Source organism: Biomphalaria glabrata, chromosome 13, assembly GCF_947242115.1.
Source record: "Biomphalaria glabrata chromosome 13, xgBioGlab47.1, whole genome shotgun sequence".
Lineage (NCBI taxonomy): Eukaryota > Metazoa > Mollusca > Gastropoda > Planorbidae > Biomphalaria > Biomphalaria glabrata.
In genome coordinates, this window is record NC_074723.1 from 37,005,439 (window position 1) to 37,077,527 (window position 72,089).

The 72,089-nt window shown below is 35.1% G+C and overlaps 4 protein-coding genes across 10 annotated transcripts; 3 read left to right on the forward strand and 1 right to left on the reverse strand.

The window, feature by feature from the left end:
* Positions 1-634: 634 nt before the first annotated feature.
* Positions 635-11,729, reverse strand: LOC106064585 (transmembrane emp24 domain-containing protein 7-like). Its single transcript, XM_013223189.2, has 6 exons — positions 11,264-11,729; positions 6,976-7,096; positions 5,462-5,607; positions 4,915-4,976; positions 4,000-4,105; positions 635-1,699 (listed from the first exon to the last, which is right to left on the reverse strand). Exons 1-6 carry the CDS (start codon positions 11,495-11,497, stop codon positions 1,631-1,633), a joined length of 738 nt encoding a protein of 245 aa, XP_013078643.2. The 5' UTR covers positions 11,498-11,729; the 3' UTR covers positions 635-1,630.
* Positions 11,730-17,823: 6,094 nt separating this feature from the next.
* On the forward strand, positions 17,824-36,461 carry LOC106051640 (large subunit GTPase 1 homolog). Of its 3 annotated transcripts, none has more exons than XM_056008766.1 (15): positions 17,824-17,842; positions 22,294-22,478; positions 22,718-22,844; positions 24,726-24,846; positions 25,004-25,090; positions 25,865-25,951; positions 26,244-26,387; positions 27,472-27,553; positions 27,991-28,581; positions 29,382-29,524; positions 30,083-30,210; positions 31,646-31,725; positions 32,915-33,016; positions 34,349-34,396; positions 34,725-36,461. In XM_056008766.1, the coding sequence occupies exons 2-15, from the start codon at positions 22,377-22,379 to the stop codon at positions 34,923-34,925; spliced, it is 2,043 nt and encodes a 680-aa protein (XP_055864741.1). In that variant the 5' UTR covers positions 17,824-17,842; positions 22,294-22,376; the 3' UTR covers positions 34,926-36,461. The 3 variants fall into 3 exon arrangements, with proteins under 3 accessions (XP_055864741.1, XP_055864739.1, XP_055864740.1); XM_056008764.1 differs by lacking the exon at positions 17,824-17,842 and adding an exon at positions 20,488-20,556; XM_056008765.1 differs by lacking the exon at positions 17,824-17,842 and adding an exon at positions 20,505-20,644.
* Positions 36,462-37,202: 741 nt separating this feature from the next.
* LOC129922534 (uncharacterized) lies at positions 37,203-42,908 on the forward strand. 5 transcript variants are annotated; one of them, XM_056009151.1, is made up of 5 exons: positions 37,203-37,347; positions 38,404-38,480; positions 40,146-40,729; positions 40,996-41,142; positions 42,389-42,908. In XM_056009151.1, exons 2-5 carry the CDS (start codon positions 38,411-38,413, stop codon positions 42,842-42,844), a joined length of 1,257 nt encoding a protein of 418 aa, XP_055865126.1. In that variant the 5' UTR covers positions 37,203-37,347; positions 38,404-38,410; the 3' UTR covers positions 42,845-42,908. The 5 variants fall into 5 exon arrangements, with proteins under 5 accessions (XP_055865126.1, XP_055865128.1, XP_055865123.1 ...); XM_056009153.1 differs by having other exon boundaries at positions 37,203-37,343; XM_056009148.1 differs by having other exon boundaries at positions 37,205-37,347; positions 38,321-38,480.
* Positions 42,909-54,048: 11,140 nt separating this feature from the next.
* Positions 54,049-60,316, forward strand: LOC106051740 (uncharacterized). Its single transcript, XM_056009273.1, has 5 exons — positions 54,049-54,122; positions 55,198-55,274; positions 57,266-57,849; positions 58,327-58,473; positions 59,617-60,316. The coding sequence occupies exons 2-5, from the start codon at positions 55,211-55,213 to the stop codon at positions 60,067-60,069; spliced, it is 1,248 nt and encodes a 415-aa protein (XP_055865248.1). The 5' UTR covers positions 54,049-54,122; positions 55,198-55,210; the 3' UTR covers positions 60,070-60,316.
* Positions 60,317-72,089: the final 11,773 nt, after the last annotated feature.

Here is a 72,089-nt window from a genome sequence, read left to right on the forward strand (position 1 = left end):
CATCATCAACACAAATACCCTATAACTATTCCAGAAACACATTCAGCTAAAAATGTCTGCTTCAATACCGCACTAGGACTTGTCAAGCGTATTTCAAAGAATAATACAATAGTCAAGGCTTCAAACAATTTCTTATAAGGGCATGTAGCTTACAATATCATTTTGTTAAACTGTAAAAAGATTATTCAAATGACAGAAAAATATATCATTTTGACTGGTATTGAACTGCAAATTGACCTTAAGTAAAGCTTATAACACTGAAGCATCCTACAATAGATCAATAAATTAATAACAAATACAAAAATCTACAGGAACATGTGGCAATGTTATATTGTTTTGTAAATTCAAAATGTAAACCAAAAAAAAACAAAATGGAATGACCAGAGATTGGCAAAATAAAAACAATGTGTAAAATACATTCAAAGACTCCATTTCACTTGTAGACATGCTAATACAAAATAAACATGGTAACAAAGTAAAGAAAATTAAAAATCTCATTGGATTATATAAAGTGTACATTGAACCCACAACCTTGTACATAATCAAAGAGTATAGACTAAACTAACTACTGTCAGTCAGGGCACCATGTCAAGTTAGCCAACCTTAATAAAAAATTGTGAATTCCCCCCCCCCCCCCCCCCCAATCTAATGGAGCAATTAAAATGCTATTAGTGGGTGAAAGGGAACTGTCAACATTCACAAATGTAAATTGTTTGACATGTTTTGGATGTTACTTGAGAGTTGAAGAGAATGTACATTCTAGACCAAACCTCCCTTAGAAAAACGGAGATGGCAGCGGGCAGGGTATGAAACAGTCCCACGCATACCACATGACCAGGCAGGCAACACTGAACTGAATTAAATAAATAATCTTAGCATATTAAGCCACAAAAAAAAGTGTCTAGTTCTGTTATGTTTAAACCTAAAGAAAATGTCAATTTAGTGAAATTGGTACAGGCATTTCATAGATTAATATCAAGTTGGTAATTCTTCATTATGTCCTGACTAACCCCTTCACCAATTACCAACTACAATGAAATTCACTTATTTAATTTTGTACTCTGTGTTGTATGCCAGATCTTTAGGTGAAAAATAGTTATAGTAGATTATAATCTGAAAAAATATATTTAAATAACAATAAATGAACTTTTAATAAAATAATTATTTCAAAAACAAATCTTTCTTCATAGACAAATACTAAAAAAACACATAATTTTCAAAATTTGATGTATTATCTCATTAGGATTTGCTATATACAACAAGTATAGGATCAACAAACTGTAAGGTTCTAGTTCTCTAGATAAGACCAACAAAACAAAATTCTTGTCAAACATTTTTGCTGTAAGTTGAAGCAGTATACAAACAAGTAGGCTGCATTATAGTGGGTAAGATTTAATAGAAATATTTTTAGGTTTGATTTCACCATGGATGTTTTAGGCAAATTTGTGTTATCCATAAATATATATATATATATATTAGGGAATTTACTCTATTCTACTTTTATCATAAGATTCATCTATGTTTGTGATAAGCTTAACTATCAAAGTACACAAATGTTTTGATTGGGATGAGTATTAGTCTAGAGTCAGTGAAAGAAACTTAGTCTTATTTCATTCTGTCATTTAGTCTGTTAGGCTCTGGGCTTGGAAGTTGTGGGCGTCACCGCAGAGGTTTTAAATAAGCGACGCAATGAAAAAACCTGTAAGAAATCAAATAAGAACATATCAATAGAGAGTATTGTATAGTGAGGAAACAAGAAGTCAACATTGTAGGAAAACATTAAGTAAATAAGTCGTTAGCAATAACACTGACACTACAACAATATTCTCAACTCTTAGTAACCAATAATTTTTCTTAACAAAACCTTACTGTCTCCAACTTAAGTATAACAATTATCTAAGAGTATAATAAAGATATTATGTTTTCTATTTGAGATGCATGTTATTGGAAGCATTTTTCAGGTATTGGAGTGCTAATATCCATGCCCACTTCTGGCAGTAATAACCTTACAGAACCTGTCACAACAGTCCAACTCCTGGCCTTCAAGTGTGGCTTAGATATTGGAATTGGAGACCTGTTATCCCTCACAGGAGATAAAAGTAAGCAAATGATGCGTTAAACTAAACCCATAAAGTTTCTGTGGGGCTCGTTAGCCTTGACTGGCCAACAACCTAGGAGAAAGAAAACCTACGCTGCCTTGCAGTTTTACACAAACATAGTCAACATTGAGGAAAAAAATCAGGAGCAAGTGATCCATTAGGCGACTTGTAACCCACAAAGATACACCCTAGCAGAGCCTTTTATGCCGCTAATAAACAGTATCAACTATTGTTATTCCTCTGACACAAATCAAATGAATGGAGAGGGGGAAACTGATGAGTAACAACATTACAATCATAGCTAATGCCAAAGCTTTCATCTCATTTTTTTGCTAAGAGATGAACCAAAGCCATCCATGACTAAAAGAGACATGTCTTCTAGAAAAAGGGTCACTCTCTCTAGTGTCCTATTGGGCTTGCACAATACTGCTCTTCTAGACTCTCTACCACGGTCATCCAGTACAACAACCTTCACAATTATATTATCTTTTTTTTTAAATTAAAGTCTACATCTTGTAGTCTAGACAAACAATACCGATCAACTACCACATAACATTCCCTCCTAAACTTTCGAAACGGCAAAGGGCACACTGATAATTCTTCTTACGACAAATGAAACCTTCGATAAAATATGCATTCACTAAGAAAAGAAACAGAAATGAGACCACTGTATAGAAAACAGAAATGAGACCACTGTATAGAAAACAGAAATGAGACCACTGTATAGAAAACAGAAATGAAACCACTGTATAGAAAACAGAAATGAGACCACTGTATAGAAAACAGAAATGAGACCACTGTATAGAAAACAGAAATAAGTCCACTGTATAGAAAACAGAAATGAAACCACTGTATAGAAAACAGAAATGAGACCACTGTATAGAAAACAGAAATGAAACCACTGTATAGAAAACAGAAATGAGACCACTGTATAGAAAACAGAAATGAAACCACTGTATAGAAAACAGAAATGGGACCACTGTATAGAAAACAGAAATGAGACCACTGTATAGAAAACAGAAATGAGACCACTGTATAGAAAACAGAAATGAGACCACTGTATAGAAAACAGAAATGAGACCACTGTATAGAAAACAGAAATGAGACCACTGCATAGAAAACAGAAATGAAACCACTGTATAGAAAACAGAAATGAGACCACTGCATAGAAAACAGAAATGAGACCACTGTATAGAAAACAGAAATGAAACCACTGCATAGAAAACAGAAATGAAACCACTGTATAGAAAACAGAAATGAGACCACTGTATAGAAAACAGAAATGAGACCACTGTATAGAAAACAGAAATGAGACCACTGTATAGAAAACAGAAATGAGACCACTGTATAGAAAACAGAAATGAGACCACTGTATAGAAAACAGAAATGAAACCACTGTATAGAAAACAGAAATGAGACCACTGCATAGAAAACAGAAATGAGACCACTGTATAGAAAACAGAAATGAAACCACTGTATAGAAAACAGAAATGAAACCACTGTATAGAAAACAGAAATGAAACCACTGTATAGAAAACAGAAATGAGACCACTGTATAGAAAACAGAAATGAGACCACTGTATAGAAAACAGAAATGAAACCACTGTATAGAAAACAGAAATGAGACCACTGTATAGAAAATAGAAATGGGACCACTGTATAGAAAACAGAAATGAGACCACTGCATAGAAAACAGAAATGAGACCACTGTATAGAAAACAGAAATGAGACCACTGTATAGAAAACAACAGAAATGAGACCACTGTATAGAAAACAGAAATGAGACCACTGTATAGAAAACAGAAATGAGACTGCTGTATAGAAAACAGAAATGAGAGCACTGTATAGAAAACAGAAATGAGACCACTGTATAGAAAACAGAAATGGGAAAGACACTCACCTGTGTAAGAGATGCTACAACAATGAGCACACACTGGGCCACAGACCACATCTGAACATATTTGTTGATGTCATTTAATAAGTAGTAATCTCTTATTACATTGAACCTGAACAAAATAATAATGATAATATCATTAATAATAAGATTATAAAGATATGTGTGTGTGTATATATAATATACATGTGTATGTATAATATATATGTTGGTATATTTTAAATTATACAAGAAGGGACCAGTTCTATGCAAGCCTATTGGAGAGAAATGCTAAATTAACTAAGTACTGGATGCTCTTCAGACTCCACCCATATCCCCCCTACCACCATTTGCCCCCCCCCCCCCATTTCTTTCCTTCATCCTCCATCTCCTGACATACTTCCTCTCTCTCAACTCTCTTGTCAAGATAGATATGGAAGAGTAGTCAATTACTCCTGGTTCCTCTCAATGCAAACAAAAACTGGGAAATCCCTAATCATTAGAGGCTTTCTATACAATGACAGGTCTTTGATTAAAGTATGGATGTAACAACTTGTCAGTGGTCCCAAAAATTACCCTTCTTGAAATGTTTTGTGTAATCACAACAAATTTCCGTAAGGATCAATAAAGCAGTCTTAGTCTTTTACAAGTAGAATTATCCATGACATTAATGCAAATCTAGATTAGCTTAGATATTTCAATTAATTGATCAAATTCAATGTTTTTTTTTAGATCATCACTTCAGATGACAGAATTTTTTAAAAAGTTTAATAAATTCTTGTAAGTAGCATCAAAGCAAATAAAGCTTTGCCAAACCCAAAGTTTAGCTGCTTTAGTAGCCAAGGTGTAACACTACATAATTTGCCTTTTTTTTTATTCAATTATAAAATCGACTCCCCTAACTTTTATTGTTACAACATGCAGACATGCTACATTCTTTACCTGGCAGAAGATTGAAACTCAGTCACGGCTGAAACTGATTCTTGTACACTTTGTAGAGAGGTCTAGTAAGAATAGATAATAGCAATGTGTTTTGTTCAGTATATCTTTACTAGTTAGTTGTTGTTTTGTTACATAAAGGTTATTCCACACTAATCTATTAATTTTTTTAACCAAGGTTCAATACTTCCCAAAGTCCATTCACATTACTAAGCTGAGCACTACCCCTCCACCATTTTGTTTAGATTGTATGAAATCTTTGCTGATTGAGATATTTGATAATAGTAAATAAGCCAATCCAGAAAAAGAAATAATAACTCTTGTATGATGGCATTTCTAAATCAGACCCTCTTCTCTTATATCCTGTAAGTGGCATTACTGTTCAAAATATGAGAATCGCCTTAGGGAAAGAAATTTTCAGTCAAACAACAGCCAGACTACTCCTTGAAAGGAATTTTTTCTTGGTACCGGTATTAAGAAGAAACATACCCTTTTTTTAAACCTACTAATCGGTAAACCAGACTTTAAAAAAATGAGGTGGTTTACTTACAGAAAAGTTGGCAGTTAATATGTTCACCTCCCCTAGTTCTTGCTGGAACTGAACCCACTCTTGCATAACAAAGGTCACGATGAAGACGTATACAAGCTTATGGCCAAATCTATTGAAGGCATTGTCAATACAGATAGCATAAGTACCTAGTGAGAGAGAAATAGTGGTATAAAAATATAACATTCACAAAAAGTTACAGTATAAATTATTTTGTTTTCTACAGACAAAACTCATATAAGAATTTCCTGTAATATTTTAGAAATAAAAAACGTTGATATAATTATATATAAAGCAAAAAAAAAAGTCTGAGTTGTAAACAACTTTTTTATGTAGCCCAGTAAATTATAGTAAATTTTTGTAATAATACACACCAGTTATTAGATAATTCACGTACAAAATATAATATTGACGATGTCCATTTATAAAAATATTTAGCCATCACAGCAAAAGTCTAGATTCTACCTTAGAAAATTAAAAACATTCAACAGGTAAAATGATCTCAAACATTTTTAAGCAGATATTCTTTTGCTATCTCCAAGTAGAATGGTAATATACTGGTATCATATTAACACTGGTTCAATAAACTAATTAGTAAAGCAATGAGTATCACTTAAATTAAGCTGCAATTTCTTAAAGAATTCCATGATTCTCAACAACTTTTAAATCTTCAAGGACAAAAGTCACCCATAACAACATAAATATTGACAATTTTGTCAACTCTCTTTCCAGGATGGAACAGAAAGATTTAACGACTTTCTATTCTATCAATGATTCATGTTTTTCAAGGTATTTCATCCTCTTCCAGAATTACATTTGAGCTTCATCCATTCTCTTTTTTGAAAACAACTTGATTTAATGTGTTTATTTAATTTCTACTTGATAATCTTTTTTGTATATTTTTTAGGGGAAAAAATAATATAAAACAATAACTCAGTGTTATCTTACAAGTTATCTTAATGATTGACCCATATGTAACACTTTGGAACATATAAAAAAACAACATGTTAGCAGCACAGAAAGCTAAAATGATGATTTCTAGATTAAAGTTTGCTTATAGACTTATAGGCTTGCCCAAGAAGCTGCAAGCCCCTACAACAATATCAACAACTGACACACCATTCCTCAAAGGATCATTTAAAAAATGGCGTGTCTTTCATGATTAGCCTGGTATAGGGAAGGAGGAAAAGGGAAGTGCCTAGTGTACTCATCTCTGGTCCTGCATGTCCAGGGTTTCAGAGGCACTAAAAATAGTAGTGTGAAATATTGACATCTACTTGAATCTGCCCCAAACAGAACTCTGTTGTTTAGGCAGGCCACAAGCTCTTGTTCATTTTGCTGGTCTAGAGTTTCAAGAGTTTGACTCAACTCTTCCCAACAATTTCAAATGTGTTTTAAATGAGCATCCTATAGCAGAATAAAATGCCCCATACATTGCCATACAAATTGATAAAAACTTTAAAACAATCCTAACTTATTTAAAACTACAAGGGTGGAATGTCACTAGTCCAATTTACCAGCTGGTGCATCATCCAGACTGTAGACTCCATTACTTTGGTAGGAAATATGATGTATAACTCTCCATTCCCAATCTCTGATGTAAAAATCAACTTTGTTATCAGACCCTCCTTTCAGGACCTAACAAAGGAAAGAAACCATGGAATTTATACATATACATCAAAATATTGTTTATTCTGTTTTCTCACTGATCCAACTATCTAAATATATTGATTCAACTGAATGAGTGTGACTATGTTTAAAAAATACCACTGTACTGCAATAACTAATTAAAGATCACATGAAGGTGCAGAGCGCTTTTAAATCTGGACTAGTCAAATGAAACAGAATGGGAACACTCAGCAAAAGTATACAATTTTCAGACTCCCTACCTCTTAGAATTTTAGTAGTTGGACTAAATTGTGCCAGAAATGTTTTAATGGAATTGGGATGAGATATGGTCTACCTCGATGAACAAGAAATTACAGAGAAACTAACAAAATTGTCCAGTTTTTCTTTTCTAATTATTTTAACTTAAAATGGTTTGAAAAGATAGAAATAAATTCTCTTGACATAGTATTGGAGAGGCAGCAGATTTCCCCCTTCAGCCAGCAAGGGGGACTGGGGGAGCAATGTAAGATAAGATAAGATAAGATAAGATAATTTTATTGATCCAATCAAATGGAAATTCAATTTGACTACTATTGACAACCTCAGCATAACTACTTTACAAAAAAAAATGTAAGCCATGCATTTTTGTGAGTCTTGAGCTTCTGAAATTCATCTACATAGTGTCTGCAATGCACTTTTTTATTATAGATAGAAAAGTACAGGTCAAAAAATTTTCTATCGATAAAAAGACAAAAGTCTGTCTAATACACATGTCAAATAAGTCTAACAAAGAAGGAGACAACACTGGCAATTACAATTATGAAAGGGACATTAGAGGTAGATTTAGCACACATGTGCCTGTAATGGACATGATCATTATAAGATAATCTTCCTCCTCCCCAGATGTCAAGACATTACACCCTGCACCCCAGTTTGAGAAACACTGGATTAGATTGAAATTGCATGAGTCATGAAAATGGATAGGGGACATATCTTATCTTATATAATACAGACGTTACTTCAAAAAAGAAGATGATTACGTCCTATGCGTCATGCATTTAGTCATGCATATTAACCAATGACTTGAATTCTGTCAAGTCACTGGTTTTCCTGGCTAGCTCAGGCAACCCATTCCATGCTCTAATAGCACTAGGGAAGAAGGAGTATTTGTACAAATTTGTCCTAGCATATGGGATGAGGAATGTGCCTTTATCTTTGTGTCTTTCAGAGTATTTTATTAAATTTTGTTTTTGTATTTGAAGATTATGGTTCAGTGTTTTATGTATAATTGCTACTTTACTTTTGAGTCTTCTGTCCTCAAGGCTTTCTAAATTTAGTGATTTTACTAAAGGTGTTACTCTAGTCAAATGTGAATATTCGTTTGTTATGAATCTCACTGCTCTATTTTGTGTCTGTTACAGTTTCTTAATGTTTTCTTGAGTTGAGGGGTCCCAAACGGAGGATGCATATTCTATTATTGGCCTAACCAAGGTTAAATAACATTTTAGTTTTATGTTCTTATTTGATTTATAGAAATTTCTTTTAATAAACCCTAATGCTTTGTTGGATTTTTTTTATAGTTTCATCATTATGTGGATTCCATGACAGTTTTTCATTATTATAACACCTAGGTATTTTGCGTTTTTAGTCTGTGTTACTGGTTTTTTAAGCAAACTATGGTGGTGAACTTTGTCAAAAGCCTTGGAAAAATCTAGTAAGATAGCATCTATTTGTTCACTATTATCTAAACCTTTTGAAAAATCATCAATTAGTCCTATTAGTTGTGTTTCACATGATCTATATTTCCTAGAGGTATGTTGGTATGGTGTGAGGACATTATGTTTGTCAAAGTGGTTTATGATGTTGCTACATATTATGTGTTCTAGGATTTTACATGTGATGCTGGTAAGTGATACTGGTCTGTAGTTTCCTAGGTCAGATTTTTCTCCTTTTTTAAATAGGGGGGTGACATTAGCTTCTTTCCAGTCCTTTGGTACTCTGCCCTGGTTAAGCGATGCCTGAAAGAGTATTTTGAACACTGGGGCTAGCTCATTGCTTAGTTCTTTGAGTAATCTAGCTGGAATACCATCAGGTCCAGACATTTTATTTGGTTTGGTGTTGGCTAATAGTTTTTGAACTCCATTCTCTTGTACTACTAAATCTTCTATGTTGTCTACTTGGTTCAAATTAAGTAATATGTCTTTGTCTCCTGGGGCTGAGAATGCTGATGCAAAGTATTTGTTTAGGATGTTTGCTTTAGTTTCATTATCATTATGTATTATGTTATGTTCATCTTTTAATGGTGCTATGCCTGTTGTTTCCATTTTCTTAGACTTAATGTATGACCATAGGTTTTTGTTGTTGTCTTTAGATATTACATTGTTTATGTATTCACTCTGCAGCTGTCTGCTTACTTTTTGGGTTAAGTGTTTAATTTTTATATACTTTTTGTAAACTCTTTCTGCCTTAGTTTCTTTAAATTTTCTATATAGGTTTTCCTTCTGTTTACAAAGCTTCTTTAGTCTATTATTAAACCAGCATTTATTTATTTTGTTTGATGTGTATTTACTTGGTATATGATTTTCTATAATGCTTTTAAGATGGTTTTTAATGAAATTCCAGAGGTCATCGACTGGTTGGTTAATGTCTTTTTCTAATAATAATGTTTGTTGAAAATTTAATGCAGCTTGGTGTAGTTGTGTTAGGTTACATTTATTCCAGAGTAAGATTTTTCTTTTGGGTTTAGTATTGGCTACTGCTTTTATCTGACTGTGTAATAGATATGCATCTAGTGCCGAGATCTATCTAGATGATTTCTTCATCTAATTAAACAACTAAATCATCATCTTTGGGAATGTCTGTTACTCTGTATCTTGTGTTGTTTTTATTGTTCTATATATTATGCAATAGTCTGCAATTAATGACTTTTGTTCCTTAACTAATGCAATTTGGTAAATCATTTATGTAAATTAAAATAGTAGTGGACCTAAGACTGTTCCTTGAGGTACCCCTGAGTTTACTGTTATTAGTGTTGAATTAGAGCCATTTATTATTAGTTTGTTCTCTCCATATCAGAAAATACTTAACCTACTGATGCAATGAACTACAATGCCAAAATATTTTAGGCCTATTTTTTTAAGCAAACTATGGTGGTGACCTTTGTCAAAAGCCTTAGAAAAATCTAATAAGATAGCATCTATTTGCTCACCATAAACTTTTGAAAAACCATCAATTAGACCTATTAGTTGTGTTTAACATGATCTATATTTCCTAAAGCCAAGTGTTGGTATGAGGTAAGGACATTATGTTTGTCTAAGTGATTTATGATGTTGCTACATATTATGTGTTTGAGGATTTTACATGTGATGCTGGTTAGTGATACTGGTCTGTAGTTTCCTGGGTCAGATTTTTCTCCTTTTTTGAAAAAAAAAAAAAAGCCCTGGCTAAGAGATGCCTGAAAAAAGTATTTTGAACACTGGTGCTAGCTCATTGATTAGTTCTTTGAGTAATCTAGCTGGAATACCATCAGGTCCAGAAGCTTTATTTGGTTTAATGTTCACTAATAGTTTTTGGATCCCCTTTTCTTGTTCTTCTATATCTCCTATGTTGTCTACTTGGTTCAAATTAAGTAATACTAACATGTCTTTGTCTCCTGGGGCTGAGAATGCTGATGCAAAGTCCAAAGTATTTATTTAGGATGTTAGCTTAGTTTCATATTTATCATTATGTGTTATCTTCACCTTTTGGTGCTATTCCTGTTGTTTTCATTTTCTTAGACTTAATGTATGATTTAGGCATAATAACTTATTAATAAATAAGTGTTGATCTAGACTCTAGACTAACTGAGTGTAGTAGATCTACTAGATCTAGTAGTAGTAGTTAGTAGACCAACTAGATTCTATATAGACTAGACTCTATATATTATATAGTCATTATAGTATATTAGTTATTAGTAGTTAGTAGATCTACTCTACTACTACTCAAACTGTGACTGACAGTATGTACACACACACTGTGAGTGACTGACTTGACACAGGAGAAACTAGACTTAGAGTGAGTTAGGTGAGTGGCACTGAGACTCAGTGTCAGTGAGACTGAGTCTGAGTGTGTGTGAACTGTGAGTGTGACTCAGGTTGTAGTGTAGTGTGAGGCACATCCGTCACATCGTTACATCGTATGGCTGCATAAATTGATTACCTCAAAGTTTACGTGCATTTTAGCCCCCTTCGCCACTGGTTGAAAGAAACAGTCCTCTGTACTTCCTGGTATGTATACTTTAAACTCATGATGAGCTCCAGGGAGGCCATCGAAATCAAACTCTGCATTTTCTTCTCCCAATATTCTCTCGCCATTTAACAAGAGTACGTGGCACAAAATTACCATCAGTTGCAGCAGTAAGAAATCTGTTTTCTTTATTGCCTTCATGATCATTTTTCTTTAAATTTACAAATTCGACACAATTTCTCTTTCTTAGTCTTAGTAGATCTATCTATTCTAGAATCTTGATCTAATTTAGTTACAGATTCTAAAACAGATACTATGACGACTAGATCTAGATCTAAAAACAAAAAAGCACAACCAACACAATCACAGAAACATATTGTAAACCGGTGGAGCTGTTTTTGAAAACAGCAGACGACACTGACACGACGTGTAGAGTGAGGGGGGAGGGTCAAACAAAACACACATAGATCCAGATCTAGATTATTATTCTAATTATTGACTTATTTAAATAACTGAGGGCAAGATATTATTTCCACTGGACTTGACAAAAATAATGTGTATTTGTAGGCGGCTATAACTGCTTTCTTTAAAGTCATCCATTTCAATCGGTTCATTACTTAATGCTCTTTTATGTCCCTATACTATTAGAAATATCTTTTGCTCAACCAAGCGAGCTCCCCACCCCCCTTTTTTTTTCGTCAAATTGTATAATTAAACTTAAGTCTACTGCAACTTGCATGTGAAAAACTGGTATTATGTAACGTAAAAAGGAGAACAAGTGAGATACGAGTGTCGGAAAGATGTGTGTTTTAAGTTATTTAACTTATTATTTCATTTTTGTTTCAACATACATCTATATTTAATTTGAAAGCTGTGTGCATTTATTAATAAAGATGTATATTCAGTTTAAAAAGAAGCTTGTTCAAGTTTAAGCTATACATTAAGCTACACCGGTATAGTTGTAGGCCTACAATCTGTTTGGGCTCTTGTAGCTATAACCGCTTATGTAGACACAGTGGCGTAGCAAGGTAGGGCCCGGGTTCAAGAATATGTTGGTGCCCCCCCCCCTCTTACCAATAAGACAAATTTAGTGTGTGACATAAAATGTCGAATAGTTTGTATGTACCAGTAGGCTACATTTCCTAGGTAATAAAGTCATTAGGTTTGATTCAGTTATGACTCAGTGTAAGTAATAGTTACTTAAAACTCAATATTCGTACAACTTCTAACAGTATTAAACGATTAAAACATAGGCCTATGTCTCATTCGATTTACACTTCTGTGTGTCAAACTATTAAACATTGATAGAAACTACAATCTTGTAGATGAGACTATAGGAACATGGTGGCGTTATATAACTTTTTGCAGTTGGAACTTGAACTGAGCATTAACCACTGAAATATGTTGACAGTTTATTGTGTATGCCCAAAAAAATCTGTCATGTAAAACTTTGATTTCGAAAGTTTCTCTGCATCTTGAATTATCTCTTCACTGTAGTTTGAAGTAGGATCATCAAACAGTCTTTTAACTTTCACAAATGAATCAACATTCCAAGATCGAGCTACTTCAGAGGCCTCATTTTTACACACTCCAAGTCATTTCTCAAATAACTTACTTTATTACAGTTCTTCTCGAGTTGACGCATCGCTTTATGTAGATCTTGCTGCTCATTTTCCAACATTTTTGACACTATGATTGCGCTTACATTTTGTACTCGACAGTATGCAGAATAATAGTAACCCTTATCGAAATCTTTTAATTTTCCACTAATTGTACAGCTTCCAGGAGTTCTTTTTTCTCTGGGGAACATAGCATCTTTAATACATCTAATCTGAATCTCATTGCTGTTACTGCATCATTCCTTGATGACCACATTGTAAGGCACATTTTTTTTAAAGTTTCCTAGAAACTTAACTCTACTTATATGATTTCAGGAGCACACATCTTGAGACGCCGTGAGCATAAAACATATGCATAATTTGTTTTTACTAAGCCATAGAAAGCTGCAAGTTATTGAGCACAGCTGACGGAATAATTCAAGATAAAGTTTAGGTTGTCATTATTAACACACTGAACATAGTGCGCTAGCGGCTGCTTTGTTGAATTAATGCCTGATCGCACTGCCCACTCCTATTAGAAGCACCATCTTAACCTTGACCTTGCATTTTATTTAATGGGATGTGTTGATTTTTCATTACTTGGGGTATTTGTCAAACCAATTCTGCATACTTCTGGTTGTCACAAATGTGAAAACCTATCAACTGTTTTTATGAACGTACAGAGAAAGAACCTATGTTACCACTAACGCACAGCCACCATTACAATACTCGATGAAAGCAGTTCCTTTCATTAAAGACGTCCAAGCCGCTGGTACACAGATTCGAGCTGAAAACACGGGTTAACTTTTTGAAATTAATATAAAGTTGGGTATAATATTTAGAATATTGAAGGAGTTGTTTTCTAAATCAGCTTTTACAAAAGTTCATTTTTTCCCCTCCTTTGTTGTCATCCCCTAGGGGTGCCTAGGCTTCACGTGGGCCCCGATTGGTCATCGGCCCAAGCTAATGAATTCCTTTGCACCTTGGTTAATATGCCACAGGCTATGGGCCCCTAATGGTCGTGGGCCCGGGTTCATTGAACCCCTTCGCGCCATGAAAGCTACGCCACTGTGTGGACACCATGTAATAGACTAAAACAACACTAGCTTCAATAAACACAATGACTTTATTAGTCTCTATTTATGTTCTTTACTCCAGCCACTTGTTCTCTAAAACTAACTTCCTTTTACACACAGTCCTCACACACTGCTGTTCACTCAACCGTGTACACTCAAGGCCCACTGGTCATTTCATACACAGGCACACACACTGCACTACCAGCCACTCAAAACACATACACTTACTATCACAGTGTGTGTGTTAGACCGCAGAGTTGGCTCTAGGGCTAATCCATGTTGTACTTGTAAGACAGTTAATTAAGAATCTCTGTAGGCAATATAATATTTTAATAATGGCTGGTAGTTAGGCCCTACTCAATTGCAAACATAAGCATCTTACGTTTCCTGAAATTACCTGTATCTAACTATGACTAACTGATGTCCTTTCTTTTCTTTCCCTTTTTATGCTGATTCTTACTGTCTTAATAACGCTGTGACTTCCGGGATATACAACAGTTCGCTCTCTTTGGCTACCTGTTGGCTAACACAGTGCGCTACCGGTATAGCGTCTTGGTGCTGGGAGATAGCAGTAAAAACTTCTCGAATGTGTTGTTGGAGTGTCCTTCAAGCTCTATGCCACGTTAGCGTGCTTGACAAATAGCCAGCGAGTGTGTGTTTGCCTTATTAAGGGATCATCCATATATGACGTTTTCACAAAAAAAGAGGGGTGGGGAAGGATCGAGAGCTCGAGTACTACTATAAACAGCATGTAGTCAGGGCCGGTCCTACAGATTGCGGGGCCCTATGCGAAACGGATTGCGCGGGGCCCAGTCTGGGTAGGGATAAGGATAATAAGAGAAAATGAAAATTTTGTATACAAAAAATTCGTCTTTGCATTTTATTCATACTTTACTAAGTACAAAATCACTGTCAAATTAACTTTACGAGTCATCTACAGTAGATAGTAGTTTTCCAACAAAAAGCCAATAAGCATTCAGACCTGCCTTTTAGATTTACTATCGACTAGCAAAATATCGATTTTCATTTTTTTAAAGGTCGAGATAGATTTAGATCTATATTTGTATGCCAGTGACTATTAAAGTAAATTAAGTATTTAAACTTCTTGTTTTGGTTAAAATTTGTCTTATTATTACATTTTTATTAAATGAAAGCTGACAATGCCGTTTTTTTTAATCGTGAGTATGATTGGAGTTTTCCATATTGAATAATATCCCAAAATAACAATTTCGTCTGTTTTTAAAGAGATGTCCATCAGTTTTCAGAAGATTTTAATATAATTTTAGGAGATTTGTTATGACTTTTTCGTATATTTTGCAATTTCATGAGAATTCCAGAAACCCTTAAATAATATGTTAAAATGGTTAAATTTAATAATTTACTCCAAGAATTCGCGCGGGGCCTATGAAAGTGCGGGGCCCACTGCAGCCGCATAGGTTGCAGTAGCTATAAGACCGGCCCTGCATGTGGTTGTAATTATAACATACACATTTAAAACTAAAAATTCAAATCGAATTACTTTTTTATTTAATGTGAACGTTGGTCAAAATTATTACTGAGAGATGAGTGCTGTAGTCGTAGACCAGTGATTCCCGAAGTGGTCTACGTAGATCCCCATGCAGTGGTCTACGATGACCTGCGCGGGGTCTACGTTGGTAAAAATAAATTTGAGATCTATGAGATGTAGGCCTACATCATTTAAGCAGGTCATACTTTTAACGTATTACGAATGGACCTCATTCACCAATCGTAAACAAACAACATTTAGTCTCGTGATCTTATTGATAAAATAACGGGAAAAACTGTCACGTGACAACCATCATGAATTATACATGAGATCGTAAATTATATAGAAGAGATAGATCACCACGTGCTAAATGTTGTTTGTTTAGAGTGTATGATTTAGGTCCATTAAGGGAATGAACTCATATACACTTTAATGATTTGTACCTTAGTTAAGCTTTTAAAATTTTAATCCTGTTATATTCGAATGCATTTTTTTTATTATCATCTAGTGTCCTGTGTAATTTGTGTCAGCTGGCTACACACACACACACACACTTACCCCTATCCGCATCACCAAAAAGACTTATAACAATATAGGCTATATATAATAACTCAATAAAATATAAAGAAACTATAACAAATTCAAAATACACAAGGATATAGGCACATTTCTTATACCGTATATGCTAGAACAACTACAAAATACACAAGGATATAGGCACATTTCTTATACCGTATATGCTAGAACAACTACAAAATACACAAGGATATAGGCACATTTCTTATACCGTATATGCTAGAACAACTACAAAATACACAAGGATATAGGCACATTTCTTATACCGTATATGCTAGAACAACTACAAAATACACAAGGATATAGGCACATTTCTTATACCGTATATGCTAGAACAACTACAAAATACACAAGGATATAGGCACATTTCTTATACCGTATATGCTAGAACAAATTCAAACAATTGCTCCTTCTTCCCTAGTGCCATTAGAGAATGAAATGGGTTGCCTGAATCAACCAGGAAAACTAACGACATAGCAGAGTTTAAGTCATTGATTAACACGTATGACTAGATTGACACATGAAATGCGTAGGACGGAATTATTTTTTGTTTTGTTTTGAAGAAACGTCCACAATATATAAGATAAGATATGTAATAGCGCTCGATGAGATTGTTTATATCTAGGCTGAACTGGTGTAGTCGCAATAAGATAGAGAATCGAACCATTAATACTTTTGAAACTTAAAAAAAAAATATTAGTTGGAATAATAGACTTCACTTTCCTTCAAGGATCACTATCGACGCCTATGAATTCACTTTTCTTCAAGGTTATCTGTCGACGCCTATGCCTTCACTTTCCTTCAAGGCTCACTGTCACCGCCTATGTCTTCACTTTCCTTCAAGCTTCACTGTCGACGCCTATGTCTTCACTTTCCTTCAACGTTCACTGTCGACGCATATGACTTCACTTTCCTTCAAGGTTCACTGTCGACGCTTATGACTTCACTTTCCTTCAAGGTTCACTGTCGACGCTTATGACTTCACTTTCCTTCATGGTTTACTGTCGACTCCTATGTCGCCACTATCCTACGCTGGTGTAGTGCGTTGGCTAAGGAGCAGAGTTTTTTTTTTTTAAACTTTGTTATGTAGCCTATTAAAGTGTTGTAAAGTCTTACTTAAATTCAGCCATAATAATTATTCATAATAAAATACTTTGTCACCAACAAAGTTCCCATCTTATCTGTCCCTTCGTTCTGGCTAGTATCGTGTGTGCTGTTTAAATCCAATACTATTTCGTCAACTAGTTCAGACTAACCAAAGAACATTACAGTTAACAATATAAACTTGATCAAGACTCTACTACTTTAAATAATGCATTTATTCACAACTGGGATGTCTGTCTTGTCTACTTATCCTTCTCTAACACTATTCAACCATCTCTGAACAATCGCCATCTTGTTCTCCCATCTACGCCTATCCTGCGGCTGCCTGGTCGTGTGGTTTGCGAGCTGGACTGTCGTTCGGATTTATCGATGGTCGAGGGTTCAAATCCTTCCCGCTCCCATCCCCCGTCGTCCTGCGGGAGGTTTGGACTAGGAAGTAAACTATCTTCAACTCTGAAGGAACATCCGAAACATGTAAAACATTTTACAAACAAACGCCTATTCTGCTACGTCATTCGCCTGTCTGACTACGTCACTACTTTTACCGTCGCTAAAAAAAACAATAGGCCCTACACACTATATTTATCTACCAACCTAATTTTATTCTCTAACTAAACTAGTTCACTACACCTTGATTTTTGTCATAGGGATGCTGTGACAGTTCGCGTTAGTAATTCCTCCACTTTTCCAGGTAAGCAGCTGTTCTTAGTAGGATATCAAGGGAGAAGCCTGTCCATTCTTTTCTTTGTACGACTCCATTCTTCAACAAAATCGGTATTTCGAAAGCTAGACCTACCACACACAATATTATATAGGCTATAGCACTAACCCATTCTTATTACAATGACCATCTGTTCTGTTGTCACAGATTAATAATACATTACTGTAGACGTTACTAATTAATAATGATAATAACGAGACTGTCTTTATCAAGGTAGACATATATAACTAACTTTTATTTCCGTCCGATTCTTTGGTTTCGCATAAAACATAAACAACAAACAATGACGTAATATCTTTTAATATTAGTACATCCCTGTTTACATCGAATCCCGTTCAGCGTTAATGTCCGTTAAACGATCTTCCACTGGCGCGTTATTTAAGCAACACTCAACATATCGATCGCTAACAACTAACCAAACATATTTGATAAATATAAAAGAGAAAAAATACTTAAAAAAAAAAACAAACTGCAAAGCTTATACGACGTGTAATTGTATCAATTAGTTTGGATCAGTAATGTGATTACATTTCTAATAGATCTAGATTTCTAGATTAACAACAATAAATATGTGTACTTAGATATATTTGTTCCCATTTTTTGTTTAGTGTTATTTCATGCTTTTAGCTCTCTCAGTACGCTTTATCCTATCACTTATCTGGACCAGTTGATAAAATGAGAGCGGGGGGAGAGAAAGGGTAATGTGTGTGCATTTTACTGTAATTGGTTTTTAAAAGCATTTACATACACATAAAAAAAAAGGAACAACCTGAATTCGAACTCATGTCTCTGGCAAGCCGCACCCTCAAGCCGACATTCTAACCACTCTGCTAGTCAGCTGTTTATGACTATAGAAGATTGTTTAGTTATGTACGGTATTGTTTGTTTCAAACTTACTTAAAAGCGGCGACCTATAATTCAGCTTATACTACCAATTAAATCAAGTACAAATAGTTAATTAAATTAATTTGCTTTTTTTTTTTTATTGATTCTTGTGTTGTCAGATAAAAGAAATAAGAAGAAAGTCGGAGAAATAACGTGTACAAACTTTTTTGTTTTTTACCAGACAGAGACTGGGTTGATATAAGCTTTGTAAAAATAATGCTTATTATCGACAAATAGGTCTATCAGTAGAAACAAACCATGGCGCATCCATCGAATCTCGAGACAGAAGGAGCCCTATGGATGGATGAATGGGTTATATGGTATACGTCCTGGATTGCCATCTCAAAAGTACGGCTTCTATGTACCCTGCGAGCCACCATCCCTCGTGGAGTCGTCCTGCTAGAGGTTGGGCGGCATCTTTGATATAGGGGTCACTGGTTAGGGCTAATCTTAAATTTCGAAGAACACCCGAAAGATGTAAAAGAAACATTATCTAGCCATTCTTGGGATATGTACCGTTTGATGAACCACTTCCACATGACATGTCTGAGAAAAATACTGAATGTCAAATGGCAAGACAAAATACCAGATACTGAAGTCCTTCGAAGAGCGTGTCTGCAAAGCATCCACACAATCCTGATGCAGTCCCAGCTGCGATGGGCAGGACACGTCTGCAGAATGGAAGACCACCGCATCCCTAAACGACTCTTGTATGGCCAACTAAGCGAAGGAAAGCGCTCTCAAGGTGGTCAAAAAAAGCGCTTCAGGGACACCCTCAAAAATGTAAAATGTTTTACATGTTTCGGATGTTCCTTCAGAGTTGAAGATAGTTTACTTCCTAGTCCAAACCTCCCGCAGGACGACGGGGGATGGGAGCGGGCAGGGTTTGAACCCTCGACCGTCGATAAATCCGAACGACAGTCCAGCGCGCTAACCGCACGACCAGGCAGCCATCAAAGCTTCTCTGAAGGCGTTCAGTATAGACCCAGGCACCTGGGAGACAGAGGCACATGACAGAGCATCATGGCGTCGCGCTGTGAAAACTGGCGCACAGGTTGCTGAGGAAAAAAGAACAACGCTGGCAGAAGAAAAACTCCAGAGAAGAAAAGCAAGGCAAACGACACTAGCTCCAGCTGGAATAACCTGCCCAGTGTGCGGCCGAACATTCCGGGCTCACATAAGTCTCACCAGCCACATGAGGAGGCATAAAACCCCAGTGCAAAGCCCTCAGCCCCATGGATGACAAAGTGGTCATCATCGAACCACGATGGACGAACTATATACCCTTTGATGGTAACATTATATCTGTGGCATTTTACATATCGAGAGACAATCTTTTCCAATTGCAACTTCTTGAGTGACTAAAAAGGCCAATACTTGATACACGACTTACTTCCATAGGTTGGGCATCTGTAATCACCTCAGGCGGCTGCGACACTTTCACCCTTTCACATTATATAGCTAAGTGATTTTGTCTTTTTTCTGCTAGTGTATAATGCCAGTTTGCACTTTTTGCTCAAAGTCATTAAAAAATATTGGATGTAGCTGATCTTGCATCGTAAGATTTTAAAAAGATGTTAAAATTAATTAAGAAAATCTATTTTTTTATCTTAAAAATACCTAGATCTATATATCTAAGTCTAAGATAATTTAAATCTAGTCTCGCAAAACAACAAACCATAGAGTCTATAACAAGATTTAGATTTAGTATGTAAAAAAAAAATTAGATTGGCTAATTTCTTTTAATAATCCTGCTCCGTAGTTAGATCTATATTTGTCAACAACGAAGCACATGTATTGTAAGCAAAACTGATTCCAGAACTAGATCTAGAATACATCTGGGTTATTCTAAATCTAAATAGATAGACTCTATATAGAATCATAAAGGCACGATTCTTATTTCATCATACGCTAGAACAAATTCTTCCCTAGTGCCATTAATCTATCATCTAGTCAGTGACTCAGTGTCACTCACTCAGTCAGTCTCAGTCTTAGTACTCGTCTTAGTCGTCTGACTGCACTTTGAGTTTGTCTGTAAATCTGTTCTGAGTCTGAACTGAATCATTCAAATTCAATCACAATCACTGAATCAGAGTTCAACAAGTTTTTAGATTTTAGTTTCTCAAGTTTCTGTCTGTTACTGTTAGTGTTGGTCATTGACTAAGGACACCAATAAATATATTTATATATTATTATATATATAAATACACATGACTCTGACTAGATTAACACGAAATGTGTAGAATCTATTATATAATATCTATTATTTTTTATATTATAATTATTAATATTATCCCCTTTTTTGAAGTAACGCCTGTAACTCTGTAACTAAAATAGTCTGTTGTATATATATTATATAAGGAACCTAACGACTTAGGCTAAGTTAAGTCTTAGCTTAGGCTTAGGCCTTAGCAGACTGGCAGAATTTAAATTGATTAATAATAATATAATAAAATGCAGTATTCTTACATACCGGTACACTGCATTCCTCATTAATCTCCAGACTCGAAGACAAGCCATATTATTATAATAATAATATTATAGATCTAATAAAATATGCATGATTAGATAGATATCTAGATTCATAAAATCATACAATGTATGATACATGTATGAAATGCGTTGGACATGTAAATTATCTTTTTTTTTTAACTAACATCTGTAATATTAATAATCTACTAATATATATATAAGATTAGAAGATCTATAGTTTAGAAACTTTAGATTGTCACTAGATCTATATCTACTACACTACTTACTTAGATCTTGATCATCATCTTGTCTTACTCTCATCTTGAGCCATAGGAGTTCAGTAGGACCCATCCCCTGCAGTCCTAAATTATTTCTTTTTTACTATAAAATATAATGTCTATCTATAGACTATAGAGTGTCTAGTTAGTCTACTATAGTAGTATAGTACTATAGTAGTGTATAAATTATAATGATATTATAGTCTAGATTTAGGTTGATATATTTTTTTACTATACTTTGACCTATTGGAGATCTATTGACATGATTGTGATAACTCATTGACTGTCAGTGAGCAATGGAAAGTTAAAAACTATCTTTTAATCATAATCTGAGACTCATTGATCTAGATTTACTAGACTACGTCTACAGTCAACAAGACGTCTAAAGACTAGTTAAATAGAAAATAAAATAGACAGACTGAGTAGACAGATCAGTAGAGAAAAGAGATCTAATTTGGAGTACTATTTATTGGGTTGTTTAATAAAATTTAAGTTATTTGTATTTGACTTTTATAAAGCCTAGAGAAAGCTATGTTTAAAGATCCAGATCTAGAAATATAATAATATATCTTATTATGAATTCTTATTTTAGACAAATAGAATATATTTTTCTCTACAAATTAGCAAAAAGTTAATCCTTACTCTGTATTTCCATATCTAATAAACTAAAAATTTTAATAAGCTAAAAATTGTTATAGATTCCATATAATTTTATGTACTTTAACATAATTATTAAATAAGTTTTGAGATACTAAATAAATAAATGTCAAAAATTTCTGTCATCAGTTGAACACCAAAATAACTGTGTTGAAAACAACAACTAAACACTAGATCCCCTCAGCTGTTTTGATTGATTAACACTCAAGACCATGGGGAAACGGAAGCGCCAAGTGAACATGATGAGTCAAAGTGTTTTGGTGAAAGACAGAAATAAAAAACTTGGACATAGATCTGTCGGAAAGGATTCATTTGTAAGAGTTTTTGTCCTTGCAAAATAAATAAATGTCTTTTAATGTAATCTTTTCTTAAGTTTAAATAAAAATAAGTAAGATTGCCTGATGCTGCTCAAATGTAGTTTTTGTCCTTGCAAAATAAATAAATGTCTTTTAATGTAATCTTTTCTTAAGTTTAAATAAAAATAAGTAAGATTGCCTGATGCTGCTCAAATTTGTATAATTATTGAGAATTTTAAAAACATCTTTGATTTCAGTTACACACTACAGAACTAGAGGATGGTATCACATATAACCGAATCAACTTTCAGTCTGTCACAGAGCAGAATAATTTGGAAGACTTCCTTACAACAGCCGAAATGGCTGGGAAAGACTTTACTGCTGGTAAATACTTCACACATTAACAGCCCTTATTAGCATAGCTTTTTTTTTAGTTCTGCTGAGTACTTTCTATTAGCACAGTGTTATATTTTATGGTCTTTTCATTTAGTGTAGGCTGTTAACTACCTCACCCTTAGGTCCATGTTAGTCAACAACCACAAAGAGGAGTGGCTCAACCAATGGGCATCAGGAAACACTGGCATGCAGAAAATGACCATGCCAAACAAACTGGACAGTATTAAATTCCTCCCCCCACAAAGAGCAATCTACAATCTTTCAACTAAGAACAGGACACACACCTCTGTTAAATTACCATCTTAAGGAAATAAATCTAAAACACCTACCCCTTTGTAGTCACTGTTCCCACCCTTATGAAACAGTAAACCATATCCTCTTTGAATGCACCTTCCTAATCCACCTTAGGCAGACCCTATTTCCACTACAGCCCAACATAACCAACACCCTGTACGGCAGTGCTGATGAAATGAAGAGAACAGCACACTCTTTTTCCTTGGCACAGTCTGCAAAACACCTCACAGCTCAGCAGCAAAAAGCTGGCTAGAAGAATAAGAAAACTTACTGTCTCTTATATACTGTACAATAGGACAGTTGCATATAATTTCATATTAGGACTTAAGTTCTGAATTTGAGAGTTTTGAACTTTGGGGTAAAGGGAAAAGCTTGCTAGCAGGGAGAAATGGTAAATAGGCTCAAAGCTAATGCAGATCGAGCGGAAGTGAATACAACCCAAACTACTAATGTCCCAACTGTAATGAGCTTTAAGATGCACATTTTGAACCTCAGACATCTAATTACAGAGGAGGAGCTCCATTATGTTAGTTAAATACTTCATATGAGAACTGTAAAATACTTTTCTGTGTAAAACAAAGATGGCTAGGTGATAAGAAGGACGAGGGGGGGGAGGGGTAAAAACATTTTCAAACATGTAACTGACATCTTCACTCTTTTTTTTTTTTTCATGTTTGGTTTGGTAGAAACATATTAAAAGTTCATCAATCTTCTCTTTTTTTTTTTTTTTTGAAAAAAAAAGGAGGGGAGTAAACAGCACAGTGTTAATTCCAAATTAAATCTGAAATTTGTTATTAACACAGACTTTACTTTTTCGTATCTTCTTATAAAATACAGAATGTGCTTTAAAAAAAAAGATGAGATTCTGTCCTTTGCATGCCCCTAGGTCATTTTCTCATTTCAAAGCCATTTGTTTCTCCATCCACCGCCAAATTTTTAACTTACTGTGCTAACTTTCATAACAACTCTCAAATCATTGAGTGTAATAGAAACATGTGAAGAAACTATCTTATCTTATACTGCTTTCTCTTCTTCTAGTGTTTTTTTTCCTTCTTGAAAACATCACAAATATCACTTTCTAAAAAGTCCTTTGCCTCTTTCCTATGGGAACAATCCCCCCCCCCCCCCCCTATTCCATCTCATTTCAAAGTATCTATCTGTACAATTTCATTAAAAAAAAAGCAAAAAAAAAAGCCAACACTTTTTGAATAATGAATGCTTCATTTATACACTGATAAAAAAACAACTTTTTATTTGCTCTAATAATTGTATTGTATTTCATAAGGTCAAGAATTAAATGCTGGTGATTAGTATTAGCAAAAATATTGCTCCTGCAAAAATATTTTGTTAGCACAGTGTACTTAATCTACATGTCATAATTCTGCTCATCTTTTTTCAATTTTGTTTTCAAAATTTCTTATCTTTAAATTGTTTGCCATTTAAGATCACACTTTCAGCTTTCAAATTGTCAATTTTTTCTTCAGCTAATATTGATATCAATAATTAAATTTGGTCAAGATGAAGAAGTAACTATATTATTTCTTAATGTTTGTTAATAATGCTTTCTTTTTCCAGAGCGACAGAATGTCCAAATAGTGACCAATACTGGGCAGGGTGTCAGACTAACAGCTGATGACCTAAAGAAAATATCAGAGGCCCAAGACACTCACAGATCACTGTTACAGATACCTCGGAGGTATTCATTGTTTTAGTGTTGGCTACATTGGTCTTGTCTAATTAGTTTTCAAAGTTTAAATTAGCATTGAAAATAAGTATTTTTTTCCCCTGTTACATTAAAAATGTTTTCATTACTTTCTCAGTACATTATTTTGTTAAACTTGTATAATCCTTAGGCCAAAGTGGGATTCCAGTACTACTAAGGAGCAACTGATCCTTATGGAGAGAGATTCTTTTACAGACTGGAGAAGGCAGCTGAAAATGTAAAGCTTTTGTTCATTTATATTTGTTGTAGACCTCAGGATAATGTTCACATACTTTTTGTGAACCAATCCTTAAGATCATATGATTTAAGATCTAATATAGAACTATCACTAAATTTTCACTAAAAAGTCTAAATTCTATGCCATATACAATTTTGATACTAATCAAATAGGTGTATGTAAAACTTATAAATACAACAGTATAATTGCAATTATTATTTACAATTTAGGGGACATTTTTTTTTCAATCAAACTTTTTGAGATGCTTTTGAATTCTAACAGATGGGTTGGGAGTTAACACTTTTAAGTGATAATGTATTTCTGGCCCAATGTTTATTAGAGGTGTTGAAAGTTAGTGAAATGTTTACACTTCAGGAGTTTCAGTATCTTGTAATGCTAAAAGACCAATGTTTTCCCCTGCACTAGTCCATATGACAAAAAAAAATTTGGAGACTCGTGTATGGCTATTGTTAAAGCTAAAAAGATCAGAAGGTTGTATTAAATTTTTTTGGTTTCTTCTACCAAATTTTATGTTGCTTTTTTTTTTTTTTTATCAAGCTGCCGCTCTCTTTTGATCTTGTCCTCATATCAGGTCTACCCAGCATTTTGTTTTTCCAGTTGTTATAGATGTTTAAGGTCTCAGATGCTTTGGTTGAATAGTAAACAATGATTGTGTCAGTTTTTCAACCTTTTCACTTTTTATTTTGTGTGTTGTTTTCTGTAGTTTAACAAAATAAACTAGTAAACAATTGTTTTACATTTATTATATTTCAGGTTAGAAGACTATGAACATATACAGCTGACTCCATATGAAAAGAACCTGGACTTTTGGCGACAGTTATGGAGAGTTATAGAACGAAGGTTTGTCAGACAATATTATTGATATAAAACACTTATATATTATATTAAAATTATGATACTTTCATTTGATTATTTTATGAAATAGAATTATAAAATAGAATTGTTATATTAACTTTAGAAAGATTGATATAAAATGCATTATATCAGTGACTAGAAAAGAAACATAATCATTTTGCATTTATATCTTGTAAAAATACATGAACCTTTGAACCTATACTGCAATGTGGCTAGGTTAGAAAAGTAGGACAAGTGTCTAATACAAAGAAAAATACTAATATTGACATTTTGACAGTGATGTAATAGTCCAGATTGTAGATGCTAGAAACCCGTTGCTGTTTCGCTGTGAGGATCTTGACAGATATGTCAAGGAAGTAGACTCAAAGAAAACAGTTTTATTGCTGATTAATAAAGCAGACTTTCTGAATGAAGCTCAAAGGTCAGTGATTTGTTTAGTTGTAGTAGCATTTGTAGATTTTAGGAATTTATTCTTTCACAAAAGTTGAAACTATCTTATTTGGATCATTTAGAAGAAAATTGAGCCTCTTTTTAAAAGTTGTTTTTGAATAATGAAATGTCAAAAAAAATATTTTAAAAACTCTTGGAATAGCAATAATTCTAAAGACACAGCTCAGTTTTGTACCTGTAACTTTCAAACTCTTTCTAAGTTGAGTGTAGTATTTTTTTATATATATTTTGAAAATTGAAATTCTCTTTTAAACTTAATTTCAGTAACTTAAAGTAAGATGGTTTCTTGTTAGAATTCATTAGACTACATTATCATTATTTAAGAATGTTAGCTTGAAAAATTATTATATTATTTTATATACATTTATTTAGGAACTCATTATAACTTAAAAATGTTATACTCTTTATGGCATTATATGAAACTTAAAGAAATCCAGAAATATTCTAAAAGACTTAAAACCTTCCATGACTTATGTTAGAATAATTTTTCTTGAAGACCCAACAGTCTATAGGTTAGAATAATTTTCTTTGAAGACCCAGCAGTCTATAGGTTAGAATAATTTTCTTTGAAGACCCAGCAGTCCATATGTTAGAATAATTTTTCTTGAAGACCCAGCAGTCCATATGTTAGAATAATTTTCTTTGAAGACCCAGCAGTCCATAGGTTAGAATAATTTTCTTTGAAGACCCAGCAGTCCATAGGTTAGAATAATTTTCTTTGAAGATCCAGCAGTCCATAGGTAAGAATAATTTTCTTTGAAGACCCAGCAGTCCATGAGACAGAGAGCAATAATGAAATAGAGTGTACACAGTAGGTCGTCTTGTTGCATGCTTTTGTTTTTCTTCATGTGAATGGGTTTTTTTTGTGGCCAAAGCTAGATTTCAAATTATTTTTTTTAGGTCAATTCATCAACAATTATTGTTCTCTTTTGACATTTACTTATCTTGAATAAAAATTGATTAGTCCTGAAAAAAAAGAATTATTGCTGTTGTAACATTAGTTTTCAAAGTTCCTATTTAGTTTTGTTTTTCATTTTTTTAAAATCACTTTTCAGGAATCAGTGGGTCGACTATTTCAATAAAGAAGGTATCACTGCTGTCTTCTTCTCAGCTAAAGTGGAGAAAGAGATACAGAAGGTTGGTAGATATTTCAAAAACTAATATTTTAGTCTCATTCTTCTACCCTGTTCATCAATATTTTTAGGAGGGATTTTAAAAAAGTGCAGATTCCTTTTCGAAGATGTACTGCAATAAAATATGAATGAAAGTAAGTTTTAGGGATGGGTTTGATACTAGACTAGGAATAGAAGAGATAGTTACTAAAATTATTTTGTTTTAAAGCAACATGTTATATTGCAGTGATGATCTAGTGCCATGTCTCAGAACCTCTAATTTGTGTACATATTGTAGTATCTGGGTGAAACACTGCACTCGTCCTTAATCTTCTGAATGGAATCAAACGATATATAATTTATAACTATCCTCCAATCCTAATTATCAAAGAACATCATTAAATATCAATTAAGAAATATCAACTAACGCGATTTCATTTTTAAAAAATTTATTATTTACAGGAGTTGCCTCAAAAATCAGCAGCCTCAAGCAAGAGTGATTCTGAGGATTCTGATGAGGACAATGATGATGTTCTTGAGGAGGAGAGTGATGAAGAAGATGACTCAGAGGAGTATGATGATGATGATGATCATGATACTGAGTCACTAGACAAAGACTCAAATGTTCAGAGTGTTAATGTTTCTGCTGCCCAGGATGATAGACTGGGCTCTAATGAGCTGGTAGATAATAGACTCAATGACCTTTCTTTACAAGAAAATGTGAACTCTGGTCATAGCGGTGAACTTACTAGGTCTTCAGTTAATAGCTGTCAACAAAAATCTAAACAAACAGTAACCAATAACTGTGATGAAGTCACATCTAGTGCCTCTTCCACGGCCTCACCTTTGGTCAACAAGGCAGACATTGTGACGGCGCAGGAGCTTCTGGACATATTTCGTAAACTAGCGCAGCCTGCGTCTCAAGGCAAAGAAGTGTCCACCATTGGAATGGTGGGATATCCTAATGTAGGCAAGAGTTCAACCATCAATGTGATACTAGAAAAAAAACAGTTGGGTGTCTCTGCTACACCCGGGAAAACCAAACATTTGCAGGTAAGAGCAAAAAATTTTATTGTTAAACTAGATTTTTTTTTCCACTAAACTGTGACTTAATTTTTGTCTAATAGAGACTCACTAAATAAACAGAAAACTTTAACATGGTGTGAAAGTTGTCATAATTTTCTCTTTTACTGGTATTACTAAGTAATTAATTGTTTAGTTGAGGTTTGTTTTATATAAGAAATATATTAAACATTTAAGTATTAAGTTTTAGGTTTTTCATTCTATCTCACTAGCTATAATACACTATTGCTTAACAATAGACCCTCTTTTTTTAAAGTAACGTCTGTATTATATAAGATAAGATAACAAAAGTCTGGACTAGACCAGTGTTTCCCAAACTGTGTTCCTAGGTTCCATGAGGCCTGACTAGGTGTTCCAACGAAGTACTGAAATTATCAGTTAGTAGGCCTACACGTGAATTTATCTCCAAGTAAATGCAGAAAAAAAAGATTTTTATTAGTTCTTAGTTATTAGTAAAATAAATTATGTATCACTATGAACTTTGAACCGATCTAGAATGTGATTAATTTTAAACTAAGATGCAATAAAAGACCAACCATTAAATGATTTTTGGTCAAGTTTTTTTTTTTTAAAGTACCACAACCACAATATTTCTAAACAAGCTTTTTTTGCTTTTTACTTCAGTTTCAAACCTAAAAAAATAAATAGTGTTCTAATTAAAAATATTTAGAATGTGCGAAGTATTCCATTTAGGAAAAATGTTTGGGAAACACTGGACTGACAAATTATTCATCAAACATGATTGACTTTCTTAAATGTCTTTGTTTCAGACACTTTTCTTAGACGAGCACCTAGTCCTGTGTGATTGTCCCGGCCTTGTCTTCCCATCCTTCGTAGCAACAAGAGCACATTTGGTCATCAACGGAATCCTGCCCATTGATGAGCTCAGGGATCATGTATCCCCAGTCAGTCTCATATCCTTTGGTGCTAGTTAGGCATTGCAGAAACAGAAGTATATTTGTCACGAGTTGTGTTAGTCAAGCATTGCAAACACGGAAGTAGATGTTTTGAGATGAGTTTTGTTAGCCATTGGAGAAACAGAAGATCTCTTAACATACGAGCTATTCTAGTTTAAATTTATATGCCTGTTAATCTTGTTATTTGTAACCTTAAAGCAAGGATCCTTTTATCTGCTTTGCATATTGCCTCAAGCAGTGTTACTATAGAAAAGTAAAGTATCCCTGATTCAGACCTTGCAATTTATAGGGCAGATGATGTAAAGGTCATCTGTTTTGGCTGATGGTTAATGAAGGTGACCAATGGTCAGCACAACAACCAATCACCATTTCCCTATCTCATTAGAGTTGAGTGGACTTGGGAAGGCGTCCTAATAATCCATGTCACACTCATTCAATATCTCTTGCTAGCCATCTTTACATTTTCTGTCTGTTTTGCAAGTCAATTTAGAGCCTGGATAAAGGAAGTGTTTAATTGATCAAATTATTGATTGTTTCCCCTTAACTGGCCATCACATCTGTGATCAAATCCCCCGCTCAGTGCTAGAATCTACATACAGTCTGATGATCCCCAGACCATCATCCGATGATGTCAACCCAGACAGAAAGCCTACAGCGGAAGAATTTCTAAGTGCCTATGGCGGTAAGTTTAATTTTGTCCACATTATCATGTTGCCTATCAGTTCATTGTTTTGTGTGAAAACTGATTGCTGTTTTTGTGAAAACCAGTAGCCTGAGTGTGGTGTGATTAAAAATTAACATGTAAATTTAAACTAGTCAAAGGGAGGTCTTATTGTTTTCTCTTCCAACACAAGACCAAAAAAAAAGATAATTTAGTGTTTCCATATGGGAGGACAGTGCAGATCAGAAGGGCTCAGCAGTATTATTTTATGTCAGTCATTTCTGTGGAAAGTTTGACAGCATACATTTTGTTTCTTAACTCTTTCTCTCCGTAATTATTTTTCAACCTTTTGAAGGAATTCTCCATTTTTCTCATTACTATTTCACTACCCTGTTATATATTTGGGCTTCAATAGCTTTGTTGTTTGTAATCAGAAAATGTTTTATGTGTGTGGTATAGAATTAAAAGGAAATGCATGCTCTTTTTATATAACACTAAGTCAAGTTTATAAAATTAATTAATTAAATTTAATGAGGTCAAATCTACGATGGTATCGTCGATTAGGGGAGAAAGTTAAAAAAGATGTATTAAATCAAATTATTACTATTATTATTTGACATCTTCTTCGTTCTCATTTTACATGTCACAGAGTTCAGATCAGTAATCCTATATCTGAGATGAACAGCGCAGTGGTTTCCAGATCAGGCAGTTCTCCGTATAGTTTCTGTTCTATAGGTGGGCTTTGGGGCCAATTTGACTATTGCAATTGATTTTCAAAATGATAAATAAGATATTAGAGAAAGGCTGTTCATAAAATTAGAAAATTATTTATCAGGTAAAAAGGCTTAAAGTATAGCATCTAGTTTCTTAGGTTCAAAATTATGTTGGTATTAATACATTTAGTCAACAACAAAATGCAGTACATGAATCTAAATTCACTTGTTTTGTAATAAATGTTCATTTAACTTAGGAAAGTAAAAAGTAAAGTTCCCCTTTCAGACCATGCAGTCTATAGAGCAGATGATGTAAAGGTAATCAGGAACATGGTAAACGAGGGTGTCACGTGGCCAGCAAAATGACCAACCACCTTTACTGTTCCCCAACTAATATCTGGTAGGCCTACCCATTAGAGCTGGGTGGACTCAGAGGCGCCCTAAATATCCAAAAATTAAAAATCTCAGACTTCACCAGAATTTGAATGTGGGACCCCGGTTTGGAAACCAAGCGCCTTACCACTCAACCACCTCGCCTCCTTCATTAAACTTATGGGTACTAAATGCAAGCTATCTGGCTACTAAATAATAAGGTAGTTAGTAAAATTCCAAATGAATTTCTGAATTCTGACACTGATGTCTTAGGTCGTAAGGTGTACCACCAATGTAACAAAACATTAAAAGGTTTATTTATTAGGATAATCTTAGGTGTTAACATACTCATTGTGCTTTTAAAATTTCAGCCATGCATGGTTACATGACAGCCAGAGGAACCCCCGACTGCCCAAGGTCAGCGAGATATATACTGAAAGATTATGTAAAGGTCAGTGGTGATGTTTTTTACTTTCATAGTTTTGCTCGGTGTGTCCATCTCATGATAACCTTTGAGTTCCTACAATAATAACATCAAAGATTGAACCAAATATTGCTCCATAAAATCACAGACATTAAAAAAAAAAAAGAAATAGCTGGTACTGTTAAGCTTTATGTTAATTGGCTTTGAAAGAAAAAAAGAATAACTGCCCTGATGTTTTAAATGCTAGAAGGTAGTCTGTCTCTAAACATTTATATTTGTTGTCTGTTATTTACCTCAACTGATGTATAACTGCCAGGATGTTTTAAATGCTAGAAGGTAGTCTATCTCTAAACATTTATATTTGTTGTCTGTTATTTACCTCAACTGATGTTTAACTGCCCTGATGTTTTAAATGCTAGAAGGTAGTCTATCTCTAAACATTTATATTTGCTGTCAGCTATTTACCTCAACTGATGTATAACTGCCCTGATGTTTTAAATGCTAGAAGGTAGTCTATCTCTAAACATTTATAGTTGTTGTCAGTTATTTACCTCAACTGATGCTAAATTATTAGCAATATTTTGATGCTACAGACTTCCATATTTTCTTTTAGAGCTTCAGTTTTAAAAAATCATATAGGTTGGCAGCATGAGTCATTAATGCATTAGAGTTGATATTTGAGGGAAAACAAACCAATGGCTCTAATTTATAATGAAAACTTCTGTGATTTCCTAGACTCTTTATTGGACTTAATGTAGAGGTATTGTCTCAATACTGAACCTAAAATATGAAACAATATTTTAAGAGGATTCACCTTCACCCATCCCTTAATCTGTTAAACTGTTGGGGCACCACACAAGATCTGTTGACCATCTTTCTCCATTCCTCTCTGTCTTGCGCCCTGGAAAGAATTTCATTCAATAACAAGCCTGTCCATTTTTTATGTCTTCCCATCTCTTTCTCTGTCTGCCTCTTCTTCTTTTCCCTGGATTGTTCCCTGAAGGAAGGTCTTTGCGAGCCCTTAGGACCTTATAGAGTGGCCATAGAGTTTAAGTAATGAGTTTTTCACACAGTGGTTAGCAGGTCATTTGGGGGTCCAATTGCTGTATTAATCCTGTTTCTAATCTCTTCTTTCTGTAGCATCTCAATTCCATTGCTATGAGGATTACATGAAATGTGTTTAAGTTTCTAATACATTTTACACTATCAATTTCAGGGCAAGCTGTTGTACTGTGAGCCTCCTCCTGGTATCTCTGGACCAGAGTTTCAGGACAAGGAGAGGATACTCAAGATTCAAGAATTAAAGCCAGTGAAAGCTGTGAGTAGCCAAAAGTTTTCATTAGTTCATCCTTTTGTTGAGTCAACAGGATTGGGTTACCTCACATTATGGATAGTTAGTGAGATAGTTTTATGTTGAAACTAGACTAGAGCTTCATATGGCTAGGTTTGAATTATCTTGCTTAGAAAGTAACTCATTTATCTGTTTAATTGTTCTATATAAGATTGATTTAAAGAAAGAATAAAAAAAATTGTATATGTTCAATCTTCTTTGTCTTTACCTTCATGATATATTTAGTTCTGGAGTCATTACTGTTTTACGCAAGAGTCATAAATATTATTAGCAGCTTCTTTGTATTCCTGTTAGGAAGCATTTGATATGCCTGACAGAGGGCATAAGTATTTATGTAAGGGAGTTTTTATATTGTCGCCAAATCCAAAACAGTGAAATAATTTCAAGCTGAAAATGAACTTATCAGTGAATGTTTGAATGATGATAATACTTTCTATTCTAATAGTTTATGGAAGAGAAGAATGTTCATTTTGAATACATGTTCATTTAAATGAAACTTATTACTTTGAGTGTACTGCTCAATGTGATTCAAACACATCAGTACATTTTTGTTCTAGGCACCTCTGGCAGAACTCTGTTTATTCTGAGAAAATCTCCTTGTTTCTAGTCTGGTGGGGCTTTGGTCAATGTGGGCTTTGGTCAAAGCCTTCTTATTCCATTCTTGTCACTGAAGAATAGCCTGGAGCAGTGAGAGATTTGGAAATAAAGATGGCCATGAAATGTCTCGGAAGTGGGACTTCCTAATCTACTTAAAATATGTATCTTCTTTCCTGAATTGGGTCACATATTTTCTTTTCACATGACCTTGTTTATGTCATTTTATTCTTTCACCCATCATTGAATAACTAGCTAAGGAGCAATACAACAGTTGTGTTATCGTCAAAAACTTAGGTGGGTTAATGTTAATACTGTTAACATTCTTATTTTTTAATCTTTCTACTGTATAAATGTAGTATCCTAATCTTCAACATTACAAAAATGTTCAAAATGTCATTAGAAAGCTTTGCTTAAGCAACAAATCATTTTTTTTATTTTATTTTATCATACCCTAATTTTAATTTTATCATACTCTGCATTTCATTTGATGTGGATTTCTATTTTTCTAATAAAACGCTGGCATTGCTCCCAGGAAATAATTGTATCGTTCACAGTAGACGTTTGTTTTGCTAACTGCAGACAATTGTATTTTTACTGAGAGTTTATTATTGTAAGTTATTTGTGTTTCTGTTGGGGGACTTAAGTGTGTCTTTAAATTGATGTCATTTATAAAGTAATTGACATAAATATGTCTCTTCTCAGAGGGTGTCTCAAATCAGAAGTGATGTGGACAAGGAGTTTTTCCAGAAAGTAAGCATTTGATATATAAGTGATATAGCTCCTTCTTCGTAGTTGAAGATGAGCGCATTCGGTAAACATTTACTCATTGGTGTAAACATTAACTCTTTCTCTCCGTAATTATTTACCACATTCTGGTGGAATCAACGCTGGTATCGTCAGGAGAGAAAGAGTTAATTCACCTGTCTTAGCATTGATCGACTCACTTGATCTAATTTAATGTTAGCAAGAAAAAGGTAGATAAAGGATAAACCAAGAAAATGATTCCTTTATATTTTTTTTCTTAATACTAATGATAAATCTGTATCGGAAGGCCTTGACCTTTGATTTATTTCTTCAGAATGTGAGCAAAGTCCACTCTAAAGGTGTCAGTCGTCCAGCTCGACCCGATGGTCTGACCCAGCGGTCGCCTGATGGAGGGATGGGCAGTCAGTTGTCCATCGCGTCCAGTGCCACGGTGAAGCCCTGGAAGAAACACAACAACAAGAACAAGAAAGAAAAGCTACGCAGGGTGCACCGAGACCTTGATGTTCATGGTTGATGGAGTTATTGTTTTTAGGTCTCAAAACCTCACGGTTTATAGATAATGTATTTTATTTCGTGTCGTTGCGATTCAAAAACTGTATACAATCACTTTGGTTTGTAAGAAGAATTTACCTTGACCTACTTTCAATGTTAGGTACATTGATTAATTTCATGCTGATACAATAGTGGATAGCTGCATGTTTTCGGGTTGTTTGCTTTAGGACAAGAGAAAGTGTAGGCATGGGCTGTAGCAATTTTTTTTTTTTGAGATCATATTTGATAATAATGATACAAACTTGAATGTCACAGATATGTCTTTTTACTCCTTTTTCTTTTTCTCTCTCTCTTCCAAACCATTCATTGTTTAGTATTTAGGATGCACCTAACAAGGGGCTAAGTTTGAATCCAGACTTGAGCAGAGTTGTGTTTGCTGAGTGCCTAAAGCAGCAGGGAAACCTCCTAGATACCCCCTCCCCCCACTGGTTCACAAAAGATATAGGACCATAGAGCACTGAGATTGCTATATATTAAAAAATATTTTTAAAAAAGTATTTTTAAGGCCAATTTTGTTTCAGAGTTATATTTTATATCAAAGTGGAGGCCACTACACTTTTTGAAACCTTTAATACAAATCCACTTAATAATAGAACTAATATCTAAAAGCATGCATTATTTTACAAGAAAGAAACATAGTACTTGTAAATTAAAACCCCAAACCATGACCCCTTCTTTAAAAATGTATATTTAATATGCATGTTTTGTTTAAGAAATGTATATTTCTGTAGAGGGTAAGGCCCGGGAATAGCATACTGTTGTAAATCCTGAGCTGCATTTAAATATTACAAGCACACTACAAACTGACACTTCTTAGTGTTGCCAACTGTAAGATTTAAAGTTTTGTCATTAAAATGAAAGAAAAAAAAAATTAGTGAAAAAAAAAGTTAAAGTTTCTGACCTGTTGCAATTCATTTGCTTTTTTTTTTTTTTTTTTTTTTTTTTTACATTAATTGTGGAGGCTCCTCTCTTGTGGAAGCTCCTGAGCAACATGACCAGTAAATCCAGCCCTAGGTAAAGATGACTAGAAAAATGAGTTGTCCATCCATCTCACCAGAAATCTTGTGTGACAAAGAACACTTTTTGTGCGTTGTAACTAAATTTTCAGGTTTCTCTTGAGATACATTCAGCTTGACTGTAGTAAACAGTCCAATATGTCTTGAGATGTCACGACACACTTTCTCACTATAGATATAGTATTACAAAATGACAATGTGGCTGATCTTGGGGCTTAATCTTATTTTTATTAAAGGAGCGTCTGTTATTTATAAGATTATTTGATGATGGCCTGGCTTTTAGGGTCTAAGTCTGTGTAGCTCTGACTGAGTCAGTGAGTGTCTGATAAATATTCTGGTACTGTAGTAAAGACTTGAACCTTTGGATCTTTCATTTACAACACTGAAATTGAATGAATTTGATGTGTGATGAGTGTATGATAGAGTTGTGTGAATTTGTAGCGTGAATTATTGAATGAGAAATAAAACACCAACTACCTAGACATTTTTTTTAGTCCATGAATTGTCGTCATTAGTTGTTTTGTTTCCTTGGTTACACCTTCTTGCCCATAAGGAAAAGCAAAGAAAAAGGGGGTGGGTAGGAGGTGTTCGGCTGAAAATGTTCAGAATTGAAGTTCATTGTAGAAAGAGGTTCAATCATTTAAACAGCCTTTAGATAGTTTACAGTAATCAGTTCAACAGGTGTGCACTGGGAAGTTAATTTGTATAGTCAGCATTGGGCAAGACAGCCACTAGTTAACAAAAAAAAAAAAGACTATTCTGGTTATTCAATAAATTTAGTTGTTAGTTATTTTGAATAAGGAGGTGCTGTGGCTTTCGAACCAAGGTCCCGGGTTCAAATCCTGGTGAAAACTGGGATTTTTAAATTTTGGTATCTTTGGGGCGCCTCAAGTGTCTACCCAGCTCTAATGGGTACCTGACATTAGTTGGGGAAGGGAAAGTTGGTAGGTGACCAAATGACAGCCTCATTAACCAGTGGGCCACAGAAACAGATTACCTTTACATCATCTGCCCTATAGATTTTAAAGGTCTGAAGGGGAACTATTTTTCAAACCATCAAGTTTATTAATAACAAAACTTATTACAGGTAAATATATAATGAACTTTTCCTGTATGCACAATCAGGTGTTGTGTAAACCTATTAGAGCCAGCTGACGTCTGTTGTGATCTTGAGAGCATGTCATGGAAGCTCCTCTGTTTCGCCACCCTAGCCATTAAAATATTGCACATGATACAGTCGTCCCAGTACCAGAAAGTCGCCATACCCATTGCAGCAGCTGTCGAACAGTATTAGCACCCCCGCAGTATCCGCATCGGCATTCACCTGGGCAGGGTTATTTGTAGTCTGTAATTTAGTCTTGCCAGTACGTAAGTAAATAAGACTTAGTTTTAGCTGCAACTTATTAATTGACGAGCTTCTGTCACATCTTCAATAATAATAATAATCTTTATTGTCAGTATGGAAATTTGTCTTACAATTTGTGCATTATACCAGACAAAAAACATTATAACTATAAGAAACCAAAGTTTACATTCACACCAGACTCCTTCATAATTTACATGTGATAAAGTTTATATCAGATTGTTCCTATTTAAAGATTTGATTGCCAGGGGAAAAAAAGAGTTTGTGTATTTCTTTGCTATCGGTAAAATCACAAAATCCTGACACAAAGGTGATTCTTTAAGACTAAGACTGAGATTGCTTTATTGATCCTTACGGAAATTTGTTGTGATTACAAGGACTCGTTTCTCATATAAAGACAACACAACAGAAAAATACACATAAATACAACAGACAACATAAAGAGTTCATTTAGCGACTACACTCAGGTATCTTGGTGCATTTCATGTTCCCTGATCAATGAGTGGCTGTGATAGAGTCTGACCGAGTGAGGTACGAACGAGTTTTTGTACCTCTCCGTTCTTGTTTTGATTGACAGCAGTCGCCCACTTCGCGACGACCTGGCGTAGTTCTGATGGAGCGGGTGGCCGTTGTCTTCCAAGATTTTTTCGATTTTTCTTAGGCACGTTTGTTCAAAAAGTTCCTTTAAATGTGGTAATGTTGTGAGTGTAATTTTTGATGCTTTTTTAATGATGTTTTCTAGACGTTGCAACAGTTTAGATGAGGCGTTGCCTTGCCAACAACTTATTCCGTTTTATTTCTAGGATCTTGTTAGCTTTTTTTTTTATAGATGTTTGTCTCAAACAACAGCCCAAATGGGTTGTATTTTTTTTGCTAATGATTTTACCAGCAGCATTTAGGATGCTATAAAGTTTATTTTTATTTTTAATGCTCAGATTGCCATACCTGGCAGTGATATTGAAACTTAAAATATTGCAGATGTGAGCGTGATAAAACATAGTCAAGGCCTTTTCGCTAATTTTCTTCTAATTTCATTTTCGGCTATTGGATTCTCGACCTAGAACTGAAATGACCATGTCGACTTGGAGATTTTCACAAGCCGCCATTTTGGCGACAGTTTGTGTTTTCTTCATATCAGGTAGGGAGAGTTCTTGTCATTACGTTTGTCTGCTAAACGACTAGCAGAAAGAAAGGGAAGGGGGGGGGGACACACACAAACACAAATATTTGATTTAAAACTTCAAAAACACAGACACTCAAAACGTTTTATTTAAATAGAAATCCCAATTTCGATTTTCCTTCGGGTAATGGATACGTCCCTCGTAAAATTATTCATTCTTAAAAATACTGTTCATTTATTGCTTTTCTAGGTTAATTCTAAATTAATTCTTATCTTATAAATTACAGACGTTATATCAAAGAGAAGATAATTATGTCCTACGTATATCCATGCATGGATTGTCTGCCTGGTCGTGCAGTGAGCGCGCTGGACTGTTGTTCGGTGGTTTCGATGGTCCCGAGTTCATTCTGCTGCCATCTCCTGTCGTCTTGCGGTAGGGTTGGACTTAACTGAGGGAACAGTGTGGACTCAAGAGCGCCTAAAGATCCCGAAATTCAAAATCCCAGTCGTCACCGAGACACCTCGTTTTGGAAGTGGAGCGCTTTACGAATCTTCAATCACGTCCACATTTTTGAAAATGCCTGACCTAAAAAATGTTTTCCGTGATCTTTGTAGTATTTGATACGTGTTCTAACACACTCATTTCCTAAATACAATACGTGTTCTAACACACTCATTTCCTAAATACAATACAAAATAGAGCAGTGAGATGTGTACATTTGATTAGAGTAACATCATTAGTAAAATCACTAAACTTAGAGACACTCCAGGACAGAAGAATAAAAAGTAAACGAATAATAATAAGGCTTGTCTTCGATTCTGAAGATTAATGAGGAATGCAGTATTCCCCGTGGTTACTCAGCCCCAGCCGTGACCTATAATAAACATAAACATTGAACCATAATTTACAAATAGAGAAACAAAACCTAATGAAATTTCTACTCCGAAAGACAAAGGCACTTTCCTCGTTCCATATGCTAGAACAAATTCATACAAATACCCCTTCTTCCCTAGTGCTATTAGAGAATGGAATGGGTTTCTTGAACCAGCCTGGAAAATCAGTGACTTAGCAGAGTTTAAGTCACCGATAGTCATGACTAACACATGAAATGCTAAGGACGTAATTATCTTCTTTTTTGAAGTAACATCTGTAATATAAAAGACAAGGTGACTTCGACAAAAATCTACATATAATATTTCACTGGAAGTGATAAATAAAAAGAAATGATTACAAATGATTGAAAACTTCCTCGTTTTGATGCACGGATTAAAATAATTTTTCTTTTGGATGAAAAGCTGTCACAAAATCCTAACGTCAATAAATGGACGAATTAAAAGTGTTTGGTTATCCAGTCAATTGATTTCTTTGAATATATTATATTCTATATAAAGTTTGTTTTTTACTTTAGTAAATTATTTTAGCTTGAATATCTCATAAACATTCAGTTCTTTAAAAATAATAATCAAATACAACATACTGAAAAACAAACCTATAACAGATCTTAATAAACAATAAATTGGCTATATGCTAAATACAAACAAATTAGGTTATATGCATTACAAATGTTTGGTGCATCTACTAGGATCGACCCTGGCTACCCTTCTGTCCTTCCTAGGCTGGTGATAGGTCAAGAAGAAAAACTTGTAACATGTCTGACCTACGACCTTAATTCAATATTTCAGGATTGTCAGTTGGGTCTACAGTTGCTTCTGATGGTATAAGTCTGACTTTATCAACACCCAAAGACGGAAGTGACCATTGTGGTTATCTTACGTGTAACCACAGCAGCAAAGCAGATGTCACATTCTTTAATGAACTTAGAATCTACAACATTGCCAACAATGGTTCAACGATAGCGTCTTTGTCTCAAGGTAAACATTATGTTTCTGCTGAAGGTGGATTTGATTTGAAAAGAAAATATTTAAGAAACTCTCAGGCTAGTCTTCAGCTGTCCATAACAAAACCAGAAAATTGCCTCTTCGGACTCTACCTGTGTGTCGTGGACTTCATCGATGAGCATGGAGCTAAACAAACCAACACGGCTGTAGCTGGAGCTGAAGACGGGGGCAGTGTGTCTTGTTCAAATGATAGAGTTGTCTTGAAATCTGAGAAATCTATTTTGGACAGCTTGGCGAGAGTTGAGCAGACGATACTAAAAGATGATAAGTTGCTGCAAGAAAAAATGGACAGATCGCAGAATGTAACAACAAATTTAATTGAAACGAAAATGGAAGAAATTAATACAAAGTATGGACATTTCTCCCAGGTCAGTTCTTTTCTTTTCTTTTTTTTCTTTTTTCAAGCAATATTGTGAACTCCTGGCTTGGCTTTTACAGGGAAGATTTCATTACAATGCCACGACATTTCTTCATATTTTTTTTTCCATTTTTTTACTGTTTAAAGAATGTAAACGGGACCATAGAAAACAAAGTGGAACTAAAGAACAGATTTCTATGATTGAATTTTACCGTGAAAGTCCCTTAGTCTAACAAAACTACAATACATAATAAGACTAAATTTTATTCCACAAAGGTTTTTGAGGAACTTAATCTGTTGGAGGATAGAACTAAAGAATGGACTTTGGCATTTCGTGGAACTCCTTTCATTGACAAAGCGGTGTACGAAGCTTACATTGACGGCACTGGGATACCTTTTGATGTTGAGATCGGCTGTAAAGTTGTAAGTAGTTTTTATGAAACATAAACATTCGTAAACCTAGATATGTTATTGAGTCTTTGTATCCTTCACTTACAATTTGTCCAAGTTTATCAATGAGTTATTTATCTACCAATGCTTTACTTTATTTTATATCACGGTGCAATAACTACATCAATGCAGTGGTGCTTATACAGAGAACTATTGAACATAATTAATCTTCAGACTTTAATATAAGCCCTGGCCACTCTTCTTGCTTCAAATCTCGAGACTCCAAGACTCACAGCTTCACGCCACGAGGAGCGATCGAGAGTTAGTGCTTCCCAGCCGTGAATGTCGATATCGCACTCCTTGAAGAAGCACTTCAGGAGGTCTTGGTAGCGCTTGTATTGACATCACTTGGAGCGCTTTCCTGCACACAACTTCCCGTATTGAAGTCGTATTTATATATATTATATTATATTTATATATGTATCCACTTTATGGCCTCCTTCAGAAGGTGGATCATCTAGTGGAAATGAAATGAATGGGCATAAGCTACGTTTGGAACGATGTCGCCCACGTAGCAGTTCCACTCTCTCCACGTAGATTGATTTATACAAAGGAAAAGCAGGTGCCAAATGTTATGGAGTGCGTGTTTCGAGGATGACATTGAAGAAAGGGAGCATTAATTGTTAGATGGTTAAAGGGATCATTAATTGTTAGATGATGAAAGGGAGTATTAATTGTTTAGTTTTGATGCACATTAAACAGCACTGGTATAAGCTACTTTAAGAACGACGGAGATGACTCCAGGAAGCCAGAGTGTAGAGACGTGCTTTTATTGTAAGTAAGATTTGTTTAAAATACAAGTTTATCTCATTACACCTCAAGCTACATTTGTCTATATTGTTATAAAAGTTCTATTTAGTTTTGTTGACAAAGAAGTTATTCAGGTTATTTCAAGTTTTATAATTTAAAATATAATAGGCACTCAGCTGTTTTGTTGTCAACCAGCAGTTTGGTGCTACAATTCAACGACAAAGTCCACCAAATTGTAATGACTACCTGACAGTAGTTGGGGAAAAGTAAAGGCGGTTGTTCGTTGCGCTGGCCACAAGATACCCTCGTTAACCCTGGGCCACAGAAACAGATGGCCTTTTCATCATCTGCCCTATAGACCACAAGGTCTGAAAGGAGTAGTTTACTTTACTTTATTATATCACGATACATGCATTAATTATTTTATTAATTATAATTCTATACTTTATTCTTTTTCTTTATATTCCAGATCACTTCCTCTCTCCCCTGTTACAATCATTACAGAAACAGTTCAATCCTTGACCACTGGAAAAATATAAAAGAGGTCAAGCTGGTAATCTATCAGAACAATGTCCAGGTCCATTACATTATTTTTAACGGTCAAGGTTCTAACTACTTGAACTGGTTTTCCCAAAGAAGAGTCCTAAGTTCTTCCTGGACGGACATCAAATGGAAAACCACAAATTATTTCAGCATCGAAGGCTTAGCTAGTCACGGGAGAAGATTCTATATCAACCATGTTTTCCCAGGAGGATGCCATCTAGATATCGGCTGGTTCTCCGCCTTTGATTCATCCCCTAACAGATGCCCATACCACACAAGTGCTTCTTATCCACTGATGAAATTTGCGAAAGGAAGCGAAGCAGACGTCTGGCAAGGGCCGAATTTCGGTGTAGCAGACTTTTTCGCCATATTTGTAAAATAAACGACATATGTTACTGCATGGCATGTTCAGATTTTGAAATAAAGGTTTTCAATATAAATATTCATATTATTACATACAATTACTGATAGGCCTATATCAGGGCCGGTCTTAGATAATTGAAGACCCTATGCTAAGTGAATTAGGTGGCCCCCTAATGAAATAGAAAAATAACGCCCAGTGTGCTGCAACAATAACATTGGGCACAAGTTTTGCTTTTGCGTTTCAAAAAAAAAAATTGTTATGAGTCCTGTGTGAGGCCCCCATCAATCGGAGGCCCTAGGAGGCTGCTTGATTTGCCAATGCCTGATGCCGGACTTGTCTATATATATTTATATAATAATGTAAATAAAAGACCCTAGCTTACTTTAATTCTCCAGCTTTGGAAATCTCAAAAACTTTTAAATATTTCACCTTGTTATTCCTTAACATATACTATTAATAACTAATCACTTTTCAAAATCAGTTACGCACTGTGACCAATAGGCACATGTTTTTTTTTTCAAATCGTATTTTGTTTCCCGTGTAATGTTGTTATATTAAAAAAACAACAACGTCATATTAAGTTCTCATTTACACTTCCGGTATTTTAGCTACTGTTTAAATAAAGAACAGCAGTTAATAACAACTAATAGATAACTTTATTTTTTTTTCGAGATGTAGGGCGCGTGGGAAAAAGGCGGGGGGGGGGGGAGGGGGGAGGTTTCTAAAATATTTCTTTCTGTAGCATTAGACGATGTAAAAGCACTCTCTTCAATAATGTTTAGATCTAGAATTAAAATTTCACAGAGTTATCAGAGTGAGTGTGAGCTATTATCCATAGTTCTCTTTTCAGACCTTGTGATCTATAGGTCATCTGTTTCTTTGGCCCACGGTTAACAATGGTGTTATGTGGCCAGCACAAAGACTAGCCGCCTTTACTTTCCCCAACTAAAGTCAGGTACTCATTACAGTTGGGTGAACTCAGGAGCGGCCTAAAAATCCCAAGAGTCAAAATCCCAGTCTTCACAGAGATTATAACACATGACCCCTGGCTTAACCAGTCAGCAACCGCCCCCGCCCCTGCGCCAGTGTGTGTGTGGACGATATTACTACAGTTCGAGACATAAAGACTGTAGCTAATGATAATATATATTTTAACAGTCAAGATCTACAATTATGCAAAATCTAAAGTTATAAATCCTGAAAATGATGCCTGTTACTCTGAAAATAGCAAGTAAGGTTCCCCTCTTAGACCTTGAAATCTATAGGGAAGATAATGTTAAGGTCATCTGTTTGTTGGGCCAGCTGTTAAGTGGCCATCACAACGACCAACAGCTTTTACTTTCCCCAATTAAAGTCAGGTACCTATTAGAGTTGGGTGGACTCTGGGACGCCCTAAAAATCATATGATTCAAAATCCCAATCTTCACCGAGATTCGAACCCAGGACCCGAGGTTCGGAAGCCAAGCGCTTAACCACTTAGCCAACGCGCCCCCACAGTGAATATAAAGGTATAGCGAATCTTATCTTATTTTATAAATTACAGACGTTAGGAAATGATGAAACACATTGTTAGAAAGGGTGAGTGTATGTGTGTTGTTATTTTTTGGTGTGTAATACGGTTTGTGGGGATAGGGTTATTTTAAATACGACGCGTCTCTAGATAACGGTTGGATATATGACGGACAAAATATTTAAAACGTCATGTGTAAAGAGTGGACTAATTTGTAAACAGTGATGTTACTTCTTTCGAACTGTTCCACAGGAGGAGGAAAACTTAAATGTTTCATTATTTAGGGCTTTTAATCACGGGCGGAAAATGTGTGTGTGGTGCGGTGGAAGTTCGAGGCGGCAACGGAGGGGAAAAAACGTTTTTAGAATTGAACTCTTCAATGCACGGTGTAGCAGAAGTGAAACATCCCAGTTCGTGTCCACAAAACAGCAGAGAAACAACAGTTCAAACTAAGAAAGGTTTAGATGTACTGCAGATAGATCACAGGATGCGCATGTCGATTTGACCAGATTTGGCAAGCATATAAGAAACCGATTCGATCAAATATAAGGTTCAGGTAGCATCTTTTTTTTAGTGAAAGATCAAAATTATACAAACAATTAGTGTTTTTTTTTTCTAGGACTTAAAACAACAATAATATTTAAAAATATTTTTTTTTATATGTAAAAAGACAAAACCTCTTTTATAAAACTTATAGAACGATTATTTCCTCTTAATAACTAAAAAATGTTGGACTCAAAGTGACTCTAGCTAAGCGAATCTTATCTTATAAGTTTCTAATAATCAAAAAAGAGCATAAAACTAAAATCTTATTTAACCTTGGTTAGACCAATAATAGAATATGCATCCTCCGTTTGGGACCCCTCAACTCAAGAAAACATTAAGAAACTGGAACAGACATAAAATAGAGCAGTGAGATTCTTCACAAACGAATATTCACATTTGACTAGAGTAACACCTTTAGTAAAATCCCTAAATTTAGAAAGCCTTCAGGATAGAAGACTTAAAAGTATAGCAACAATTATACATAAAACACTGAACCATAATCTTCAAATACAAAATGAAAGCCTTGTACCAAATGGTAGGAAACATTTGTACACAGGAAAACGAACGACTCGGCAGAATTGAAGTCATTGATTAACATGCATGACAAGATTGACCTAGAGACACGAGTAGGACGTAATCCTCTTCTCTTTTGAAATAACGTCCGTATAATATAAGATAAGACGTTAGAAAATGGAGAAACACATTGTTGGGGTCCATGTCCCAGTTGTATTCAAACGTATCACTAGCTGCTTATTTTACTGACATGGTGTTGCGGCCTTGAAAACTGGATGGCTGCCTGGTCGTGCGGTTTGCGCGCTGGACTGTCGTTTGGATTTATCGATAAACCCGGGTTCAGGCGGGTTCAATCCCTGCCCGCTCCCATCCCCCGTCGTCCTGCGGGAGGTTTGGACTAGGAAGTAAACTATCTTCAACTCTGAAGGAACATCCGAAATATGTAAAACATTTTACAAATATTTTACAAAAAACTCATTGAAAGTAACTATATTATCTTATCTTCTTATATAATACAGACGTTACTTCAAAAAAGAAGATGATTACGTCCTACGTCCTATTACTTACTTCCTGCCAGCATAGACAAGCTAAAAACTCTGCACAATACGACACCTAAAAAAATAAATTGTTGCGTAATGTTAGTCACGTGTTAGTCACGTGTTAGTCACGTGTTAGTCACTGTAAAAAAAAAAACGTAATCTAAAAGTGGTTAAACCCACACATAAAACCCACTCCATGTCAACAATAGGTACTTTAAATATAAAACACAGGCCTACTAATGTATATTTTTACTCAATGTTTCATTGGAAAGATCTAGAACAAGCACCAGTCAAGAATACGTAAATATAGTCTGAAATAGAGAGTTAAACTTGCCATAGAATAGAACACTGTAAGTTTCAATTTAGTTAAGTTATGTTTCTTTATCCCAGTTCAGTTATGTTCCTTTCTCCCAGGTAAGTTATGTTCCTTTCTCCAAGGTAAATTATGTCCCTTTATCTCAGGTAAGTTATGTTTCTTTATCCCAGGTCAGTTATCTTCCTTTCTCTAAAGGGATTTTGGACTCAAAACTTCAAGTGATGATTTAACATTAAAATTTTACCAACAATAAACAAAACTAAAGTTAAAAAAAAAAAAAGTCACAAAATCCATCCCGCCAGGGGGGAATTTCATTTAGGAAGGTTTAATTTCAGAGACATCTCCACCCCTCGAGTACGCATGCTCACCAAGACATTCATTTGTGACAGTTGCAAAAGGTACATAACTGTATTACTATATAACTATAACTATATATACATATAGTTCCCCTAACCAAGTATAAATACAACTATTAAATGTAATTCCAGGCTATGAAAATAAATTCTATAAATAGAAATATTCTAAAAAAAAAACAACTTTTAAGAACTTATGCTTTATTTCTATTCCAGATCAATTCTTCTCTCCCCTGTTACAATCATTACAGAAACAGTTCAATCCTTGACCACTGGAAAAATATAAAAGAGGTCAAGCTGGCAATCTATAAGAACAATGTCCAGGTCCATTCCATTATTTTTAACGGTCAAGGCTCTAACTCCATAAATTGGTTTTCTCAAAAGAGAATTTTAAACTCTTCCTGGACGGATATCAAATGGAAAACGTCAAGTTTTTTCGGTATCGAGGGAATAGCTAGTCACGGGAGAAGATTCTATATTAACCAAGCTTTCCCAGGAGGATGTCATTTAGATATTGGCTGGTTCGCCGTCTTTGATGCAAGCCCTCAGAAGTGCCCGTATCATACAAGTGCTTCCTATCCACTGATTAAATATGCGAAAGGAAGCGAAGCAGAGGTTTGGAATGGGCCAAATATTTTCGTGGCAGACTTTTTCGCCATATTTGTAAAATAAATGACAACTGGTCTTAAGGAAACATTTTATATTTTTATTTTTAAAATTTCTCTAAAAAGTTAATATTTTCTTCAAAAACTCTACGTTTAACAATTTATCAAACTGTAATAATAAATGGCTCTAAATCAACACTAATAAAAGTAAAGTCAGCTGTATCTCAAGGAACAGTCTTAGGGCCCACTACTGTTTCTAACTTACATAAATGATCTACCAAACTGTATAAGTAGAAAGTTAGAAAGGTTATTTAGAGAAGAAGCTAATAAAAATGTGAAAGAAATACTGGAGGGATTTGGTCGAATCGTTATAACAGGCCTCAACACACCCGTGGGCAGTGGAGACAATAGCTTTTTGCCGCGTTGTACTGATCTGTGACGTAGCAACTGGCTATTGGTCTAAACTGCGATGTTGTGACGATTGGTCTCGTTTGGTCATGCGTAACGTCATAACACAAGTGATAGATATGCTATTCTTATGTATACAATTTCCTGTTTGTGAGAGTCCTTTTTTAACACTTTTTTCTCCATAATCATTTTCCACATTCTGAGAGAATTGTTCACTGTTCACATTTCTACAGTCTACCCTGTTATGACTAAACTTCAATAATTTTTTATATGAACTCTTTATGTTGTCTGTTGTATTTATGTGTATTTTTCTGTTGTGTTGTGTTTATATGAGAAAAGAGTCCTTGTAATCACAACAAATTTCCGTAAGGATCAATAAAGCAGTCTTAGTCTTAGTCTCATTTGTCACCTGAGATGAACTCCAATTGGTAACAAGATTGGAAGGTTTAGTCCTCCTGTAGAGCCTTGGCGAGAAACTCTACTGTTAGGCGTAGTGCCTTTAAGCTCCCATACAGGTCAAGTGACTCTGCAGACAAACTCTTGCAAGAGATGCGCCACTGTCTCCACCGACTCTCCACAGTGTCGGTAACGGGCATTTATTTTTAACCAGAAAACTTTACCTTAGATATAGAATTTTAGGAGAATGCATGCAGTTTCTATTTTTTATATAACACAAATTAAGGTTAATAAAACCAAAAATTAATTTAATTAATTAAATGGGGTCAAATGTTAATTATAAAATACTCTGAAAGACACAAAGATAAAGGCACATTCCTAGTTCCATATGCTAGGACAAATTTGTACAAATGCTCCTTCTTCCCTAGTGCTATTAGAGCATGGAATGGGTTGCCTGAGCTAGCCAGGAAAACCAGTGATTTGGCAGAAATTAAGTCATTGGTTAATATGCATGACTAAATGCATGACGCATAGGACGTAACCATCTTCTTTGTTGAAGTAACGTCTGTATTATATAAGATAAGATAAGATAAGAAAGATAAGAAAGAGTTAAGAGGGGATAACTGATCCCAATTCAGCTCTCTCTGGCTCCGCCTTTACTAAACACAGTCAGGTAACTGATCATCTAATCGAGTTCCGGCACCGGTGTCACGGGCCCATCACTGTGAAACATCGTGTCCAATCAAACCACAGCTCAATATGCACTGTGACCTACATATTTTACCCCACATTCTAAGCTGGAGGTTGAGGTCATACTAACGACACAAGCCCGACACACGGGGACCTATTTAGTTCTTAAGTTGAAGCAATCAACAAGGACTATGTGTGTGCAATCATGACACAATATGACTTCTCAGTTTTTCTTTTTGTTTTGGGTTAGATCGAAACTACGGGAGGTTGCTGAAGATATATTATTGTACACATACATGAAGGTCACTGAAAGAAAGTTCTGAGGCTGCCTGGTCGTGCGGTACGCGCGCTGGACTGTCATTCGGTCGTCTCCATGGTCCCGGGTTCATACACTGCCCGCTGCCATTGCACGTCGTCTTGCGGCAGATTCGGACTAGAAAGTAGATTATATTCAGCTCTGAAGAAACATCCGAAACATTTAAAACATTTTTCAAACAAACATTTTACAAACAAACATTTTTCAAACAAACATTTCACAAACAAACATTTTACAAACAAACATTTCACAAACAAACATTTTACAAACAAACATTTTACAAACAAACATTTTACAAACAAACATTTTACAAACAAACATTTCACAAACAAACATTTTACCAACAAACATTTTACAAACAACATAACATTGACGAATTCATCTAGAAAATTGTTTTTGGGAGTCTATAAAATGAAAAGGTGTCACAGTTCGTTAGTGTTTTTGATTGACTTTGAAATTCATTGTTCACTGCGTTTTTAGTTAACATTCATAGAATTTTACAGATAAGCCATTTTTTATTCTATTTATATGATTTGTACGAGTGATCTATATTTTAGGTGAAATGTGTCCATAGCTGGAGTAACTATTTTATTAAATTGAGTTTGAGACTATTTAACTACCTGTTTGACAGGGCCGCCTATGAGTTTGTGTGATAACACAAACTCTCTTTTGTAATTGAGTTTGAGACCATTTAACTCAAGAACATTTGTTCTCATTACTGGTTAAGCTCATCTGTTTCTGTGGCCAACTGTTAACAAGCAGGGTGTTATGTGCCCAGCACAACGACCAACCGCCTTTACTTTCCCCAACTAAAGTTAGGTACCCATTAGAGTTGGGTGGACTCAGGGGCGCCCTAAAAATCCCGAAATTCAAAATGCTAGTCTTCCCCGAGATTCGAACTCAGGACCCCAGGTTCGGAAGCCGAGCGCTTAACCACTCAGACACCGCGCCCCCTGTATTACACTAAAAAAAGTTAAGTTTCCCATTCAGACCTTGTGATCTATAGGGCAGATGATGTAAAGGTCATCTGTTTCTGTGGCCTACTGTTAACAAGGGTGTCATGTGGCCAGCACAACGATCAACCGCTTTTACTTTTCCCCAATTAATGTCAGGTATCCATTATAGTTGGGTAGACTCAGAGGCGCCCGAGGATCCCGAAATTCAATTGGACCCCCCGGTTCAGAAACCAAACGCTTTACCGCTCAGCCACCGCGCCTCCGTATTACACTAGAGCAGCGGTTCTCAACCTTTTAGGCTCGGCGACCCCTTTTTACAACCCCCCACTCTGTCGCGACCCCCCCCCCCTCCGCATATACACACAGCAATAAAAGAATGGACAAAAGCAATTCATTTTTTCGATGGTCTTAGGCGACCCCTGGCAAATCGTCAATCGACCCCCCCAAAGGAGTCGCGATCCACAGGTTGAGAACCCCTGCACTAGAGGTACCGACAAACTTCAAATTTACGTTATTGTTTGATGAATATAAAAGACCACTTATGAATAACACAACTGTCAGGCACAATTCGTGGCGATTTATCGAGAATTTATTTTAAAATGTGAAATAAAACATGAACTTTATCAACACATTTTTTTGTTTCATTTATTTTGCTTGAAATTTGTTTTTCTCTAGAAAGCTGCTTCTTAAAATCCCCATAATGGAAATTATTTTAACATGAAACATATATAAATAATTATAAAAAAAAAGACAATACCGCCTTTATACAGCTTATAGAGCGATTATTTTGCTCTTAATAACTAATGAATGTGAAAAAAAAACAACAATGGAACATTTTGTATCCCGCCTCATCCCCCCCCCATCCCCGAAAACAAATCCTGGTTAAGTAAATGTATAGATCTACTAGACTTTATACTATTGCAATGATAGACCTTTAGATCTAGAACCAAAAAAACGGTGCGCAAATTGTCCCTACACATTAATGTCATACTCTTGAATGAATAATGCGGAAGGATGTATAGATTAATCAAGATAAGTCATTTCTAGTTCCTAGGCCAAATTTAAATGAATTTTATTTTATACTTTGAAACAATGTAACGGTCAGACGAGAGTTTTCCCCGTGTGGCCAACGAGCTAGTACATCTTTTCCCAACGATATAATCAACTGTTTTAAGGAAAATCGTTAGAGCCTTTTTCAAGCTTCGTATCCACCCAGGTTTAAGTTTCCACGAATTGTATAGAGGTATTGTGAAAAGACAAACTAACCATCAGGGTTAATTACCAGAAATGTGTACAACTCTAACAAGAACAGACAAGTAAAATGCTATTTAATCTTGATTAGACCATTATCGATTCAGAAACCCCATTGACAACGAAAAACATGCTGGGAATTACTCCCTTAGAGCACGTGAGAGGAAGCGAGCAGTGAGTCTTAAGGTTGCCTTATCCCCGTACAAGGACAGCCTTTGTGTCGGCCATGAACCAGTTATCTCTCTATCAAATCATTGTCCCCGTACAAGGACAGCCTCTGTGTCGGACATGAACCAGTTATCTCTCTATCAAATCATTGCCCCCGTACAAGGACAGCCTCTGTGTCGGAAATGAACCAGTTATCTCTCTATCAAATCATTGCCCCCGTACAAGGACAGCCTCTGTGTCGGACATGTACCAGTTATCTCTCTATCTAAGCCTTGTCCCAATCGTTCTACGTGCAGAACTCTGCATTCGTAAAGATTGTGTTCTATTGTTTCATCGTCCTCCATGCAGTGGCGACACCGTGTGTCGTAATTCTCATTCCACCGTCCGAGGTAAGCACCAACTGGACAGTGTCCGACCCGGAACTGGGCTAGGACCGCCTGTTCCGCACGATTCAATTGCCACCATGCATCTCTTTTTAGACCATTATCAGGACATGCCTCCTCTGTTTGGGAACTCTCAAATCAAGAGATCTATTAAAAATGAATATTCACATTTGTTTAGAGTAACACCAATATCACTAAATTTATAGACACTCCAGGACAGAAGACTAAAAACTAGAAAACAAAAACAAAGCATACTTAAGAAGAATTTCACATTTACAGACATGAATCTCAATTATTATTATAGCTTTTATATAGCGCTACTTTTCATGCTTATAGCATGCTCAGAGCGCTTTTGGTCCAATCTCATTTGTGGACCAGTGGTGGGGAAGGGGGTATCTTTAGGCGCTCAGTAAATACAACTCTGTGTCGGGTCGGGTGTCGATCCTCGAGCCAAGACAAGCCAAGTTCAAACGCATTTAGCCTCTCGACCACGCTTCCCACCAATACTGAAAGATTTATTTCCATGTTCGCTATGAACTAAAATCAATTGATTACCACCATTTCATAAAATAATTAGTTACTTTTTGATTGATACATGTTTTGTTAGGGACAATGAATAACTGTGTAAAGTTTCAACGTGATTCGAGAATGGGAAGTGGGAGAAATAACGTGGTCAAAAATTTGTGCTTGAAGTGAATGGACCTCATTCACCAATCGTAAACAAACAACATTTAGCCAATTGATAATAGTGATAAAACAATGAAAAAACGTATCATGTGACAGCCTTTATGGATTGCGTAAATTGTATGGAAGAGATAGAGAACCACGCGGCTAAATGTTGTTTTTTTATGATTGGTGAATGAGGTCCTTTAGTTTATATGTTAGGAAAAAATTCGCACCAATGCTCTTTCTTCCTTAGTGCCATTAGGGCATGGCACTGGTTGATTAAGTCAGCCAGGAGAGCAATGACTTAGCAGAGTTTAAGTTTCGAATTAACATGAACCCGTAGTTAAGTTCCCCCTTTCAGAACTTATGATCTATTGTGCAGATGATGTCAAGGTCATCTGTTTCTGTGGTGCACGGTTAGCACGCGGCCAGCACAACCACCAAACGCCTTTATTTTTCACAACTATTATCAGATAGTATTTACATAAGATTTTTACCAAATTATTAAATTTTTATTACCTTTACTATTTTAACTGTATCGAATTGAGCCCTTGTTATGTAAAGGGAGAGTGATCCTTAAAGGTTTACGGGCACGACATGGCCTAAATTGTGCCCATGTGCCTAAACTCAAAACTCAGACCCAGGGTACCCAGCCTTCACCAGGGTTCGAACCCGGTACCTTTTGTTCGAAAGCCAACTGCTTTACACCTCAGCCACCGCGACTCCTCTCATAAACAGTGGGACTGAAAAATAAGACAATCTTTGCGATCAAATAATTTAAAACTTTGTTGGTTACATTATTTCATTTATATTCAAACGTTAGCGTGGTCTATAGGCTAAGTACGCTTTGAACTTGGCTAGGGGGCTCGAGTTCGACACCCGACTCAAGCAGAGTTGTGCTCACTGAGCGCCTGGAGTCAGCACGAAAGACCTTCTCCAAATTATTCCCCCCCCCCCGCCACTGGTCCACAAATGAGATTGGACCATTGCGCTCTGAGCAAGCTATAAGCATGAAAGTAGCGCTATTTAAAAGCTATTATTACTATTATTATTTAGCTGTCATGGCATTACGGCAGTCAGCCTTGAAAACTCATAAACAATAAGAGTACTTACTTCCTGTATCCACTGGCAGGATTGAAAACAAAACCCACATTGTTTTAAATTGCACAATACGATACTTAAATAGAAACATGTCCGTATTTAGCTAACAATGATAGTCACTAAATCTAATTGTCACTGTAAAAAAAATAATTAAAGTTGTTCCTGCTCAGAAAAACCCACTTCGTGTTCATAATTAAACCCAGGTATACTTACTTGTATGATAATTTAATATTAGATTGACATGGTCTTACAATATGTATCTCAGGGTAGTTTGTTTATGGTATGAAACAACGCGTTAAACTGGCAGCTGTATTTAACACAGTAAGTTTATATTTTTGCTTCTTATCTTATTAAATACAGATGTTACTTCAAAAAAAAAAAGATGATTCGGTCCTACGCGTCATGCATTTAATCATGCATGTTAACCAATGACTTAAATTTTGCCAAGTCACTGGTTTTCCTGGCTAGCTCAGACAACCCATTCCATGCTCTAATAGCACTAGGGAAGAAGGAGCATTTATACAAATTTGTCCTAGCATATGGGACGAGGAATGTGCCTTTATCTTTGTGTATTTCTGGGTATTTTATTAAATTTTGTTTTTGTATTTGAAGATTATGGTTAAGTGTTTTATGTATAATTGCGACTGTACTTATTAAATTTAGAAGTTTATGCGTTATTTTGACATCTTAACTTATGTAACTTATACATTAAACATGTACTAAGAATTGATAGGCCTAAACTAGGCGCGCTGGCCGAATGGTAAAGCGCTTGGCTTCTGAACCGGGGGTCCCGGGTTCGAATCCTGGTGAAGACTTGGAATTTTAATTTCGGGATCCTTGGGCGCCTCTGAGTCCACCCAGCACTAATGGGTACCTGACATTAGTTGGGGAAAAGTAAAGGCGGTTGGTCGTTGTGCTGGCCACATGACACCCTCGTAAACCGTAGGCCACAGAAACAGATGGCCTTTACATCATCTGCCCTATAGACCGTAATGTCTGAAAGGGGAACTTTACTTTACTTTTTTTTACTTAAACTATATATAACTTTTATCCGTATTTTTTAAATAATGAAATCATTAAAAGTGCTTTATACAAATCCTATATAAACTCACTCTTCATGTCTGCCTGTCTTTCTGTATGTTTGTCTGCGCCAAATTTTGAACACGTTAAAATTTTGATACCAACAATATTAACAGCTATATGTGGAGTTTTGTCCCCTTAGATAATTGTATACGTTATTTCTCCCACAACCATTCATTTATAAAGTCGAAACTGTCCACAATTATTAATTGTACCCACAAAAATCGAACCAATTAGGCAATGAATTGCTGGTAATTAATTTTGTTTGAGATCGAAAAAGGGAAATAACGTCTACATTCTTGAGTGAAAGAGCTGTAAGTGCGGAGTTCTTCCCCGTATCGAAAATTCAACAGCACGCTTTTCTGTTTGTTTGGCCTCAGACTCCTACCCATAGGCGAAGTGATTTCAGAACCTCAGTAGCAAGTAGCCTTGTACAAAACATTTTTAAATACACTTTACTGAAAAAGATCGAATTTTAGTCAAGTATAGATACTGATGCAGCAAAATAATTATTAAATGTATAAACATATTTTCTTCCAATTTTTATTCTTCGGATATTTCATTCTCACCCCAGGACTGAATTCACCATGACGACGTGGAGATGTTCACAAGACGCCATTTTGTCTACAGTTTGTGTTTTCTTCATAGCAGGTAGAGAGAGTTCTTGTCATTACGTTTGTCTGCAGTACACTCAACAGAATATGTGTGACACACACACGCGTGATAAAATACACACACACACGCAGTGAAATACACACACACACACACATAGTGAAATACACAGACACACGTAATGAAATAAATATACACACACACGTAATGAAATAAATATACACACACACACGTTATAAAATACACACATAATGAAAGAAATATACACACACACGTAATGAAACACACACACACACACGTAGTGAAATACACACACACGTAATGAAACAAACACACACGCACGTAGTGAAAGATATATAGGCTATTATATATATATACACACATTTGACGTTTTATTCAAAACGTTTTTGGAAACTCAAAAAGTAATTTCTATGATGGAATTCCATCAAACATGATTGCAATTATCTTGTCCAATAAAAAATTCTCTCATTTGATTGGTTCTTCCGGCTAGTTGAGCTATAAATAACTACATAAAAATCTATGTGCATAATGTCAACAGTGTACTTGCCAACTGGAACACAGTTGCCTGTATTAGCTTAATCATTTATGTTAATATCTAGTTAGCCTTAATCTATTTGTTATATCTATAATAGAATAGTTGTATGAATAATTGGCCTTAAATTCTTCTAATTAAGCTAGGACGTTTATATGGATGACAATGTCAGGATATTCTTTTAAATAACAATGACAGGATGTTTGTATGGATGACAATGTCAGGATATTCTTTTAAATAACAATGACAGGATGTTTGTACGGATGACAATGTCAGGATGTTCTTTTATATAACAATGACAGGATGTTTGTATGGATGACAATGTCAGGATGTTCTTTTAAATAACAATGACAGGACGTTTTTATGGCTGACAATGTCAGGATGTTCTTTTATATAACAATGACAGGATGTTTGTATTGCTGACAATGTCAGGATGTTCTTTTAAATAACAATGACAGGACGTTTATATGGATGACAATGTCAGGATATTCTTTTAAAAAACAATGACAGGACGTTTATATGGATGACAATGTCAGGATGTTCTTTTAAATAACAATGACAGGATGTTTGTATGGATGACAATGTCAAGATGTTTGTATGGATGACAATGTCAGGATGTTATTTAAATAACAATGACAGGACGTTTTTATGGCTGACAATGTCAGGATGTTCTTTTAAATAACAATGACAGGACGTTTATATGGATGACAATGTCAGGATATTCTTTTAAATAACAATGACAGGACGTTTATATGGATGACAATGTCAGGATATTCTTTTAAATAACAATGACAGGATGTTTGTACGGATGACAATGATAGTGCTCAAAGAGTCTCATATTAAAACACAAACTGACTTAATGCAATCCAAATGCTAGGCTATGAAATCTTGAGCTCAATCTACTAAGCAAGAGGTCGCGAGCTCAAATCTCAATGACAAACTGGGGCTATAGTGCTTAGCGACTTTCAGGACGCCTCTGAGGGCTTCCTGGCATTAGTTAAACAAAGCAAAGGCGGTTGAACGTCTATGCTGGCCACATGCCACTATCGTTAACAGATGAGTTTTACATCATCTTTCTTGTAGCACGCAAGGCCTGTTAGGTAAAGTCTATGTAAGTTAGTATTTTGTACTAAAATATAGAATCCTGACTTAATTCACTGAAAGATCATGATATCTTTCCTAAAAAATTGAAGCAGTTTTTTTTTTAAATAAAATAATTTTGCCCTCATGGTTTTATTTTAACTTGTTTAACTGTGGGAAACTAAGATAATCAAAAACAACAAAAAACTGGAACTATCAACAAGTTAACGAAAAAAACAATTTCCCGAAACATCGACACCTCACTCCGTGTTGCAGTTGCCATGGCAACCCTCAGTTAAGGTGATTCTCTCTGACTGCCTTTTCCCCTATCTTCAATCATGTGACCGGGCTAAAATTGTTGCATTTATGACTCTCTGACTACAATTCAATATTTCAGGATTGCCAGTTGGGTCTACAGTTGCTTCCGATGGTATAAGTCTGACTTTATCAACACCCAAAGACAGAAGTGACCATTGTGGTTATCTTACGTGTAACCACAGCAGCCAAGCAGATGTCACATTCTTTAATGAACTTAAAATCTACAACATTGCCAACAATGGTTCAATGATAGCGTCTTTGTCTCAAGGTAACCATTATGTTTCTACTGAAGGTGGATTTGATTTGAAAAGAAAATATTTAAGAAACTCTCAGGCTAGTCTTCAGCTGTCCATAACAAAACCAGAAAACTGCCTCTTCGGACTCTACCTGTGTGTCGTGGACTTCATCGATGAGCATGGATCTAAACAAACCAACACGGCTGTAGCTGGAGCTGAAGACAGGGGCAATGTGTCTTGTCGAAATGATAGAGTTGTCTTGAAAGCGGAGAAATCTATTCTGGACAGCTTGGCGAGATTTCAAAAGAGATTACAGAAAAATGATAAACTGTTGCAAGAAAAAATGGATCGAGGGCTGAACAAAACAACAAGTTTAATTGAGACGAAAATGGAAGAAATTAATACAAAGTATGGACATTTCTCTCAGGTAAGTTATTACATTAAGCCCAGAGTTTACCGCAACGGGTTACTTCGACCCTAGTGACACCACTGCATATATCTATGTATAAATAATGAACTGTTGCGAAAAGTTGCTTTGTCTAAGAAATGGGGTACTTAATATAGTACCCATAAGCCCGTTATTTAATAATATGTCCTTTTTAAAAATTAATTATAAAACAAAAAATTACGTCAATCTACAACGTTTCTATTTTTTGTCTCCCTTTGTAATGCTTTGATTGTTCTTCTTCTGGTGTACATGTTTCTGCTTATTGTAATGTATTGTATTGTAAGCATGTCTTGCCACCATTCAATCGCCTACTCATGAATCTCTATTTTTAGCTTCAGGCTTCATCAAAATGTGTATAGTAAATTGATAGTATAATGTTTTAAAAAATATAAATAATACAGGAAATGCAATACTTCACACACACTAACTTTTAAGCCCACGCTTTATTTCAAACAGGCTTTTAAAGATCTTAATCTGTTGGAGGATAGAAATAAAGAATGGACTTTGGCGTTTCGTGGAACTCCTTTCATTGACAAAGCGGTGTACGAAGCTTACCTTGACGGCACTGGGATACCTTTTGATGTTGAGATCGGCTGTAAAGTTGTAGGTATTAGTTTAAATGAGACAGAAAAAAAAATGGGAGATTTCACATTTACCAGCTTAACGATATAGTACATAATAATAAATATTTTAATAAAGTAAAAAAAAAAAGTAAATTTCCTCTTTCAGACCTAGCGAGCTTTAGGGCAGATTATGTAAATGTCATGTTAGCGATGACGCCAAACAGCTTGCAAAACGACCAATCGCCTTTACTTTTCCCAAACTAATATCAGGAAGCCATTAGAGAAGACTGGGTCTGTTTGCAGAGTTGCCAGATTTTTTTAAATTTTTTGTGTGTGTGATCTGCTTTCTTTTTTGTCTGATGTCCTTGTTTTGTATTATTATTATTATTATAGCTTTTATATAGCGCTACTTTCATGCTTATAGCATGCTCAGAGCGCTTTGGTCCAATCTCATTTGTGGACCGGTGTGGGGGGGGGGATGGGGTATCTAGGAGTTGGTTTTCCGTACTGCCTTTAGGCGCTCAGTAAACGCAACTCTGCCCGATTCGGGTGTCGAACCTCGAGCCTCGGCTGAGCCTTCTAGGTAGCCAAGACAAGCCAAGTTCAAGCGCACTTAGCCTCTCGACCACGTTTCCCACTCAAACCGTATCTCAAACCATCGCATTTATAGATTCCCGCGACGAGGAGCGACCAAAAGCTAGCGTTTTCCAGTGTTGGATGTCAATTTACTTTCTTTGAGGGAGCTCTTGAGAGTGTCTTTATAACGCTTGTGCTGAACTCCTTGAGAGTGTCTTTATAACGCTTGTGCTGACCTTGAGAGTGTCTTTATAACGCTTGTGCTGACCTCCTTGAGAGTGTCTTTATAACGCTTGTGCTGACCTCCTTGAGAGTGTCTTTATAACGCTTGTGCTGAACTCCTTGAGAGTGTCTTTATAACGCTTGTGCTGACCTTGAGAGTGTCTTTATAACGCTTGTGCTGACCTCCTTGAGAGTGTCTTTATAACGCTTGTGCTGACCTCCTTGAGAGTGTCTTTATTCTATATTTAAAAAAAAGAACTTTGCATTCATTGTTTCTGTTGATATTTCAGATCAATTCTTCTCTACCCTCTAATGATAAATTCTCTAAATAGAAATATTCTAAAAAAAACAACTTTTAAGAACTTATGCTTTATTTATATTCCAGATCAATTCTTCTCTCCCCTGTTACAATCATTACAGAAACAGTTCAATCCTTGACCACTGGAAAAATATAAAAGAGGTCAAGCTGGCAATCTATCAGAACAATGTCCAGGTCCATTACATTATTTTTAACGGACAAGGTTCAAACTACTTGAACTGGTTTTCCCAAAGAAGAGTTCTAAGTTCTTCCTGGACGGACATCAAATGGAAAACCACAAATTATTTCAGCATCGAAGGCCTAGCTAGTCACGGGAGAAGATTCTATATCAACCATGTTTTCTCAGGATGCCATCTAGATATCGGCTGGTTCTCCGCCTTTGATTTAAACCGTTACAGGTGTCCCTACCACACAAGTGCTTCGTATCCACTGATGAAATATGCGAAAGGAAGTGAAGCAGACGTTTGGAATGGGCCAAATATTGGCGTGGCAGACTTTTTCGCCATATTTGTAAAATAAATGACAACGGGTCTTAAGGAAATTTTTACATTTTCCTTTAAAATTCTTTGTTTCAGCAGAAAAACACTTAACAATATAAAGTTACTCAAGATAAATATTAATTTTATTCATTCATTAAATAGTATTTAAAAGTAAAAGTAAACTTGCGTATTTGTGTTCTGCTTGTCTAAGTTTCTTAAGTGATAAGTTGCTTAAAAGATAAGTGTCTTAAGTGATACGTTGCTTAAGTGATAAGTTGCTTAAAAGATAAGTGTCTTAAGTGATAAGTTGCTTAAGTGATAAGTTGCTTAAAAGATAAGTGTCTTAAGTGATACGTTCCTTAAAAGATAAGTGTCTTAAGTGATAAGTTGCTTAAAAGATAAGTGTCTTAAGTGATAAGTTGCTTAAAAGATAAGTGTCTTAAGTGATAAGTTTCTTAAGTGATAAGCTGCTTAAGTGATAAGTTGCTTAAGTGATACGTTTCTTAAGTGATAAGTTTCTTAAGTGACAAGTTTCTTAATTGATAAGTTTCTTAAGTGATAAGTTGCTTAAGTGATAAGTTGCTTAAGTGATAAGTTGCTTAAGTGATAAGTTTCTTAACTGATAAGTTTCTTAAGTGATACGTTTCTTAAGTGATACGTTTCTTAAGTGATACGTTTCTTAAGTGATAAGTTTCTTAAGTGATAAGTTTCTTAAGTGATAAGTTTCTTAAGTGATACGTTTCTTAAGTGATAAGTTTCTTAAGTGATACGTTTCTTAAGTGATACGTTTCTTAAGTGATAAGTTTCTTAAGTGATAAGTTTCTTAAGTGATAAGTTGCTTAAGTGATAAGTTGCTTAAGTGAAACGTTTCTTAAGTGATAAGTTTCTTAAGTGACAAGTTGCTTAAGTGATAAGTTGCATAAGTGATAAGTTGCTTAAGTGATAAGTTTCTTAAGTGATAAGTTTCTTAACTGATAAGTTGCTTAAGTGATAAGTTGCTTAAGTGATAAGTTGCTTAACTGATAAGTTTCTTAAGTGATAAGTTTCTTAAGTGATAGGTTTCTTAAGTGATAAGTTTCTTAAGTGATAAGTTTCTTAAGTGATAAGTTTCTTAAGTGATACGTTTCTTAAGTGATACGTTTCTTAAGTGATAAGTTTCTTAAGTGATAAGTTTCTTAAGTGATAAGTTTCTTAAGTGATAAGTTTCTTAAGTGATAAGTTGCTTAAGTGATAAGTTTCTTAAGTGATACGTTTCTTAAGTGATAAGTTTCTTAAGTGACAAGTTGCTTAAGTGATAAGTTGCATAAGTGATAAGTTGCTTAAGTGATAAGTTTCTTAAGTGATAAGTTTCTTAACTGATAAGTTGCTTAAGTGATAAGTTGCTTAAGTGATAAGTTGCTTAACTGATAAGTTTCTTAAGTGATAAGTTTCTTAAGTGATAGGTTTCTTAAGTGATAAGTTTCTTAAGTGATACGTTTCTTAAGTGATAAGTTTCTTAAGTGATAAGTTTCTTAAGTGATACGTTTCTTAAGTGATAAGTTTCTTAAGTGATACGTTTCTTAAGTGATACGTTTCTTAAGTGATAAGTTTCTTAAGTGATAAGTTTCTTAAGTGATAAGTTGCTTAAGTGATAAGTTTCTTAAGTGATACGTTTCTTAAGTGATAAGTTTCTTAAGTGACAAGTTGCTTAAGTGATAAGTTGCATAAGTGATAAGTTGCTTAAGTGATAAGTTTCTTAAGTGATAAGTTTCTTAAGTGATACGTTTCTTAAGTGATAAGTTTCTTAAGTGATACGTTTCTTAAGTGATAAGTTTCTTAAGTGATAAGTTTCTTAAGTGATAAGTTTCTTAAGTGATAAGTTGCTTAAGTGATAAGTTGCTTAAGTGAAACGTTTCTTAAGTGATAAGTTTCTTAAGTGATAAGTTTCTTAACTGATAAGTTGCTTAAGTGATAAGTTGCTTAAGTGATAAGTTGCTTAACTGATAAGTTTCTTAAGTGATAAGTTTCTTAAGTGATAGGTTTCTTAAGTGATAAGTTTCTTAAGTGATAAGTTTCTTAAGTGATAAGTTTCTTAAGTGATACGTTTCTTAAGTGATACGTTTCTTAAGTGATAAGTTTCTTAAGTGATAAGTTTCTTAAGTGATAAGTTTCTTAAGTGATAAGTTTCTTAAGTGATAAGTTGCTTAAGTGATACGTTTCTTAAGTGATAAGTTTCTTAAGTGATACGTTTCTTAAGTGATACGTTTCTTAAGTGATAAGTTTCTTAAGTGATAAGTTTCTTAAGTGATAAGTTGCTTAAGTGATAAGTTTCTTAAGTGATACGTTTCTTAAGTGATAAGTTTCTTAAGTGACAAGTTGCTTAAGTGATAAGTTGCATAAGTGATAAGTTGCTTAAGTGATAAGTTTCTTAAGTGATAAGTTTCTTAACTGATAAGTTGCTTAAGTGATAAGTTGCTTAAGTGATAAGTTTCTTAAGTGATAAGTTTCTTAAGTGATAAGTTTCTTAAGTGATACGTTTCTTAAGTGATAAGTTTCTTAAGTGATAAGTTTCTTAAGTGATAAGTTTCTTAAGTGATATGTTTCTTAAGTGATAAGTTTCTTAAGACATTTAGCTGCCATACGTGTTGGTGTGTGTTGTGAAAGTTTTATTCACTATAAAAAACTATAAATACACAAACACAAGACAATTTTTTAAGTTTTGTTTCCTTACTAATGGACCTCATTCACCAATCATAAACAAACAACATTTAGTCACGTGATTTTATTGATAAAACAACGAAAAAAAACTGTCACGTGACAACCATCATGAATTAAACATGAGATCGTAAATGATATAGAAGAGCTAAGAGCATGACGTGACTAAATGTTGTTTGTTTACGGTTGGTGAATGAGGTCCATTGGGTGGATAGCAGCCTGCGATATGCGCGATAGACTGTCGTTCGGTCGACTCGATGGCCCCGGTTCATACCCTGTCCGCAGTCATCTCCCGTGGTCCTACGGGAGGTTTGGACTCGGAAGAAAATTATCTTCAGATCTGAATGGACATCGAAAACACACTCTTTTTAAATAACAGTGGACGTTTCGTTGCTGTAGCACTAAATTTTGTAGATATATTTTATAATCATGGCCGGACTTAGATAATTAGAGGCCCTAGGCGAAGTGAATTTTTTGGCCTCAAATTATTTAGAAAAATAAAAAATAAACATTGAAAAAACTAAAATAACGCAATTTCTTAAAAACCTTGGGTACTTCAACCGTAACAGTGAGGGCAAGTTTCGCTAATTCTTCTCTAGCAAAAAGTACGTAGACTTAACATAAAGCTTGAAACTCAATTGACCCAATATTTTTTTACGATAAATACTTGAATGAAATGACAGCCTTTTCATAACTTAAACAAATTACTGGCTTCTTTAACTCTTTCTCTCCTAACTGACGATACCAGCGTTGATTCCACCAGAATGTGGTAAATAATTACGGAAAGAAAGAGTTAAGCAGCCATCTTGGCTCACAGAGTAGTGACCCTTACGAATGGGCATAACTCTTCCTACTATATACAATAGACCTAAAAGGGGGGGGGGGTAATCTAAAATATTATATGAGTTACTGAAAGGGGCGTAACATTCCATCAGCATACATAGTTTTACAAACAGATTGTTTTAGTAGCGGAATGCAGGATGGCTGCCTGGTCGTGCCGTACTGTCGTTCGAACTTCTCGATTGCCCCGGATTCAAGCCCTTCCCCCTGCCCCCCCCCTCTTCAACTCTGAATAGAATCTTGTTTACACACTTCTCTTGTAACCTTGTTGCCTACACCACGTGACACACAGCTAGTCTCTTTGATTAGTTTTAACATTATAAACACATTTTTCTTTTTGCAGCAGAAGCCGCCACAAATAACTCCTTTAACATAGGAAATTCTCACGTGAGCACATTTTGGTCGCTGCCATTTTTTTAAATGTAAAAAGATAAATCGCTATTTCTCTAAGTTACTTTGTAGCAGCGACAAGATTTTGTTTCCGCTTTAATCATGTTGAGATCTACTTACCAATGTATTGAGATCCTCTAACCAATGTATTGAGATACACTAACCAATGTATTTAGATCCATTAATCAATGTATTGAGATCCACTAACCAATGTATTGAGATTCGCTAACAAATGTATTGAGGTCCACAAACCAATGTATTGAGATCCACTAACCAATGTATTGAGATCCTCTAACCAATGTCTTGAGATCCTATAACCAATATATTGAGATCCACTAACCAATGTATTGAGATCATCTAACCAATGTATTGAGGTCCACAAACCAATGTATTGAGATCCTCTAACCAATGTATTGAGATCCTCTAACCAATGTATTGAGATCCTCTAACCAATGTATTGAGATCCTCTAACCAATGTATTGAGATCCTCTAACCAATGTATTGAGATCCTCTAACCAATGTATTGAGATCCTCTAACCAATGTATTGAGATCCACTAACCAATGTATTGAGATCCACTAACCAATGTATTGAGATCCTCTAACCAATGTATTGAGATCCTCTAACCAATGTATTGAGATACACTAAAAAATGTATTGAGATCCACTAACCAATGTATTGAGATCCTCTAACCAATGTCTTGAGATCCTCTAACCAATGTCTTGAGATCCTCTAACCAATGTATTGAGATACACTAAAAAATGTATTGAGATCCTCTAACCAATGTATTGAGATCCTCTAACCAATGTATTGAGATCCTCTAACCAATGTATTGAGATCCTCTAACCAATGTATTGAGATTCGCTAACAAATGTATTGAGATCCTCTAACCAATGTATTGAGATCCATTAATCAATGTATTGAGATACACTAAAAAATGTATTGAGATACACTAAAAAATGTATTGAGATTCTCTAACCAATGTATTGAGATCCACTAACCAATGTATTGAGATCCACTAACCAATGTATTGAGATTCGCTAACAAATGTATTGAGATCCTCTAACCAATGTATTGAGATCCATTAACCAATGTATTGAGATCCTCTAACCAATGTATTGAGATACACTAAAAAATGTATTGAGATCCTCTAACCAATGTATTGAGATTCGCTAACAAATGTATTGAGATCCACTAACCAATGTATTGAGATCCTCTAACCAATGTATTGAGATCCTCTAACCAATGTATTGAGATACACTAAAAAATGTATTGAGATCCACTAACCAATGTATTGAGATCCTCTAACCAATGTCTTGAGATCCTCTAACCAATGTATTGAGATCCTCTAACCAATGTATTGAGATACACTAACCAATGTATTGAGATCCACTAACCAATGTATTGAGATCCTCTAACCAATGTATTGAGATACACTAACCAATGTATTGAGATCCTCTAACCAATGTATTGAGATACACTAACCAATGTATTGAGATCCTCTAACCAATGTATTGAGATCCACTAACCAATGTATTGAGATCCTCTAACCAATGTATTGAGATCCTCTAACCAATGTATTGAGATACACTAAAAAATGTATTGAGATCCACTAACCAATGTATTGAGATCCTCTAACCAATGTCTTGAGATCCTCTAACCAATGTATTGAGATCCTCTAACCAATGTATTGAGATACACTAAAAAATGTATTGAGATCCACTAACCAATGTATTGAGATCCTCTAACCAATGTATTGAGATCCTCTAACCAATGTCTTGAGATCCTCTAACCAATGTATTGAGATACACTAAAAAATGTATTGAGATCCTCTAACTAATGTATTGAGATCCACTAACCAATGTATTGAGATCCTCTAACCAATGTATTGAGATTCGCTAACAAATGTATTGAGATCCTCTAACCAATGTCTTGAGATCCTCTAACCAATGTATTGAGATACACTAAAAAATGTATTGAGATCCTCTAACCAATGTATTGAGATACACTAAAAAATGTATTGAGATTCTCTAACCAATGTATTGAGATCCTCTAACCAATGTATTGAGATACACTAAAAAATGTATTGAGATTCTCTAACCAATGTATTGAGATTCTCTAACCAATGTATTGAGATACACTAAAAAATGTATTGAGATTCTCTAACCAATGTATTGAGATTCTCTAACCAATGTATTGAGATACACTAAAAAATGTATTGAGATTCTCTAACCAATGTATTGAGATTCTCTAACCAATGTATTGAGATACACTAAAAAATGTATTGAGATTCTCTAACCAATGTATTGAGATCCTCTAACCAATGTATTGAGATACACTAAAAAATGTATTGAGATTCTCTAACCAATGTATTGAGATTCTCTAACCAATGTATTGAGATTCTCTAACCAATGTATTGAGATCCTCTAACCAATGTATTGAGATACACTAAAAAATGTATTGAGATCCACTAACCAATGTATTGAGATTCGCTAACAAATGTATTGAGATCCACTAACAAATGTATTGAGATTCGCTAACAAATGTATTGAGGTCCACAAACCAATGTATTGAGATCCACTAACCAATGTATTGAGATTCGCTAACAAATGTATTGAGGTCCACAAACCAATGTATTGAGATCCACTAACCAATGTATTGAGATCCTCTAACCAATGTCTTGAGATCCTATAACCAATATATTGAGATCCACTAACCAATGTATTGAGATCATCTAAACAATGTATTGAGATCCACTAACCAATGTATTGATCTCGTCAGTAGCAGATGGTTAAGCTATCGAGTTCTGCTTCAAAGTCAAAGTGAACACGTCTGAGTGAGTTGTCTGGCTTTGTTGGCGAGCGTGAGTGGGATGGTATGGCACGTGTGAGTCTGTGCGCGCAGGTGTGGTCATCTCATTAACACGTCGAGTTTTGGTGATGACTGGCCGAACGTGGTGCACATGTCAATCAAGATCGTACTGAAACCAATTTGTAAAAATGCATAAAATGTGCACCGAGTCTAGTTGACAGTTTGATATGGGTTGAAACTAGTGAATATTTTCTACTTCAATAATGTTTAGTTGATATTAGTAACATGTATTTAGTCTAGTTGATATTTGTAACATGCATTTAGTCTAGTTGATATTAGTAACATGCATTTAGTCTAGTTGATATTAGTAACATGCATTTAGTCTAGTTGATATTAGTAACATGCATTTAGTCTAGTTGATATTAGTAACATGCATTTAGTCTAGTTGATATTTGTAACATTCATTTAGTCTAGTTGATATTAGCAACATGTATTTAGTCTAGTTGATATTTGTAACATGTATTTAGTCTAGTTGATATTTGTAACATGTATTTAGTCTAGTTGATATTTGTAACATTCATTTAGTCTAGTTGATATTTGTAACATGTATTTAGTCTAGTTGATATTTGTAACATGTATTTAGTCTAGTTGATATTTGTAACATGCATTTAGTCTAAATGATATTAGCAACATGTATTTAGTCTAGTTGATATTAGCAACATGTATTTAGTCTAGTTGATATTAGTAACATGCATTTAGTCTAGTTGATATTTGTAACATGTATTTAGTCTAGTTGATATTTGTAACATGTATTTAGTCTAGTTGATATTTGTAACATTCATTTAGTCTAGTTGATATTTGTAACATGTATTTAGTCTAGTTGATATTTGTAACATGTATTTAGTCTAATTGATATTTGTAACATGTATTTAGTCTAGTTGATATTTGTAACATGTATTTAGTCTAGTTGATATTTGTAACATGCATTTAGTCTAGTTGATATTAGCAACATGTATTTAGTCTAGTTGATATTAGCAACATGTATTTAGTCTAGTTGATATTAGTAACATGCATTTAGTCTAGTTGATATTTGTAACATGCATTTAGTCTAGTTGATATTAGTAACATGCATTTAGTCTAGTTGATATTTGCAACATGAATTTTTTTTTTGTAGTTGTTAAGTATTATATAATTGAGTTTCATAGTATGCTGAATCGTTGGGGCACCACTCATGATGTTTCTATCGTCTCTTTTCATTCCTCTCTGTCTTGCGCCAAAATTCTACTCTCTTTCATAGATAGACCCGTTCTTTCCTATATTCATATTACTTACATGCAATCGCATTCTCATTGGTAAAAATAGAACTTGTTACTATCACTGTGTCCAGATACTAAATTAAATTTCCTAACACATTTTTAACTTTAAAAGAAAAATTATTAATGACTTTTTAAAGCCCTTTGTATGATCTCATAGAGTTCCGTAATAAAAAAAAATCTGGGCTTTTAAACAGACATGGCTGCCTGATCGTGCGTTTTGTGCGCTGGACTGTCGTTCGGATTTATCGACGGTCGAGGGTTCAAACCTTGCCCGCTCCCATCCCCCGTCGTCCTGCGGGAGGTTTGGACTAGGAAGTAAACTATCTTCAACTCTGAAGGAACATCCGAATTATGTAAAACATTTTACAAACAAACATTTTTTACAAACAAACATTTAAATAAATGTATTTCTTATGCAAATTCACAAGTCACCAAACAGACTGGCTTAAAAAAGGAAGAACTCTTGTGAAGAAACAAAAACTGAGTTGTTTTTGTCATATTGTAAGACGTGCACTGGCGGATCCAGAACTTTGGAGTGAGGGGGGCGATTTTTTTCCAAACCCTAACCCTAACGCCCAGTAAACCCTAACCCTATGCATAAACGTGCGTACAGCATATATATATATATATATATATATATATATATATATATATATATATATATATATTCGATATATGAGAATAAAATAAGACTGTTTCTCAATCTTCGGCGAAAAAAAAACAGAAAAAAAAACAGTCTTTCTCCTTCAAGCTTGGGGGTCTGGGAGAGCGCTGTAAGCTTCTTCAGTGGGGTCGAGGCGAAGCCCCGACGCCCAAAAGCGTTTTCTTGCATTTTTCTCTGCAGAGACGCATTCTTCTGACATCTACAGCTCATTATTTATCAGTGGGGTTCGGGGCTTCGCCCCGACGCCAAAAGCGTTTTCTTGCATTTTTCACGGCTGAAACACATTCTCCTGACATCTACAGCTCATTACTTATTAGTGGGATTCTGGGCAAAGCCCCGACGCCAAAAGTGTTTTGTTGCATTCTTCACTGCAGTAACGCATTTTCCTGACCTACAGCTCATTATTCATTCTATTATAAAGGACCTTTTGAATAATGAGAAAAATATTCTAATATGAATTTATAGTCCCTTAATACATTGCAAATAAAACCGATTTGTTCTTTGAAAAGATTAGATACCCCAGATATTTAGATTAAGGTTCTGAGGATAGCTGCCGAAAAAAAAATATTCGATTAATAATATTCAATAAAATTCTAGCATAAATTGTGAGTTATAGTCCTAAATTTATTTAACTAGAAAAATATGAGATAGAGTAAAGGTTGGAAAAGTCGACTAGGAAAAGATTATCTGGCTTTTGAACTCATCTCAACCGTGACTGTTATATTGAAAAATTTCGTTTGAAAAAGTCTTTCTTAAAATAGTTATGATAAATTCATGTCAAATTACACAAACTCTGTCTGGAAAGTTGAAGGGCGGTAAAATGAAAACGATTAATTCTCGCTCCTTTTTATAATTTCTGCTATTGATTGCATTTAGCATTAAAGAATAGGGGTTGAGCGACTCGATATACGAATTTTCTTTATAGCATATATAAATTATATTAGTGACAGATTTTTGTAATTTTGTAATTTCTTATTATAATACAAAAAGAAAAAGTATTGATTTGTTTGATGGGGGGAAGGGAATTGCATGTATCGCACTTCCACCTGTTTATATTATATAGATATTTGACTAATTTTTTTCACATACTATGATTTCTCCATAAAAGTAGGACCGCCCTCCCCCCCCCCCCCACTCAAAGGGTTTAGATGGGAAGGGCAGTGGAGGTATTCACTCTTCCCCTTCCAATCGGCCAACAGGTGAACGAAATTATATAAAGACCGGTTAAAATACCAATAACAAGTTTTAATCATATAGATATTTAATTGATTCTGTTAGCAAGCTGTGATTTGTACAAATAAATAGGACCGCCCCCCCCACCCAAAGTTTATGGTGGGTGGGGGGGCGGATTGATGCCATCGCCCCCTACCGACCCTATCAAATCGGCCAAAATACTAGAAGGGGGAGGCAAAATAATCTAAAAATAGGTTGAAATATAAATAATTAGTATATATTATTAACATAAGTAATAAATTCGCATACAAATTGTGTGAATTCTATACTATAATTCGTCCGCCCCGCCCCCCTCGGGGGGGGGGGTCGGCGAGTGGGGGGGGGGGCGATCGCCCCTACCGCCCCCCCCCCCCCTGGATCCGCCAGTGAAGACGTGACACAGTGCCATCATTCAATGCACAGTGGAAACACATGACATGAAACATACTAAAGTACAGGTGCGTACTTGGTGAAAAAAATCGGCCTGGGCACAATCTTATTTTTTTTGTTCGCCTTGGTTGATCTAAACTCTAGTCATGTGCTGACATGTCAGCCATTTTTATCTCGGCTGGAAACTGAAGACAGTATCTATTTTGTACTTCAGCATTATTTAGGTCGATTATTTAAAGCTAGACCTAACTAGACAAATTTAATCAGATTCATAATGAACTAAATCTAGAATTGTAAAAATGTTTTGTAAAATGTTTTACATGTTTCGGATGTTCCTTCAGAGTTGAAGATAATTACTTCCTAGTCCAAACCTCCCGCAGGACGACGGGGGGTGGGAGCGGGCAGGGTTTGAACCCTGGACCATCGAAAAATCTGAACGACAGTCCAGCGCGCAAACCGCACGACCAGGCAGCCATCCTTAAAACATTGAAAGACTGACGGAAATAAGCTGATCATTTCTATTATATTCATATTTATTAAAGGTAATTTGTCGTTGACCAATTTAGACTTAACATCTGCTGCTGATAAAGCGATATCAAAGCATCACTGTCTATTTCATTAGCATCTTGAAAATCCAGTATTAGCATAACCATCTACATAGACTACCTTACAATCTGTGACTGGGAAAATTACCAGCCCTGAAACATCTGTGTGGAGGAAAGGAGATGACCTATAGCTTGTGCGGAGGAAAGGAGATGACCTATAGATTGTGTGGAGGAAAGGAGATGACCTATAGATTGTGTGGAGGAAAGGAGATGACCTATAGATTGTGTGGAGGAAAGGAGATGACCTATAGATTGTGGGGAGGAAAGGAGATGACCTATAGATTGTGTGGAGGAAAGGAGATGACCTATACATTGTGTGGAGGAAAGGAGATGACCTATACATTGTGTGGAGGAAAGGAGATGACCTATAGATTGTGTGGAGGAAAATAGAACAACCCCTAGAGGTGCATCAACTGATGTTCCTGTGCATGTCAACTCTGGTGTCTTTCAAGTCGCCGATCAGCGAGGTGTACGTCAATTAAGACTCACCTCTATATATTTGTTCACTGTCCTTGTACAGTAGCACATCGCGGTACATTTTGGCATATAATACCACCATACTCTATTATATCAACTTATCATTTGAGCTGAATTTTAACAAATTGTTCCTAGCAAGATCTCGAGAATTATCTGCTCATCAACTGTAAAAAACTTACTGCATATGCCTATTTTATTTTAAATATTTCAGCAACTCTGGATTACGTATTGGATAATCCTCTAATTACTTTGGATAACCTGGTAGGACTTGTATTGAGTCTAAAACGTCAAAATCAAATATATTAGTAAATATAACTGGATTATTACTAATTACTTATTACTTATTACGGATTGATCCGTCCTTTTGTGCATTTTCTAATTGGATAATTTGAAGTTGTCATATTCTAAGACGATTATAGCACTACTTATGTTGCATTTGAGAGATCTGCATTGAGAGAGTTGAACTTTTCTACACTAAGCTACATTAGAACGAGTCTTGTAAGTTATTACTAAGCATTGAATATGAATTTATTATTATATATTCCATTACATTGAACCTTTATTTAACAGGAATTTAAATTTACTATTGATGATATTGATTGATTGCTGAACTAGATTGGGCTTTTTCTTTTTTACATTTATATTTGTTACTAATAAAGGGA

Coding starts and splice junctions, on each gene's coding strand:
- LOC129922534 (XM_056009151.1), top strand. CDS start 38,411: ATGACCATGTCGACTTGGAGATTTTCACAAGCCGCCATTTTGGCGACA. Junction 38,481..40,145: donor TTGTGTTTTCTTCATATCAG/GTAGGGAGAGTT, acceptor TCAATATTTCAG/GATTGTCAGTTGGGTCTACA. Junction 41,143..42,388: donor TTGAGATCGGCTGTAAAGTT/GTAAGTAGTTTT, acceptor TTTATATTCCAG/ATCACTTCCTCTCTCCCCTG.
- LOC106051640 (XM_056008766.1), top strand. CDS start 22,377: ATGGGGAAACGGAAGCGCCAAGTGAACATGATGAGTCAAAGTGTTTTG. Junction 24,847..25,003: donor CTGTTACAGATACCTCGGAG/GTATTCATTGTT, acceptor TATAATCCTTAG/GCCAAAGTGGGATTCCAGTA. Junction 25,952..26,243: donor TGGAGAGTTATAGAACGAAG/GTTTGTCAGACA, acceptor ACATTTTGACAG/TGATGTAATAGTCCAGATTG.
- LOC106051740 (XM_056009273.1), top strand. CDS start 55,211: ATGACGACGTGGAGATGTTCACAAGACGCCATTTTGTCTACAGTTTGT. Junction 55,275..57,265: donor TTGTGTTTTCTTCATAGCAG/GTAGAGAGAGTT, acceptor TCAATATTTCAG/GATTGCCAGTTGGGTCTACA. Junction 58,474..59,616: donor TTGAGATCGGCTGTAAAGTT/GTAGGTATTAGT, acceptor TTTATATTCCAG/ATCAATTCTTCTCTCCCCTG.
- LOC106064585 (XM_013223189.2), bottom strand. CDS start 11,497: ATGATCATGAAGGCAATAAAGAAAACAGATTTCTTACTGCTGCAACTG. Junction 5,608..6,975: donor TCTGGATGATGCACCAGCTG/GTAAATTGGACT, acceptor CTCTCTCACTAG/GTACTTATGCTATCTGTATT. Junction 1,700..3,999: donor TTGTAGCATCTCTTACACAG/GTGAGTGTCTTT, acceptor GATTTCTTACAG/GTTTTTTCATTGCGTCGCTT.